The sequence below is a fragment of the Mytilus edulis genome, chromosome 14 (assembly GCF_963676685.1).
Source record: "Mytilus edulis chromosome 14, xbMytEdul2.2, whole genome shotgun sequence".
Taxonomy (NCBI): Eukaryota; Metazoa; Mollusca; class Bivalvia; order Mytilida; family Mytilidae; genus Mytilus; species Mytilus edulis.
Window position 1 is genome coordinate 40068540 of NC_092357.1, and position 72089 is coordinate 40140628.

General features: G+C 31.8%; 2 protein-coding genes across 2 annotated transcripts; both read right to left on the reverse strand.

Moving 5' to 3' along the window:
* Window positions 1-35604: 35604 nt before the first annotated feature.
* LOC139504194 (uncharacterized) lies at window positions 35605-35997 on the reverse strand. Its single transcript, XM_071294260.1, has one exon. The coding sequence runs from the start codon at window positions 35995-35997 to the stop codon at window positions 35605-35607; it is 393 nt and encodes a 130-aa protein (XP_071150361.1).
* Window positions 35998-62470: 26473 nt separating this feature from the next.
* LOC139504195 (uncharacterized) lies at window positions 62471-63310 on the reverse strand. The gene has a single exon (XM_071294261.1). It carries the CDS (start codon window positions 63308-63310, stop codon window positions 62471-62473), a length of 840 nt encoding a protein of 279 aa, XP_071150362.1.
* Window positions 63311-72089: the final 8779 nt, after the last annotated feature.

Sequence of the window (72089 nt, forward strand, 5' to 3'; positions counted from 1 at the left end):
TAAGACTTATAATTTGACCGAAATATCAAGATCAATAGCACATGAAAAAAATAGCTATACATGCATCAAAATATTGCACGATTAGTGGGTAAACTTTTGATCAATCCTTGTATATAAACTCAATTCACCTTTTAAAGATTAGATGTACTCAATCAAAAGGAGATACGTCCAGATTAAACAGGATAAACTTTAGATTGGTATGTTGTTTAATCAAACTGTAAATAAACGTTAGCATTTCAAATGATAGTTGCCTTTTGAACTGTGATTGTATTTATCAATTTCAAAATACGGCAAGATAAATTTACATTTTTTAGAAACACAGATTGCTGTTTTAACCAATGATATTTGGTGAAGATATTGATATATTATCATTATTTCACTTCAAATGCAGAAAGATGTCCTTTTAACCCGAAATAAACTGTAATGTTCTTAAATAGTTGAATTTATCACTCAGTCTGCTAACCTGTGATTCAGTAATAGTCGTTTGTTTATGTGTTACATATTTGTTTTTCGTTCATTTTTTTTTATATAAATAAGGCCGTTAGTTTTCTCGTTTGAATTGTTTTACATTGTCATATCGGGGCCTTTTATAGCTGACTATGCGGTATGGGCTTTGCTCATTGTTGAAGGCCGTACGATGACCTATAGTTGTTAATGTTTGTGTCATTTTGGTCTCTTATGGAAATTTGTCTCATATCCAATCATACCACATCTTTTTTTTTATATTTGCAGAACTAGATCAATGGTATTTCTGTTTAGCGTACCAAAATCTTTATTTTATTTATTAAAAGTTATTTTCTAAATGTTCATGCATAAAAAGAGGTATACTTATATATTATAATAATTTGATATTGTTATACCTCAGTATACAGTTTTTCATATAACTTTAGACGAATCAAACATTTTTACGGTAAATAAAACCTTCTAAATGACTGTTTATACAGAAACTGTGCTCATGTTTTTGAGCAGTCACATTCGAGGTTCCAGAATATTATGCATTCTTGGTAATATTTTCGAAAGCGTGCAGTGGAAATGGGATTGGTTTAAAACGTGATAGAAATTCAACTAATGACTTAACGTTATGTTTCTGTTGGTTTACCAATGTTTACACACAATGAGATTACCAATAGTCATCTAGATTCTAAAAAGGCGCATTGCATTGACTGTATTTTCATTTGTGATTTAACTCAGGAAATTCATGGTTCTTCAACGTTTTAAAAGTCCAAAATACTCTATCCAACAAGTGTCAATCAATAGATCCGATTGGAATTAAAACAAACAAGAAAATTATTGTGTGTTTTTTTTATTTAAATTATAGAGAAACCTGTAAACAATGTGTATGATTTTCATATTATACTTTGTAATAATGAATTAAGAAATAAATGATGCAAGCGATACTTTATTGTAGTTTTAACATGGGAAGGCTTTATATTCGTGATTATTTTTGCCCGAGCAATAGTGAGGGCTAAAATACTACGAATATAATGCCTATCCGTGTCAAAACTAATATAAAGTATAGTTTGCATCAATTCAATTATTTCGATTCTGATTAGGACAATAAAGGTAATTCGTATGTCCGATATGTAGAGAGTTTGTGTAGGGTATTCCACGAAACTCCCATTTTTGTCATATCAGAATGTAAAATAATAAATAAAATTTGAAACAAAATTAAACATCAATGGGTTATTTATCAAAAACTATACTTCGATTAATATTTATGGCAGCTTGAAACTAAACTCATCATAGATACCAGGATTAAAATTTTATATATACGCCAAACGCGCGTTTCGTCTACAAAACACTCATCAGTGACGATCGAATCAAAGCCAAATAAAGTTGAAGAGCATTGAGGACCAAAAATTCCTAAAAGTTTTTCAAAAAACAGCTAAGGGTAATCTTTTCCTGAGGTAGAAATGCCTTAGCATTTCAAAAATTCAAAGTTTTGTTAACAGTTAATTTATTATTATTAACATATCAATGATAACTCAAGTCAACACAGAAGTGCTGACTACTGGGCTGGTGATACCCTCGGAAATAAATCTCCACCAGCAGTGGCATCGACCAAGTGGTTGTAAATTAACTCTTCATAGATACCAGGATCAAAATTTTATATATAGGTCGGACGCGCGTTTCGTCTACAAACGACTCATCAGTGACGCTCGAATCAAAGCCAAAAAAAGTAAAAGGTTGAAGAGCATTGAGGACCAAAAATCCCTAAAAGTTTTTTTCCAAATACAGCTATAGTATGATAGTTATCTATTCAAGAGGTAGAAAAGCCTTAGTTTTTCAAAAATTCAAAGTTTTGTTAACAGTTGATTAATTATTATGAGCATATCAATGATAACTCAAGTCAACACAGAATTGCTGACAACTGGGCTGGTGATACCCTTGGAGAAATAATTCTCCACGAGCAGTGGCATCGACCCAGTGGTTGTAAACTAACTCATTATAAATACCAGGATTAAAACTTTATATATACGTCAGACGCGTTTTAATATGCCAATGTATTATTAACTATGTTTCCATATTACTTTAAATTATTTTATCATATTCCATCCAAAATAAGGGGCTGATTTTTGAAGTTTTATAAAACATGTAAAATCTAGGTGTTGCAATTCTTTTTTCCATGTCTATATATATAAATTTTGCTTGTGTTTGTTTTTTTGAAACAGGTTTATCAGCGTGTTTGATACTCTATCTCTCCTATTCACATATATTTTATACTAATTTAACAAAAAAATACAAAATATACGCTTAGAAATGACTCACGCATACTCATCATACCTTAATATTAATAACAAATACTTCTTGAAGAATGGTATATAACTGTGGTTTCTTTAAAAAAAAAATATTCAACCCTAAAGCGAGCTTGTTAAAAAATAACTGTTAGTTCGAAAGCATAAGTAAACTAGTTTTAAATACACTTTATATGAATAGTTTTGTGTTAATTACAAATCGATGGAACTTTTGTGACTAATTGTCGTATTAACCTTTTAAATTTTGTATCTTTGGTTTAAACTGAACTCGGCAAACAAGCATTCCAAGTCAGAATAAAACATCATTAATTGCATGATGCACATCGCTATACATTCTATGGCGTTCACAGTATGCAGTGAACTGTCATTGTTATATCAGAAAGAGCTGAAATCAGAAAGTTGAAATGTTTTTGAAAATACTGTAATATTGATGGTGCTTTTAAAATGTTTTTTTTTTTTATTCCAAAATTCATTAAGGTTAGTTGTTCGAAAGGATAGTTATTGTCCTTATGTTTACAAATTATACAAGGGAAACCCCAAAATAGTGGTCCTTACCATCGAAATAATTAGAGATGCGAATTGAAGTTAGTTAGAGTTTGAGTTTGTTAAACAGCAACCGTCTAAATGAAAGTATCATGTGTTTTATAAATACACCTGTCCTAAGTCAGGAATCTGATGGACAGTATCTGTCGTTTGTTTATGTAATTTATACGTATTTCTCGTTTCTCGTTTTTCATATAGATTCGACCGTTGGTTTTCCCGTTTGAATAATTTTACACTAGTAATTTTGGGGCCCTTTATAGCTTGTTGTTCGGTGTGAGCCAAGGCTCCGTGTTGAAGGCCGTACATTGACGTACAAAGGTTTACTTTTATAAATTGTTATTTGGATGGAGAGTTGTCTCATTGGCACTCACACCACATCTTCCTATATCTATTACCTGAATTTCGCCGAACAGTGTTAACAATGACTTTATATTTTGTTTTCTTTCAACTAATCATTGTGCTTTTGCCTTGTGCATTTGATCTTTGTTTTCCCTGATTCAAGATGGAAAGATGATGTGACTGGCGACATTTTTTATCTTCTGTTGTCAATTTTTGACCAGCTCAGACTGGATGGATCATTATAGACCAATACCACAACAAAACTCAAAAGGGTTCCGCGTGTCTCGCCTATCTTTATCTTAAGTCGCAGGCTCAACATTTTTTTCCTCTCGAAACTATCGTTTGATTGTAAACAGCTTCTGTCCAAGATTGGCAAAATTTCAGGATTATTTATGAATTTTTTAAATGTTTTTGAAACTTTAACTGCTTACTGTAATGTTAACTGAAAGAAAAACTTGTATCGGAAATATACAGTAAAACAGGAAAAAAAAAATTTACAAAACAATTTCTGGATACTGTCTTATATATGATGGTACATAAGCTTTTATTCAATTTTGGTACAAATCCAGTTTAAGAAAGTCATTAAAAAAATGTAAAACTTTAACCACAGAGTGAATGTTATAGTAACAGACAGAAAAACAAAGTCCAGCTATAAGTAAAATACGGATAAACAGGATTTTTTTTACAAAATTTACTTCTGAATACTTTTTTATGAGCAGGGGCGTATTCAGCCGTTTTTAGAAGGGGACCTACCCCAGGACAAAAGGTCAGTTCTAATTAAATATCCCCAATCAAATGCAATGTTCGTCAATAAAAAAGGAAGTTTCAACCTCCGGATCCCCTCCCTCTGGATGCACCACAAACCAGAAATTTATCGTGTACAAATCTGACGTCAAATTATGTACTATAGAAGAATAAATAATATCAAATGACCTCCAAAAACCAATTACTGTTCCATCACATTACAATATTCCAAACTTAATTATTTTGCGATGTCAATGGAAAAAGTTCCCGCGCAAATGTCATGTGTTAAACAGGAAACACTAAAACAACGAATTGTGGGTGTTTGTTGTAATTCGAATTTCGATCAATTTACAAAGTTCAATCATTTATCTATATTTATATTGGTTTTGAATTTAGCTGTTACTTTATTTGTTTCTCGCAGACAACGCAAAATAAAATACATTAACTCGACACTGAATCTGAACACCCTTAAATCAAAATGGTATGTGCAAACGACCAAACAGATTTTCTAATATTGATAAAGGTTAAACACGTAGAATAAGCATTGCTCACACTAAGAAAAGATAACGCCCTATGTAAAGTGTAAACAAAATGAAATCATTGTTTATAAAATTTGCGTCTTGCTCAGTGTTCTGTGCACTATAACTTGTCTGTTGGTCATTTTCTTTTTAGACATGAAGATTATACAGACAAAAAATGAAGGATACTTAACAACAAAATTATTTTCATTTACCTGTGTAAAATATGACGCACTTTTTTTAAAGTTCATGTTTTCAAGAAATTGTCTAGCATTTCACAGCGGTATATATACATTTTTTTTGTATAATACTTTTACTTTAACATATGTTTAATTATTCATCCCTTATTAAGTCTTTCCACTTTTCTGTGGAAAGACTTATTGTATTTGTTCTGATTATTATTATTATTATTATTATTATTATTATTATTATTTTTTTTTTTCCGCCAACTTTTGTTCTTGCGATAAATGTTTGTTTCGCAATATGTCGCTTAGATATTTCTCATATTGTATCGTATAGTTTATGCGCTTTTAAATTTCACCCTGCTAAGACGAACAATTTTCTCTGTAAGAGTTATCTCCCTATTCACTGTTTATCATGTGTGTGCAACCAACCAATCAATCAATCAATGCATGTTTCCGTTTCATGTGTTAAATACGGGATCCAAGATGTTTTTTTTTTCGCTTGTTTAAATTGAGCCTATCCAACGTGTTTAACCAGCCAACGTGTTTAACCAATATGTTTAACCAAGGTGTTTAACCAATATGTTTAACCAACGTGTTTAACCAACATGTTTAACCAACGTGTTTAACCAACCAACCAATCAATCAATCAATCAATACATGTTGCCGTTTCATGTGTTAAATACGGGATCCAATTTTGAGCCTATCCAATGTGTTTAACCAACGTGTTTAACCAACGTGTTTAACCAACTAACCAACCAATCAATCAATCAATGCATGTTTCCGTTTCATGTGTTAAATACGGGATCCGAGATGGGTTTTTTTCGTTTGTTAAAATTAAGCCTATCAAACGTGTTTAACCAGCCAACGTGTTTAAACTACGTGTTTAACCGACATGTTTAACCAACGTGTTTAACCAACCAACCAACCAACCAACCAACCAACCAATAAATAAATCAATGCATGTTTCCGTTTCATGTGTTAAATACGGGATCCAAGATGGTTTTTTTTCGCTTGTTTAAATTGAGCCTATCAAACGTGTTTAACCAGCCAACGTGTTTAACCAACGTGTTAAACCAACATGTTTAACCAACGTGTTTAACCAACCAACCAATCAATCACTTAATGTATGTTTCCGTGTCATGCGTTTAATACGGGATGCAAGGTCTCTTGAGGCCTTTTTACCCTTGTTCTAAGTGACCCTATCAAACGTGTTTAATCAACCAACCAACAAACCAACCAACCAACCAATCAATCAACCAACTAATCAATCAATCAATATGTATGACTGTTTATTTATGACAGTTTATTGAAGGAACAAACTCTCAATTATTCAAGAAAACTTTTATTTTATTATTGTTCTTACGTCGCTTCTGAAAAAAAATCCACATATTCTCTGAAACTACAAGTCCAATCGACCTGAAAATTTGCAGTCAGCAGGGCATACATGTACTGAAGGTTCATAAAAAAACTTTTTGCAGATATCTCTCAAGACTTTTCCTAGAAAAAAGAAATGGCAATGCAGTAAAAATCGCTTGCTAGGTCCGTCAATCTCAGTAAAAACCTACAATAAAATGTCCGCTCCGAGATTGAAATACTAATCTGTGTTACAAACAGGTGCTGAAAAATGGACATTATCAAAAAATAATCATTAAATGTGTTTTAAAGTTACACCGGATCGATTAAATCCAAAACATGCACTGCTGCTGAACTGTGATCAAAATGTCAATTTCCTACAATGACAAAAGAAATTACATTGTGTACATTCCATCTCTATAGATGTTGTCTGTTCAAAGTCCCGACCTAAAAAGAAATAAAAAGACTAAGTTTTTCTTAATATAAACCCGCGTCACGTGATGTCTCCTCAATCTTGCGCGCGCGCTGTATCTAAAATAAAAGAAAAACTTTCCAAACTAAACATGAAACTTCTCCGGTAACATAATAATATAGACCCCATACCAAAGCAAACAAACAAACAAATAAACAAATACCCCCCCCCCCCCCCTTTTTTCCAAATCAATCAATAAAAAAAATCAATTATCCATTCATCATAGGGGAAAGACTGCCTAACAATTGTTTTTGAAACAATTGCTTTATATTTTTTATTAACTTTGTATTAAAATCATCGATCAGTGTATGGTCATTTGTGTTACTACGTTTTTTAATCGAGCTAAGCCATTTCAATTAATATTTTATAGTGTGTCCTTCTATGATGTAATGTTACACTATTGTTTAAGATAAGGGAAAAGGTTTGGTATCATTAACACGTTTAATCCTGCTGCAATTGTTTGTACCGGGCCTAAGTCAGGAATCTGATGTTCAGTAGTTGTTGTTTGTTGATGTGGTTTATAAATGTTTCTCGTTTCTCATTTTTTATACAGATAAGACCATTGTTTTTCCCGTTTGAATGGTTTTGCGCATGCATTATTTTTAGGCCCTTTATAGCTTGCTGATCGATGTGAGCCAAGGCTCCATGCTGAAGACCGTACCTTGTTCCGTAATGGTTTACTTTCACAAAGTGTGACTTGGATGGAGTGTTGTCTGAAAGACACTTATACCACATCTTTCTATATCTATTAACCCCGCCGCATTTTTTGCGTCTGTCCAAAGTCAGGAGCTCTAGTCTTTGCTAGTTTTATACTTTTTTTTAGTTTTAGTTAATTTTCATGTTTTGGAGTTAAGTATGACGTCCATTTTTCTTGAACTAGTGCACTTCTTTATTTAAAGGCCAGTTCAGGCCCATTTCTGGATATGGATTTTTCTTGGTTTTGAATTAAAAAAAACAAAGGATACGGGGTATTCATCCATGACACAAAATCAGTTCATGCACAACAAAAAACATACAATAAACAAATAAACATTGTTGTTTTTCATCTCAAAGTCACAGTGAAACCTCCACACGGAGCAAATAAACTATCACCTCATTGCAAGTTTTGGGACGACCTCTATCACCGGCTTAAGCGGATTTTTTTACAAAAATAATTTGAACAGACTCTGTAAGATGTAGCTCCACCCAGTTGGGTCGGTCAAAAAAACACATTCTGGAAAGCAGTACATATTTAAAACAAAATAGTTCCTAGTTGAAGTTTATTTATTTACTGTTTACAAAGTTTTGAATATTTTGAAATACTAAGGCTTTTCTACCTCAGGCATAGATTACCTAGGCTGTATTTGGCAAAACCTTCAGGACAGTGGTCCTCAATGTTCTTCAACTTCGTACTTTATTTGGCCTTTTGAACTTTTTTGGATTCGAGCGCCACTGATGAGTCTTTTGTAGACGAAACGCGCGTCTGGCGTATATACTAAATTTAGTCCTGATATCTATGATGAGTTTATTAACTTGCGTTGAAACTTGACTCAGATATAACAGGAATAACAGTTTAAACATATATTTCAGATAAACTTCAATCTCAGTAAAGGAAGAGTATCTTAGATACTAAAGAATTCAATGAGAATTACAAATATCAATGCATATGTCATTTATGCATAATGTTTGTGTATGCCTCTTTTATGTTACGATCATATTGATTTTAAATCAACTTTGTATAATTTACGAACATCAATTACAATTTCAATGACATAAAGTTTGATCATTTATGTATACAAGCACCGGTCTTATGGACTTAATCAATATTTCGAATCTTAAAATATTTCCGTAACGATTAAATGAATTGTAGTGTTGTCAAGTGTATTTGATGCATGTGACTAACTATATCATTCGACTGACATTATTTGTTTTTAAGTTTTATCAGTTTAAGTAGGAAATTATATAGTTTTTCTCAATGTTGCTACTGTTATAAGAAGTAGTCACATTGAATGATTTTGAATCGTATATTTGGCGCTAGTAGAAGATACTAAAGTACATTGAGGGCTATGGTGAGGAGTTTATGTAGTGGTTCGGAAGATTTCAAATAAATGTGTACATTTTTATTGATTCATGTTAATATTTTGATTGTTTTATAGTGTATAGTGAGAATTGAGAGAATGAATTAAGAGAATTAAAGATATGTGTGATGCATTATGCGCGTACATTGGGTTATTATAATTCTAAAGATTGATTTATTGACAAATATGTAGAGCTTTCATTTGTTTAAATAACTCTTTTGGAGAATTTCTCACAAATTGTCAATTGACACAAATAAGTCTTTATATTCACTCTAAATAAAATTTTAAATGATTACATCAGAAAATTAAGAAATAATTGATGCAAGCTATACTTTATTGTAGTTTTAACATGGGTAGGCATTATAATTGTGATTATTTTTGCCCGAGCGATAGTGAGGGGATTGGGACTGGAACTTTACATCTTTTCAAGTTTTAAAATATCTCACTAGGTCGAGTAAAATATCAGGAAAATATGCTAAGATCATTACAGTTCCAATCACTTTTTAGTTTGTCATCTTTTTTAATTGGCGTTTCTGGCTGTGTTTTTATCAACCAACTTTATCTTTTGGCCTCCGAGAATTATTATCTAAAAGGCAGTGCTGTCAGTGTAACCTGAAGATGTATTCAGTTTCCTTTTAATGTTGATATCGATACAATCAAATATTCATCGTGTCAACCTTCGTCAATCAATATAGAATAAGCAGATCGGTATTATTGTTTGAAACAACCATCCACCAAAGACACTAAACGATATAGATGTAATTGACTGCTTTAACAAGGATAAAAATGCATACCGTTTCTGAATAAGCTATCTCGAATAAGCCCTGACAAAATGTTAAACAATTCTTATACTTTTACAAACAGCAACAATACATGCAGATTCTGTGGATTATGATGCCTACTTATATTTGCTGATAACACCAAGATCTTCAGAGTAATAAAATATTAAAATGACAGAGAAATTCTACAAGATGACCTACACAAGATATAAGCATCGAGTGACAAATGGCTACTCAAATTTCACACTAAAAATGTAAATACATGAAAAAAATGTAAGAAGTCAAACAGCACTGAACACTCAAAAATGATTAGCCTACTAAATCATCAAATAGCAAAGGTTAAAGAGGAAAGAGATATGGGAGTCCTTATCGACTCAGAACTCACTTTTGAAAATCACATAAGGGAAAGGTGAATAGGGTCAGGTCTATATTTGCAGTTCTAAGAAAGAACTTGGGTACTGAGACATTCATACCATTGTATATAAAACCATGGTCAGAACTCATTTACTATGCTAGTTCAGTTTGGTCTCCATTCAAAGAAAAATATATTGATAAAATAGAAGGAGTCCAGAAAAGGATAACAAAACATCTACCTGGTCTCAAAGACATGAGCTATCGAGTGAGAATTAACAAACTATGCTTACCTTCACTATCATGTATAGGAGAATACGAGGGGCCATGATTGAATCCTTCAAAACTATCTATGGCAACTATAACAAGGAAGTATAGGATCATTTTTTTAAATGGCAGATGATTCTCAACATAGAACCAGTAGGACAAACAGCAACAACCTCGTTCATCAAAGATTCCATTTCTTATATAGTACTTAAACACTCATTCTCTGTTTGAATTGCTAAAACATGGTCCAGGAACAAACTACCAGATAAAACAACAAAGACCCCATCAATTAATACCTTTACTCTCCGACTAGATAAATATTGGTCTGACGACTATAACGCATAAACATCCAGAAGTCATGGACAAAACAGTAATAGAAAACAATTAAATTACGAGTCTGGTGAAGAGGAACCTTAGGGATCCTGTACTGGAAATCAACTATAAGTGCCTATAAGTAAGTAATCATAAAATGGATTATCATGTAAGCTCGTCAAATAAATTGTTCCAGGGGTTGGAAACCCCCTTTTTCGATTCTTCGTCTTTTTTATTATGTGAATGGTTCGTGGGGTTGGAACACCCGAGGAACACCCCCTTTCAAAATGGCAGGATCTGCGCTTGATGAGTGGTAATGTAACATTGCCATTCTCAATTTAAGAGTGGAGATAACAAAAATATATTATGAATAAGGAACAAAATGTTCAGGAGATATTAAGAGAACACACATCAATCAATCTGTGTGTTTAAGACTGTTGTCTTTCTATTTTGATTTTTACAATAAATATCAGGATATGTCATACGGTATATTGGGATTATATTGGTGTCTGATTATTTCAGAATTATATTGATAGAGCCGAATGAAGAGTCCAAAAAAATTAAATCTGGATCTCTTCTGGAGATATTTAATGGAAGATCAATCAAGCAAAAACTCAATTTGCCGTCGAAATTTTACAGATTTTTGTCATCTTGGATGATATAAATAAACTTAACGATGATTTATTAGAAAAAAAGAGATACGTCCGTTCCAATTCGATAATGGTTGTTAAAGTCTGCTCTAAACGTGAGATTAATTCTTTATGCTTTTCTCTAACACAGTTTTGACAAACAAATCAGACTTAAACCCACACCATTTAATTTTTAATAATATTAGTTTATACTGTACAAGAATTCGTCAATGTTTGTCTCGACTATGATCGGAAAGGACATCTTCTTTATCAAATTATTTTTAAATTAACCAAATTTGATTATTTTTGTATAAAGCAAATATATCGGAAAGTTCTCAAAGTCATTTTTCTCTAGTGGTCCTTGAAAAAATCTTCCTATGCTCACTGCTATTTCTATAGCTAAATTTGAATGGGGAAGATCTTTGGACCACCACTTTTCAAAAACGTTCATTGTATATGGTCAGACTGTGGTTTTTTTTTTTCCTTTTTAGCTCACCTGGCCCAAAGGGCCAAGTGAGCTTTTCTCATTACTTTGCGTCCGGCGTCCGTCGTCGTCGTTAGCTTTTATAAAAATCTTCTGCTCTGAAACTACTGGGCCAAATTAAACGAAACTTGACCACAATCATCATTGGGGTATCTAGTTTAAAAAAAATGTGTTGCGTTACCCGGCCACACAAACCAAGATGGACGCCATGGCTAAAAATAGAACATAGGGGTAAAATGTATATTTTGGCTTATAACTCTGAAAACAAAGCATTTAGAGCAAATCTGACATGGAGTAAAAATGTTTATCAGGTAAAGATCTATCTGCCTTGAAATTTTCAGACGAATCGAACATCTGGTTGTTGGGTTGCTGCTCCTGAATTGGCAATTTTAAGGAAATTATACCGTTTTTTGGCTATTATCTTGAATTTTATTATAGACAGAGATGAATTGTAAACAGCAATAATGTTCAACAAAGTCAGATCTACAAATAAGTCAACATTATCAAAATTGTCATTTGACCCCTATTGCCCTTTATTGTTAATTTTTAACCATTTTCAAATATTTTAGTATTCTTTTAAAAAAATCTTCTCCTCTGAAACTACTTGGCTAAATTTAACCAAACCTTGCCACAATCATCATTAGGGTATCTAGTTTAAAAAGTGTGTGGCATTACCCGGCCAACCAACCAAGATGGACGCCATGGCTAAAAATAGAACATAGGGGTAAAATGTATATTTTGGCTTATAACTCTAAAACCAAAGCATTTAGAGCAAATCTGAAATGGTAAAATTGTTTATAAGGTCAAGATATATCTGGCCTGAAAATTTCAGACAAATCAGACAACCCGTTGTTGGTTTGCTGCCACCAAATTAGTAATTTTAAGGAAAGTTTTGAAGTTTTTTGTTATTATCTTGAATAATATTATAGATAGAGACAAACTGTTACAGCAATAATGTTCAGCAAAATAAGATCTACAAATAAGTCAAAGATGACCAAAATTGTCAGTTGACCCCTTAAGGAGTTATTGCCCTTTATAGTAAATTTTTAATCATTTTTCTAAAATGTTTGTATTCTTTTAAAAAAATCTTCTCCTCTGAAACTACTGGGCCAAATTTTACCAAACTTGGCAACAATCATCATTGGGTATGTAATTCAAAAACTGTGTCCAATGACCCAGCCTACCAACCAAGATGGCCACCATGGCTAAAAAAGGTACATTAGGGTGAAATGTAGATTTTGGCTTATATCTCTGAAACCAAAGCATTTAGAGCAAATCTAATAGGAATTAGATTGTTTATCAGATCGAGATTTATCTGCCCTGAAAATTTCAGACAAATCAGACAACCCCTTGTTGGGTTGCTGCCCCCAAATTAGTAATTTTAAATACAATTTTGCAGTGTTTGGTTATTATCTTGAATATAATAATATATAGAGACAAACTGTAAGCAGCAATAATGTTCAGCAAAATAAGATCTACAAACAAGTCAACATGACTAAAATTGTCAACTGATCCCTTACGGAGTTATTGCCCTTTAAAGTCAATTTTTAACAATTTTCATAATTTTTTGTAAATTTTTAGAAAATAATTTCCACTGTAATGACTGGGCCAAGTTCATTATAGATAGAGATAATTGTAACATCAAAATGTTCAGTAAAGTAAGATCTACAAACACATCACCATCGCCAAAACTCAATTTTGTCATGAATTTATCTGTGTCCATTGTTTAAGATGCACAAAGACCAAGGTGAGCGACACAGGCTCTTGAGAGCCTCTAGTTTAATAAATCCGTTGTGTAAGGATTGATACTTCAGTCTTAGAGAACACCATGTATTTCAGTGTTAGTTGTTATAAGCTTTGAACAAACTGCCATTAATTGCAATTATTATACCTCAGTATGTTTTTTCTATATAAAAAATAATGAAATAGTTGTGCTATTTCATTCCACAGAACCATTTGCCAGTCAATAGTTTCAAAGACTATTGCCCCGGTTAACAGTTTCATAATCATCTTTCCCGTACTTTTTCATGCTTATTTTTCATTGGACGTCATGATGTCCTTGACTACTCTGCTTGGTTACGTATGCTTTGCAACGTCTAACTCTAATATTCAGTGTAAACGGTGCAATCTGTTTGTGTCGATTGTAATTTCATTTCGAGAAGCAATTATAAAAGAGAAAGAAAATATTCATGGGAATTTTTTAAAGATCTAAAATATTGTACCTTATTCATAATGTGGGTTCGCTCTTCGTATATTAAAAGTGAATTTGCCTTTGGTGTACTTTAGCTAGAATTTATTATAAGCACGGAAAGTTTAACACAAGTATTTCTAGTCTTGATTAAAGGAGGACGCCTCCGGGTGAGGGAATTTCTCGCTACATTGAAGACCTGTTGGTGACCTTCTGCTGTTGTTTTTTTATTTGGTCGGGTTGTTGTCTCTGTGACACATTCCCCATTTCCATTTTCAATTTTATTGATTAAAATTAATGAAATATAAATCAATACAAAACGAATTGTAAAAAAGGGATCAACATGTGCATGTAAAGTTATGTGTCATTTTTCTGTTCTTTCAGATGACATATATAGACTTTTAGAAAATTAATTATTTTGTATATAAAAACATTTAATGGCTGTGTTGTTCAGTATAATAAAACACCTAATGACTGGTTGTGCGGGTAATAGCAAGTTTGTTGTCCCGTCGCATACTAACTATTGCTCTCGACTTTGCCTCGAGCAATAGTTGGTATCTCAGGGACAACAAACTTGCTATTACCCTCACACCCAGTCAATAGGTGTATAATACCGTCATTTCGGTGCTTTGTGTCTATTGTGCTGATATAATTTTTGCGTTCGTGTCGTGCCATACCGGTCTTTTGATTGAATCTAGTTGCAACTAATTTTTGCAGTTTGTTCTTATATTGTACTGTTATCCCACTGTACCCCGCTTACGGGAGGGTTGAGCGCTCACATGTATGTTTAACCCTGCAATATTCTGTATGTGCCTGTCCCAAGTCGGAAGTCTGTGATTTAGTGGTTGTCGCTTGTTAATGTCTCGACTAATGATTGCCTTTGTGTAAATTGTTTTGTTATGTATACTTAAGCTGTTAGGTATTTCGTTTGGATTGTTTCACACTTGTCGGGCCTTTTATAGACGTTTTTACGGTAAGGGGTTTTATCATTACTAAAAGACTTATGGTTGCAGATGATTGGTTACATACACTTCATATTTGAACTCCGGTGGATAGTTGCCTTATTAGAAATCATATCCTCTTTGTTTTGATATTTTATAAATGACTTTTAACTCGCGTTTTCCTAAACAGAAAATTGAGAATTGAGAAAGGGAATGTGTCAAAAAGACAACAACCTAACAAGAGAGTAAAAAAACAACCGAAGGACACATATGGCTCTTCAACACAGCAAGATATTCCGAATCCGGAGGTGGACTTTAGCCGGCTATTGAAAAAATGTGTACTTGTTAACATAGAAGAATAACAACGGACAGAGGCTCCTGACTTGGGACAGGCGCAAAATGCAGGGTGGGTGGGGGTATTAAACATGTTTTGTGAGCTCTCAACCCTTCCCTATACCTCTAGCTCATGTAGCGAATAAAAAACACACAGCAATACGCACCATAAAACTCGGTTTAAAAGAAATTAAACTAAGCAAAATGAAAATAATACATAATTTGACAGAAGACTAGTAGCATTTACTGTCATGCCAGCTCCATACCTTATAATGTCCTACTAAGGCTGTCATAACTTTTTGGAAATTTTGGACCCTCAATGCTCTTCAACTTTGAACTTGTTTGGCTTTATAAATATTTTGATATGAGCGTCACTGATGAGTCTTATGTAGACGAAACGCGCGTCTGGCGTACTAAGTTATAATCCTGGTACCTTTGATAACTATTTACACCACTGGGTCGATGCCACTGCTGGTGGACGTTTCGTCCCCGAGGGTATCACCAGCCCAGTAGTCAACATTTCGGTGTTGACATGAATATCAATAATGTGGTCATTTTTACAAATTTCCTGTTTACAAAAATTTGAATTTTTCGAAAAACTAAGGATTATCTTATCCCAGGCATGGATTACCTTAGCCGTATTTGGCACAACGTTTTGGAAATTTTGGATCCTCAATGCTCTTCAACTTTGAACTTGTTTGGCTTTATAAATATTTTGATATGAGCGTCACTGATGAGTCTTATGTAGACGAAACGCGCGTCTGGCGTACTAAATTATAATCCTGGTACCTTAGATAACTATTTACACCACTGGGTCGATGCCACTGCTGGTGGATGTTTCGTCCACGAGGGTATCACCAGCCCAGTAGTCAACATTTCGGTGTTGACATGAATATCAATAATGTGGTCAATTGTACAAATTTCGTGTTTACAAAGTTTTGAATTTTTCGAAAAACTAAGGATTTTCTTATCCCAGGCAGGATTACCTTAGCCGTATTTGGCACAACTTTTTGGAAATTTTGGACCCTCAATGCTCTTCAACTTTGAACTTTTTTGGCTTTATAAATATTTTGATATGAGCGTCACTGATGAGTCTTATGTAGACGAAACGCGCGTCTGGCGTACTAAATTATAATTATGGTACCTTTGATAACTATTATAACACAGCTCACATTCTCATAATTCTGCATTCATAAATTTATTAATGTCAAAAAGCTTAGAGCTTTGACTTTTAAAATAGCTTTAACCAAACATCACGTACCAAATTTGGAAACGTATGTGCTCCGGGTATTGATCCGATTTTTTTTTTTAAGCTTCAGGCTTTACCACGCTGACAAATCTATTATATTTATAAATAGATGGAATAATATTCTACACTAGACTACCGCTGTCATAAATCGATTAAGCGAAAATAGATTTGGGTCAGAAACCAAAACCGAGGAAAATACATCAACTAAAACAACGGAATAACAGCAACACTGAACTGCAACAAAAAACAAGCGTAAACGTACAAAGAAATTGAATATTCTGCACTTGGTAGAGGAAATTTTAATTACAAAATGGTGGGTTGGGCCTTGTTTTATGGATAGCCAAACCTCTTGCTCTTATGGCAATGTTAAAAATACCGCTAAAATGACAACATCATGTAAAAGGAATTCAGTACAAAAAAACGAAAGAAGACTCAGGACAGAGAAATACATAAATAAATAATACAATAGCAGATAACAACAAGTAAACCCCATAATATCAACGTACACCTCTCGTGGATTAGCGACAGCACACCAGGACACCATGATAGAATTATTAACTGCATGTCACGCGCATGAAGACTAGTGGTCATCGTCGAGGAAATTAAAAATTCAAATCATTGTGAAATAATGGAGGTTGATGAGATTTATTGGTTTTGATAATTATAATATTTTCACTATTATATGCAGTTATATTGATGACCTACACTTAGATTTAAGAATGTAAAATAGAAACTTGTGAATTGATTTGAGCTTGATGGAAGCAATGATTGTGAAATTTAACTCACCTGTCTTAATGACTATAAATAATACTAGTATACAATTATGCTATATTTCATTGGTAGTAAGGAATAAACTTAAGCTGCAATCATTTCAATCGCCTGAAAGCAGTTCTCTGTGTTTTGGTGTTTATTTAACCTCCGTTAAAATTTGATTCAGATATAAAATGTATAAGGGATATTTTTTCTAGTTAAAACATGTATTTGAGATAAACTTTAATCTCAGTACAGGTGTAAGGAGTATCTTAAATCCTGAGACATTCAATGGGAACAACAAATAACAATGCATATGTTTATAATTCATAGTGTTTGTTTTTACCTCTTTAATGTTACTATGATATTGATTTTACATCAAATTTTTATAAGTTAAGACCATCAATAACAATTCCAATGACATGAAGTTTTACAGTTATGAATACAAACATCGGTCTTGTGGACTAGATCTTAAAATATTTGCGTAACGATGCAATGATGTTTCTCATTATAGTGTTGTCAAGCGTATTTGGTGCATGTGGCTAGCTATACCTATGACTGGTCAAATAGCCCATGCACCATCCATTTTTCCTATCTCTACATAAACTCGGGCAACTCATTGTAACCTGCAGATGTATTCAGTGTCCTTTCAATGTTCATATTGATACCATCAACTATTAATCATGTCAAGTTCAAAGACAACCTTCGTCAATCAATACAGAATAAGCAGATGTGTTATAATTGTTTGAAGCAACCATTCATCAGAAATCATCAGACACTAAACGATGTATTTGTAATTAGCTGCTTTAACAATGATCAAAATGTAAAACGTTTCTGTAAGCTATCACGAATAAGCCCCGACAAAATGAAAAAACAATTCATATACTATTCAAAAAGTATAAACATCAACAATACATGCAGATTCTGTGGATTGTGATTCCTGCCTATATTTGCTGATAACACCAATATCTTCAGAGTAATAAAATATCAGAATGACAAAGACATTCTACAAGATGACCTACGCAAGATAGAAGCATCGAGTGACAAACGGCTACTCAAATTTCACTCTAAAAATGTAAATGCATGACAATATATAAAAAAATCAAACAGCATTGGACATCCAAAAATTATTAGCCTCCTAAATCATCAAATAGCAAAGGTTAAAGAGAAATAGATACAGGAGACGATCATTATCGACTCAAAACTCACTCTTGAAAATCACATAAGGGAAAAGTGAATAGGGTCAATTCCATATTTGCAATTCTCAGAAAGAATTTGGGTACTGAGACATTTATACCACTGTATATATATACAATCATGGTCAGAACTCATTAAGACTATGCTAGTTCAGTTTGGTCTCCATACAAGAAAAATATATAAATAAAATAGAAGGAGTCCAGAGAAGGGTAACATAATAGCTACCTGGTCGCAAAGACATGACCTATCCAGTGAGACTTAACAAACTATCATAGATAGGAGAATATCAATGGCTACTATAACAAGGAATCGTTTTTTAAAATGCCAGATGATTCTCATCTTCTCTTCTAGAACCAGTAGCAGGACACACAGCAACAAATAAACTCATCAAAGATACCAGGACTAAATTTAGTATATACGACAGACGCGCGTTTCGTCTACAAAAGACTCATCAGTGACGCTCGAATCCAAAAAAGTTAAAAAAAAAAAAGCCAAATAAAGTACGACGTTGAAGAGCATTGAGGATCAAAATTCCTAAAGGATTTGTCAAATGCAGCTACGTTAATCTATGCCTGAGGTAGAAAAGCCTCAGTATTTAAAAAAAATCAAAAAATTGCTGACTACTGGGCTTGTGATACCCTCGGTGAAATAAATCTCCACCAGCAGTGGCATCGACCCAGTGGTTGTAAATTAACTCATCATAGATACAAGGACTAAATTTAGTATATACGCCAGACGCGCGTTTTGTCTACAAAAGACTCATCAGTGACGCTCGAATCCAAAAAAGTTAAAAAGGCCAAATAAAGTACGACGTTGAAGAGCATTGGGGACCAAAATTCCTAAAAGTTTTGCCAAATACAGCTTAGGTAATATATGCCTGAGTTAGACAAGCCTTAGTATTTCAAAAAATTCAAAAAATTGTAAACAGTAAATTTATAAATATAACCATATCAATGACAATTCATGTCAGCACAAAGTCATTCTTCAAATATTACTTTTCTAATACTAGTATCCGTAAACACTCATTCTCTGTTTGAATTGCTAAATCCTGTAACAAACTACCAGATAAAATAACAAAGACCCCATCTATAAATGCCTTTAAAATCCGACTAGGTAAATATTGGCCTTACGACTATAGAGCAGAAATATCCAGAGGTCATGAAAAAAATAATAATAGAAAAATTTGAATTTCGAGTCTGGTGATTCCAAGGAACCTTTAAAGGGATCATGTACTGGAAATCAACTATAAGTAACTGTAAGTAAGTAATCATCATGCATGCAACCTCGTCAAATAAATAACGTTCGAAAGATTACTGGCGACAGTTTATGGCAAGCCGTTGTGGAATTTATTCCCTATCTATTAATATTAATAAATCATTTATTAATATTAAATATTATTTTTTATTATTAATAAATCTAATTTTTAATATTTATAAATTGTCATTTTTTAATATTAAAAAATAGGTTTCATTTTTTAATATTAAAAAATAATTTTTCTAATATTTATTATTAATTAACTACACTGTTATTGGACTTAATATGATCATTGATGAAACCTGCCTATGCAATATAATGTGTAAACTCGGCCAATATAGAATAACTCGGCCAATATAGATTGTTTTCTGTATTAGCCGAGTTATTCTATATTGGCCGAGTTGACACAAGTGCAGGATTTCGGAACGTCTCTAGATTTTACATCGAAAATCACGATAAACACAAACTGAAAGTAAACAGTTGTTTTGAAGACGCAGTTGTCATTTAGTTATCTTAAACATGCTGAAAATGTCAGTATGGCATACATTTCAGGCGAAAGACGATCACCTTCATTTAAAAGGTATTTTGAAAGCAGACGATAGAACTATTTCAGGTTTGGGGAACGAGTAGATTATCACAAAGTTCATTTCTTGACGACCTCATATATCCAGTATGGCGGATCTTTTGTTACAGTTCTTGTCCATTCGTTTTTGATGCGTTTTATTATTTGATTTTGCCATGTGATTATGGACTTTCCGAATTGATTTTCCTCTAAGTTCAGTATTTTTGTGATTTTAGTTTTTGTTATCGCTACTCATAATTTCACGATTGTACACATCGATTTTAAATTAGTTTCTGCATAACACATGCAATGGCAGTACCTTTCCAATTACTATTTATGTGTTGCGTCTAAGTTTAAGTTGTAACACTTTATAGTGAATGAAAAGGGTAGAAAAATTCATCAGATGAGAAAATGCTGGAGACACCTAGAAACAGCACCAGGTCATTATGTATTGCATCTAATAAAAAGAAACAGTCTGCGATTTTGATAGTTCCACTTCAAGGTTAAAACATTTATCTCTTTTGAAATGAAATTAAGAAAATATTGTTACACTGTAGTTAATTAATAAAGATATTATTACGTGTATTTCTGTATTGGCCTTGTTATTGGTCGGAGGCCAGCTGTATTGGCCCTCGACTTCGCCTCAGGCCAATACAGAAATATTTACGTAATAATATCATAATATTCGATTTATCAATATTAAAAAAGTAATATTTAATATTAAAAAATAGATCCTATTTATTAATATTAAAAAATCATTTTTTAATATTAATAAATCATTTTTTAATATTAATAAATCATTTTTTAATATTAATAAATCATTTTTTAATATTAATAAATCATTTTTTAATATTAAAAAATCATTTTCTAATATAAATAAAAGGTCTTATTTTTTAATATTAAAAAATGAATATTTAATATTAAATATTCAGGTTGATTTTTTTAATATTGAAAAATCATTTTCTAATAATAACAAATACACCACCTATATATAAGAGTTGTTTGTGCGCTTTTATATACGATGATCATACGTTACTGCAAGCATGTAGCTGAATCAGATCAGTGGAAAATATGAATTATTTTTTTCCGTGATTTTTTTTCCTGTGACTTTTTTTCTTACATTCAGGTAGCAATACACAGTTAGAAGTTTAGTTTTGCATTATGGCCCCTGTGAATTTGTTAAATTTGAAAGCTTTTGTACAATAAAATTGATTTTTAGATAATTGAAGAATAATATAGCCTTCTTAGTGGGTTTATATGAACATTTAGATTGATTTTAACATGTTTTATAGGCCATTTATATGATTGACAGTCTGTATTTTCCTATCCGTACCATTCATAGGTCCATAAATTATTGTAGTGTTTATCAACAAAGATTTTGCGCTCGATCTCTTCAATTCAATTTTATGGAAAAACGAGCAGAAATGCATATGATTTTTTTTGGACCACTTGATAGATATAAACCTATGGATTCAGGAAAGGTATCACTGTAATTCATTGAAATTTTCCTTTAGACCAAATTTTGGAGACTTTTTTGTGACATGTTCACCCCCCTTTTTTGCTATATTTTGTATCTAAGAAATGCAGATTGTTGCCGTGGTTACACCCAAAGGGATTATATTTCACCCTTATGACCATTAGAAATCAAATCTATGGAAGATTCTCTGCATAACACACATATAAAGCCTTCTTTGTTAGACAGGAGGGGAAAGAGGGTGTTTAAAAATTATGAGTGTCAATTTTAAGTTTTTTTCCTAACTGTGTATTGCTACCTCAATCAATTCATAGCTCTTCAAAAAAGTCAAAGACCACTAAGAAATAAAATGTCAGTAAAAATGGACACTAAACTCCAAAACATATAAATGAACTAAAAAAAAAGACTCAGTAACAAAACCCAGAGGCTCCTGATTAAAGACAGGCACAAACATGCCATGGGGTTAAACGTGTATTGTGAGATCTGAGATCAACCCTTCCCTTTACCTCTAGCCAATGCAGAATAAAAGAAATGTATGCAAAATATACAAGTTTTCTAAGTCTAGACCACACAAGCGGTGACCAAAGACATCGGTCATCGTTTATTGATGTAAAAAAGGGAGGATTAGAAACCATTTCATCCAAAATTTATCAGATGGTATAAAATAAGCCTGTTAATTTTTTTATAATACATTCTGCAAGGCCATACATTTCACGGCATGATGATACACAATTAAAAGCTTTTCTTTTCTTCTCGGTAGTAATCAATAGTTGGTCAGATTAAAATATTTTCGAGTGCACCTTGATATACAAGTTTGTATCGAAGTACGCGGTTGGTTAAAGTTGTTATTCTTTACCTGTAATTAGTATATAAAGTAGATATTTTATTAATTCGGACGCTTGATCGTATAAAGCCAAAGTCTGTATAAGACATAATCGACATTTGGTTTGAATAAAACCGCCGTTGTTTATCTTTATTATTAAGGGCTTACGGGTGTATTATACCCCGATGTCTGAACAAGACACTGCAACTTGGTTTGAATAAAACCGATATGCTTTATTTCTCAGGGTGATTCTTCGTTGCTTTATTTTGTCCTGTTTTAGTCTAATTCCACAGCGTGTTCTAGTAATAATTGAGTAAAGTAACTTTTATATTTCGGGGATTTGAATTTAATATTTAATGTGATTACGATAAAGTTAAATAGTTTAGGGTATTTACGGTAAAATTCCGTTTGTTTAGAAGCAAAAACTTAATATTCATTTTACATTTTTGATAAGAACTTTTACATTATTTTACACTGTAATATTTTATGTGACTTTAATACTTTGTATTGTTATTGCAATTATTTACATCTGTTGATATTTTGAGAGACCTTATTAAATTATATAAACTTACTTATCTCGATCTCTTCAGCCAAGGAGACTCAGGGCCCAGTGGTTCGAACCTTTATACGAGGTTAACAGACGGTTTTATACAATTTATAGTCGGAAATATAAAGCAGACTTGTGTTTCGGGAATTAAATAATTTCCGAGCCATAAGATCAATTACGCTTGATTCAATATAATTGTCCGATTACAGGTGTTTCAATTTGTAGTTAACTTATGGATATTGAGTTCAATGTCAATTATCAGAAGTAGAGTTTTGATTTGTCGGTGTACTTATAGGTAAAGGTGGGTTCGAAGAGTAGACACACGTATTCACGGTATTGTTTTTATATACAAGATAAAAAGGAACTCATCATTACAATGTAGAAATACCTCTAGCTTTAGAGGCTGAGTTAGCATTATAGCTGACTTTAACAAATAAACACACAGATAATAAAAGAAAGATATTTTATACATAGAAAAATACTAAGGTCAAACCGTCTCCTGTTACATTTTCACAAAAACAAGAATAAAGTAAACAAAAGGTGGTCATGGTAGTACAATGCACAGTGAAAAGAAGAAAGAAAATTGTTACAGGTCAGAATAATTATCTCCACTTTAATTTTCTGAATTTCAGACACTCAGTTTGGAAGCAGTGGTAACCATGGCAACCAATATTGACTCTGTAATAAATTTAAAAGATGGGATTGAAATGCCTCTGTTTGCTCTGGGAACAGCATTGACAAATGAGTGTTCACAAGCAGTTTCATATGCCATTGAACAGGGATACAGAATGATTGATACTGCTCAGAGATATGGGAAAAACATACAAAAGAAGATTTGTATTCCCCACTTGTTATGCCTTAGGAGCATTATGTTTTTTCGGTCTATGCATCTGTTTAATTTGTCTGTTCCTCTGTCTTTACAGCATCAGGTTAAAGTTTTTGGTCACAGTATTTTTTTATGAAGTCCAATCAACTTGAAACTTATGCCCAATTAGAGTTCTTAACTCAATTTCAAGGTCTAGTGAACATAGAAAGTTATAGTGCAAGTGGGATATCCATGTACTATGAACACATTCTTGTTTTTTAAAGTAAAAAATAAATCTTGAGATATACCCTGTGTTTGGCTTTTGATTCTTTTGATTCATATAAGCATGACATATTATACATGTTATAAGGGACAAAGCATTTTCTTAAGGAAATACGTTTTGTGATTAAACGGTTTTGCGTACCTTTACAAAACAATACCTAGAGACCATAACAAGTTTTGGTAGAATGAGCCAATTACTGCTTGAAAATATATACCTTGCAATGCATACACGTTGTCGTAAAATTATTCTGCTTAAGAATTATAAGGATAAAACACATTTTTCTAGAGGTTATTGATGTGTAAACCGGGGCTCTTACTCACAAACTTAACATAAAAAGTCCAGTTTGTGAGTTAAATGCCCCGGTTTACACATAAATACCCTCTAGAAAAATGTGTTTAATCCTATAATATACACAAGTATCTTGATATTTACAAAGAAACGTATTTGAATGAAATCAGGAAACATATTTCATGAATATTTTAGGTAGCACAATACGAAGAGTTTTTACTTCTAATCTCCAACCTTTAAAATGCTGTTTCTTTTTTATGACTGCATATAAATGAATAAAAGAGGTATATAAAGATAGATGAAAGATTAATACTTTAAATGAATGCAATATTTTTGTTATGTAATCATCATGTAATAAATTATTATACAATTAATGGCAAAATCTTGGTCAGTTCACTTGAATGAATTTAGCTCTGACTTCTCTATAACTACATAAGAAGTTTTAAAGTTATGTAATTAGTGTAAACATCCATACCACATAAAAGTAGCGATTGCTTAATTAGATGTAAAATTTGTTATATACATTTTATCCAAAATCTGAGACATGCTTTTGTTGATAACGGCTATAGGCATAATATATTATCAAATCATCATTTTCGGGTTATCCATACAGAACTAGTTATAATTGAGAGTGTGTAAAGTTGTATAGACACAGTTAAAATTAAAATTGATTACACAATTGTAGTATAATACTAACATTGCATTGATTTGAAAGAGTAATCTGTTAGCTATCCGTAAATACTACTTTTATAAATTTTTGAGCGTTATAAAGAAAGTTACAGCATTTTGAAACTGGGGAATTGGAGGTATAAAATCTTTGTATTGTGCTACGTAAATCATTATCATTTATGTACATGTTTTATATAGCATACTTAAGCACATTGCAACAAAACAAAATTGGGTTTATGAGTTGTTTAATTGATTTAAAGATGCAGTATAACATTTAAAGATAAATTTTTATGTCCGATTTGAACAGAGAATTAAGATAATGGTTTGGAACAACTTTTTGGAATTTTGGGTCCTCAATTATCCTGGTATCTATGATGAGTTTCCTTCATCTTAATACTTGTTACGCTTTCTAGATATCTTGATATTATCGTCACTAATGAGTCTTATGTAGACGAAACGCGCGTATTGCATCTTAAATTATAAAACTTGTAACTTTGATAACTATTCACACCACTGGGTCGATGACACAGCCGATGGACGTTTCGCCCCGAGGGTATATCCAGCCCAGTAGTCAGCACTTCGGTGTTGACATGAATATCAATTATATGGTAATTTTTTTTTAATTTACTGTTTGGAAAAGTATGAATTATTCGAAATACTAAGGATTTTATTATCCCTTGCAGAGATTACCTTTGTCGTATTTGGCACAACATTTTGTTAATTGTGGTCTTCAATGCTCTTCAACTTTGTACTTGTTTGGTTTTCAAAATATTTTGATTTGAGCGTCACTGATGAGTCTTATATATACGAAATGCGCGTCTGGCGTATTAAACTATAAGCCTGGTATCTTTGATAACTATATATACAAATGGATCCATGCCACTGCTGGTGGACGTTTCATCCCCGAGGGCATGATTAGCCCAGTAGTCATCGTTTAGGTGGTGACATGAATATCAATTACATGGTAATTTATATTAATTTTCTGTTTGCAAAAGTGTGAATTATTCGAAAAACTTAGGATTTTCATGTCCAAGGCATAGATAACCGTATTTGGAATAACTTTTTTGATTTTTGAGTCCTCGATGCTCTTCAACTTTGTACTTGTATGGCTTTCTACATATTTTTATCTGAGCGGGGATCGGTGTCTTCTTCCATTTTGAAGAAGCAGATGATTTTGGTCTCGATATTTGATAAAATGTGCTAATTTTGAGAGTTGTATGTAATTTATGTAAAAGACTTTTGCTATAAACATGATAAATATAAAACAAAATTGTGTGTTTTATCATAGTTACAGCTGTACTTTTTCAAAAACACCTTGTTTGAGTTTGATTAATTTTTTTCAAATTTGCTGAATAAGGGGAGATAACTCAGAAAAAGTAATTTTTATAATAGAAAGTGTTATGAATTTACCTATTTTATTATGTAGCAAGAATGAAGTTCGGTGACACCATTTTTTTCTTTTTCATATCTGAAAGCATGCTATAAGAGTAATCTTCTCTCATTTCATCTTAAAGTTCTGATAGTATGTTAACTTTTTATCACACAAAAATTGATTTTTCAGGCATAATTTAAACAAAAGCTGACAATTTTGAACAACCTGTAGCGTGAAAAAAGTCCAGTGACCCATACTTTTTAATATAATTTTGAAAAGAAACATCATCAGAACTTCATTTTGACAAGTTATTAAAAAATTCTATCAATATTGATTGAGACGCCCTAGCCACATTAATCAGTTAATGTGTAGAAGAAAGAAAAAATCGTCAATGTACTGCTGGGATTTTCAGAAGTACAACGGTCAAACTTCTGTGTTTGGAGACCATTGAAATGTTGATTTATAAGACTCATAATTTGACCGAAATATCAAGATCAATAGCACATGAAAAAAAATAGCTATACATGCATCAAAATATTGCACGATTAGTGGGTAAACTTTTGATCAATCCTTGTATATAAACTCAATTCACCTTTTAAAGATTAGATGTACTCAATCAAAAGGAGATACGTCCAGATTAAACAGGATAAACTTTAGATTGGTATGTTGTTTAATCAAACTGTAAATAAACGTTAGCATTTCAAATGATAGTTGCCTTTTGAACTGTGATTGTATTTATCAATTTCAAAATACGGCAAGATAAATTTACATTTTTTAGAAACACAGATTGCTGTTTTAACCAATGATATTTGGTGAAGATATTGATATATTATCATTATTTCACTTCAAATGCAGAAAGATGTCCTTTTAACCCGAAATAAACTGTAATGTTCTTAAATAGTTGAATTTATCACTGCTAACCTGTGATTCAGTAATAGTCGTTTGTTTATGTGTTACATATTTGTTTTTCGTTCATTTTTTTTTTATATAAATAAGGCCGTTAGTTTTCTCGTTTGAATTGTTTTACATTGTCATATCGGGGCCTTTTATAGCTGACTATGCGGTATGGGCTTTGCTCATTGTTGAAGGCCGTACGATGACCTATAGTTGTTAATGTTTGTGTCATTTTGGTCTCTTATGGAAATTTGTCTCATATCCAATCATACCACATCTTTTTTTTTATATTTGCAGAACTAAATCAATGGTATGTCTGTTTATCGTACCAAAATCTTTATTTTATTTATTAAAAGTTATTTTCTAAATGTTCATGCATAAAAAGAGGTATAATTATATATTATAATAATTTGATATTGTTATACCTCAGTACACAGTTTTTCATATAACTTTAGACGAATAAAACATTTTTACGGTAAATAAAACCTTCTAAATGACTGTTTATACAGAAACTGTGCTCATGTTTTTGAGCAGTCACATTCGAGGTTCCAGAATATTATGCATTCTTGGTAATATTTTCGAAAGCGTGCAGTGGAAATGGGATTGGTTTAAAACGTGATAGAAATTCAACTAATGACTTAACGTTATGTTTCTGTTGGTTTACCAATGTTTACACACAATGAGATTACCAATAGTCATCTAGATTCTAAAAAGGCGCATTGCATTGACTGTATTTTCATTTGTGATTTAACTCAGGAAATTCATGGTTCTTCAACGTTTTAAAAGTCCAAATTACTCTATCCAACAAGTGTCAATCAATAGATCCGATTGGAATTAAAACAAACAAGAAAATTATTGTGTGTTTTTTTTTAATTTAAATTATAGAGAAACCTGTAAACAATGTGTATGATTTTCATATTATACTTTGTAATAATGAATTAAGAAATAAATGATGCAAGCGATACTTTATTGTAGTTTTAACATGGGAAGGCTTTATATTCGTGATTATTTTTGCCCGAGCAATAGTGAGGGCTAAAATACTACGAATACAATGCCTATCCGTGTCAAAACTAATATAAAGTATAGTTTGCATCAATTCAATTATTTCGATTCTGATTAGGACAATAAAGGTAATTCGTATGTCCGATATGTAGAGAGTTTGTGTAGGGTATTCCACGAAACTCCCATTTTTGTCAAATCAGAATGTAAAATAATAAATAAAATTTGAAACAAAATTAAACATCAATGGGTTATTTATCAAAAACTATACTTCGATTAATATTTATGGCAGCTTGAAACTAAACTCATCATAGATACCAGGATTAAAATTTTATATATACGCCAGACGCGCGTTTCGTCTACAAAACACTCATCAGTGACGATCGAATCAAAGCCAAATAAAGTTGAAGAGCATTGAGGACCAAAAATTCCTAAAAGTTTTTCAAAAAACAGCTAAGGGTAATCTTTTCGTGAGGTAGAAATGCCTTAGCATTTCAAAAATTCAAAGTTTTGTTAACAGTTAATTTATTATTATGAACATATCAATGATAACTCAAGTCAACACAGAAGTGCTGACTACTGGGCTGGTGATACCCTCGAAAATAAATCTCCACCAGCAGTGGCATCGACCAAGTGGTTGTAAATTAACTCTTCATAGATACCAGGATCAAAATTTTATATATAGGTCGGACGCGCGTTTCGTCTACAAACGACTCATCAGTGACGCTCGAATCAAAGCCAAAAAAAGTAAAAGGTTGAAGAGCAAATACAGCTATAGTATGATAGTTATCTATTCAAGAGGTAGAAAAGCCTTAGTTTTTCAAAAATTCAAAGTTTTGTTAACAAGTCAACACAGAATTGCTGACAACTGGGCTGGTGATACCCTTGGAGAAATAATTCTCCACGAGCAGTGGCATCGACCCAGTGGTTGTAAACTAACTCAGGATTAAAATATAATATATACGTCAGACGCGAGTTACTTCTACAAAAGACTCATCAGTGACGCTCGAATCAAAGCCAAATAAAGTACGAAGTTGAAGAGCAGTTAGGACCACAAATTCCTAATTTTTTTTTCCAAATACTGCTAAGGTATTGTAAAGTTCGACTACTGTAAAAGTTGTAAAACGCATTTTTTGCACCGAAAACACTTAATTTTCTTTTTTTTGATACATTTTTTGTTTGTTTTAATATGCCAATGTATCATTAACTATGTTTCCATATTACTTTAAATTATTTTATCATATTCCATCCAAAATAAGGGGCTGATTTTTCAAGTTTTAGAAAACATGTAAAATCAAGGTGTTGCAATTCTTTTTTCCATGTCTATATATATAAATTTTGCTTGTGTTTGTTTTTTTGAAACAGGTTTATCAGCGTGTTTGATACTCTATCTCTCTTATTCACATATATTTTATACTAATTTAACAAAAAAATACAAAATATACGCTTATAAATGACTCACGCATACGCATCATACCTTAAAATTAATAACAAATACTTCTTGAAGAATGGTATAAAACTGTGGTTTCTTTAAAAAAAAATATATTCAACCCTAAAGCGAGCTAGTTAAATAATAACTGTTAGTTCGAAAGCATAAGTAAACTAGTTTTAAATACACTTTATATGAATAGTTTTGTGTTAATTACAAATCGATGGAACTTTTGTGACTAATTGTCGTATTAACCTTTTAAATTTTGTATCTTTGGTTTAAACTGAACTCGGCAAACAAGCATTCCAAGTCAGAATAAAACATCATTAATTGCATGAGGCACATCGCTATACATTCTATGGCGTTCACAGTATGCAGTGAACTGTCCTTGTTATATCAGAAAGAGCTGAAATCAGAAAGTTGAAATGTTTTTGAAAATACTGTAATATTGATGATGCTTTTAAAATGTTTTTTTTTATTCCAAAATTCATTAAGGGTAGTTGTTCGAAAGGATAGTTATTGTCCTTATGTTTACAAATTATACAAGGGAAAACCCAAAATAGTGGTCCTTACCATCGAAATAGTTAGAGATGCGAATTGAAGTTAGTTAGAGTTTGAGTTTGTTAAACAGCAACCGTCTAAATGAAAGTATCATGTGTTTTATAAATACACCTGTCCTAAGTCAGGAATCTGATGGACAGTATCTGTCGTTTGTTTATGTAATTTATACGTATTTCTCGTTTCTCGTTTTTCATATAGATTCGACCGTTGGTTTTCCCGTTTGAATGATTTTACACTAGTAATTTTGGGGCCCTTTATAGCTTGTTGTTCGGTGTGAGCCAAGGCTCCGTGTTGAAGTCCGTACAAAGGTTTACTTTTATAAATTGTTATTTGGATGGAGAGTTGTCTCATTGGCACTCACACCACATCTTCCTATATCTATTACCTGAATTTCGCCGAACAGTGTTAACAATGACTTTATATTTTGTTTTCTTTCAACTAATCATTGTGCTTTTGCCTTGTGCATTTGATCTTTGTTTTCCCTGATTCCAGATGGAAAGATGATGTGACTGGCGACATTTTTTATCTTCTGTTGTCAATTTTTGACCAGCTCAGACTGGATGGATCATTATAGACCAATACCACAACAAAACTCAAAAGGGTTCCGCGTGTCTCGCCTATCGTTATCGTAAGTCGCAGGCTCAACATTTTTTTCCTCTCGAAACTATCGTTTGATTGTAAACAGCTTCTGTCCAAGATTGGTAAAATTTCTGGATTATTTATGAATTTAATAAATGTTTTAGAAACTTTAACTGCTTACTGTAATGTTAACTGAAATAAAAACTTATATCGGAAATATACAGTAAAACAGGGAAAAAAAATTTACAAACAAATTTCTGGATACTGTCTTATGATGGTACATAAGCTTTTTTTCAATTTTGGTAAAAATCCAGTTTAAGAAAGTCATTAAAAAAATTTAAAACTTTAACCACAGAGTGAATGTTATAGTAACAGACAGAAAAACAAAGTCCAGCTATAAGTAAAATACGGATAAACAGGATTTTTTTTACAAAATTTACTTCTGAATACTTTTTCATGAGCAGGGGCGTATTCAGCCGTTTTTAGAAGGGGACCTACCCCAGGACAAAAGGTCAGTTCTAATTAAATATCCCCAATCAAATGCAATGATCGTCAATAAAAAAAGGAAGTTTCAACCTCCGGATCTCCTCCCTCTGGATGCACCACAAACCAGAAATTTTTCGTGTACAAATCTGACGTCAAATTATGTACTATAGAAGAATAAATAATATCAAATGACCTCCAAAAACCAATTACTGTTCCATCACATTACAATATTCCAAACTTAATTATTTTGCGATGTCAATGGAAAAAGTTCCCGCGCAAATGTCATGTGTTAAACAGGAAACACTAAAACAACGAATTGTGGGTGTTTGTTGTAATTCGAATTTCGATCAATTTACAAAGTTCAATCATATATCTATATTTATATTGGTTTTGAATTTAGCTGTTACTTTATTTGTTTCTCTCAGACAACGCAAAATAAAATACATTAACTCGACACTGAATCTGAACACCCTAAAATCAAAATGGTATGTGCAAACGACCAAACAGATTTTCTAATATTGATAAAGGTTAAACACGTAGAATAAGCATTGCTCACACTGAGAAAAGATAACGCCCTATGTAAAGTGTAAACAAAATGAAATCATTGTTTATAAAATTTGCTTGCATAATAACCTTGAAGTTGCAACTAACAACGGTTACGTGTATCCTGTCAAGCCCTGAAAAAAAATACTTTCTTCTTGACTACTTTTGCGCGCCACGGACTTATAATAAATTGTTATTGTGTATGTTAATTACTTGTATGAAGCCATCATACAAGTTTGTACTTGTACAATTATAATTGTACAAGTAATTACTAGTACAATTTTTGCTGCTAATAAGATAATAACTTGTATATATCATTATTCTACCTTGGCCGATTTGATGTTCAACGAAGCTTGGAACGATTCAAATTCATTTTTTTACAATTGTTAGAAAAACATATTTCACATGTTAATATTTTTTGTTTAAAACCGATTACTCAAGTAATCTTGATGTCTTATGATTATTGTTGATATTTCAGTTCTTTATTCATCGAATTCGTTCACCATTATTTGGTTTTAACAGGTAATATTCATTTCATTGTGCTGTATATTTCTCCGCAAGATGTGACGCCTTTTTAAAAGGGAAATTTTCAAAATACATAAATCAAATAAATAGCAAAAACACAATTAACAACAATTGAAAATTGATTCTTTTTCTAGATTGCAGTATTAAGTCAATTATAGTGTGTACGTACTGACTTGACTTATCAAAGTATAAGGATTGGGCCCGAAATTGAGAAAAAGCTCGCCAGAATCTCGGATTTCCCCGTTTCTAAGCCTCATCATTATATCTTTATTTCAAGTCAGTACACTATTATTGTCTATATAATCATTCCATTTGCCGTTCTTTATGCGTGGTTTGAATAAGAATGTTGATGAGGTGCTGTGATATTGGCGTATAACCTACAATGTTACTTCTAGTTTTTCAAGGACGATACCAATAACATATGAATTCAAAGTATATATCTATTTTGGTGTTCATCCAACGCAATCATAGGATTGAGCGTAGTTTTCAATTTAGACTTGTTTATATTATAGATGTTTGAATATTGATTTAATGACCATTGATTTCTGCATATTATGGAACATACATAAATATACCACATAAAATAAAAATTAATAAGCTGTGCGTTTTAACCTCTCGCCTTACATCTTACTTTGAACAGTAAGTTATTTATTTATGTAATGAGTAAAAGCTTTTGCGATTTAAGGAGGCTTGCGGGTATGAATTAATATTTTTTTATATGGGAGTTCGCTATATCTTTCTTTAAATGAACTTCACTTAATAGAAAAATTAAATAAAAATATGGGGTCACTGTTCATTTAAGCTCAAAATCTAACATCGAAAAAGGCAAACATGTTTGTAAAGGTACTGTTTTTCTGTTGAACTAATAGGAAAAATAGAGGCAATATCGAAATGAAAAAAGAACTCAATTATAGAAACCGCTTAGATTTTACAATAGTTTAGTTTAAGTACAGCTCATTTGAAAAAAAAAAAATAAAAATATAGGTCACCGACAGGGATGGAGTAATTGAAAATATAATGGTAATTAAGTGTAATGCATTACAATTTTTAATGTAATTGAATGTAATGCGTAATTGAGCATTTTTTTAATTACATGTGATGGTAATTTAATTAATTACATCGTAAAAAGCATGTAATGCTCAATTACTTTTGAATTACATTTCAATTATGTGTACTTTTATGGTGATAAAAATAAGGATTTGTATTTAATAATATAAATTGTAAAATTATATTTATTTTTCAAATATTGATATCACATACTGTTTTAATATATAAAGTCTGTAATTTATTCTGAATTTTTCATTATTTATTTAACCTAAAGAAATTTTTTGAATAGTCTTATAATTTAAAAAAATTTGTGGATCATAAATAAGTGTTGTTCAGTTTTTAAGAAAGATCTTTTAACTAAATAGATTGATAAGTAATTAATCACCTTGTTAAACAAAAACAAAAAAATGTGTCACTGTGAAAAACCTTTCTTAGACAGTTCATTTAGAAATCACTGCACACAATCATTTGTCAAATAAAAGGATTATAGATATAAAAATTAATAGCTGTAAAAATAAACAGCAATTAATCAGATTAAAATGTCCAGGGGCAATGCCACTATTACATGTATTTTATCTAATTAGCAAAATATTCCTAATATTTAGACATTATATACATTGTCTGTACTAAATATTATTTTCAATATTGTGACAAGCACACTTTTTAATATTTTTAAAGTGAAAAAATTAATTTGTAATTTATTTATAATTTCTTTATTTAATTATGTTTAATATAAATGAGTTCATTTCCGGGATGTCAAAATACCCCTTCATGTATTGGCAAGTTAATATCAATATGATATGATCTTCTGATCATGGAACTTCCAGGTTCTGATCAAACAATATCTGCCACATTAGCTCCTGTCGAAAGACTATTTAGAATTGCTGTCAACGTGTTTCGACCAGAGATATTCAGACTAAATGACAAAACATTAAAATAACTAATGATTATCAAATGCAACGCTTAAACTATGCTTACATGAATATTATATACATGCATTATATATACATGTATAGTATTGTTAAAAAATATCATGATGAAATGTAATGTGTAATTTAATTAATTACTTTTAGTAAAGTAATTGTATTTTAATTAATTACATTTCAAAAACTGTGTAATGTGTAATAAGTGTAATTGTTCATTTTTGCAATGTAATGTGTAATTTAATTTTAAAATTACATTCAAATGTAATTGACCCCAAGTCTGGTCACCGATGAGTTTGAAAAAAAAATCAACTGTAATGCCAAAAATGGCATTTTTGCACTAAAGGGAGATAATTTTAAGATTTTGCAATGATATATACATTTAAAAGTCATCTGGGCCAAAATGAATGGATTTTTTTGATTGATTTTTGTACCATATGATAAAGTTACAACTAATAAAGTAAAAAATAAAATTCGTAATGAAAAACAATTTTGTTTTAAATATTTTGTACCCTCGAGCCTCCTTAAACACCTGTTTGAATTTGTCTAATAATACGTAAGGATATAGAAGTATGAAACAGGTATATAACTACTAAAGAATGATTAATAAACATGAAGAGAGAGATTTTGAATATGCATCGAACAGACAGGAATTCAAAATAAATAAAGTAAAATCACAAAAAAATACCTTTACGGAAATTTCAAAAACCGAGAGTTCCATATCAAATGGCAAAATCAAAAGCTTAAATTAAACACATCAAACGAATGGATGACAACTGTCAAAGATATCTCGTCAACATACTATTTCAATGAATACACAGGCTTCGATCATCTTCGGTACACTTGCAAATCTCTCAATTGTCCCGTGTCAAAATAAAACCTTTTTTTCAAAAAACATCATTGTGTCTGCTATCAACAGCAATGGAAAAAAAACATACAAAAAAATTGACACAAATAACAAAACAATTACAATATATGTTTAAGAAAATTTGAATCCATTAATATGTAAGCTAAAGATCAACAAAAGATTCAAATACTTTGTCACTCGCAGAAACACCGATTTACTATAAATTTCGATTGCCGAAGGCTCTGTTTTAAAAGAAATAAAACGTTTTCCTTTTGTTTTTTTCCAGTTGTTCCTTTTGTTGTTGTTTTTCCAGTTGTTCCTGTTGTTGTTGTTTTTCCAGTTGTAGTTGTTGGACTTGTTCTTTTAAGTCTGTAATTTCCTTATTTGTTCTTTTTTCATCTGATATTTTTTTGAAGTATGCATGACCATAATACCCGTCTATATTGTCTTTCACCTCAAACACCTTCTCTGCATCTTTTTGTCTTTCGCTCCTTGCCTGAAGATTTTCAACAGCAACGACTCGCTCTTTACATTTCGTGTAAAGTTGTTTTACATCTTCTGCAGATTTCTTTGTGATAAACTCTTGAATGTTTTGTATTTCTTTGCGGATAATTTCATGTTTTCTCACCATAACAAGCATGGTAAAATCAAGAAAATGGTCATCACCAAAAAACGATTGTAAATCTTTTAAAGCCTTACGTGCTGCGGCTGTGTCTCTGTTTGTGCAATAACAATGATGATTGCATGAGGACCAGGAAAAAGAAAATCAAAAAAGTTTCCAAGCACGGACGCCATATTTGTTCCATCTGAACTAATGATTCCTGGTGTATCAACAATTTTTATTTTTCTTCTTCCAACAATGCGTTCACTAATTTCACATTCATTGTGACAGATTTTGACGAGGCAGATTCATCAAAACATTCGTCTCCCAGTAATGTGTTCCCAAATGAGCTTTTAGCAGCACCAGTACAGCCAATTAATACAATTCGTGTTCTAAAAATAAATCCAAAAATATTCTACATTATTTAACATTTATTCGTCTCAATAATTTTTTTCGAGTAGTATAAAATGCATGATTGAATTCAAATTACCGAAAGAAAACGTATATCCATTTTCAAACAGCGAAATATTAAACTCAAACGAAAATGCTTTATTTGAATATATTGTTTATAATTGTTTTGTCGTAAAACTAATCGTTTTATGAATACTTTTATACAGTTTTATTTACAAGCACATAAAGTAAAATAATAGTTTATAATAAATGCAAATTTTAAAGCATATTGATTTATTCGGATGTCGCTAAAGAGTCTTGTGTTTGAAAGACGGGTATGTCGTTTAATAAATAAGCCTAACTAAAGGCAACACTAGTTTTCCGCTGTTCGAAATTCATAAATCGATTGAGAAAAAAACAAATCCGGGTTACGAACTAGAACTCACGGAAACACATCAAATATAACAAGAAAACAACAACACAACAGAAACACATCACTAAAAAATGCAACACACACAGAAACAAACTATACTAATATAACAATGGCGATTTTCCTGAATTGGTATAGAAATAATGGTTGGTTGAACCTGGTTTTGTGGCTAGCCAAACCTCTAGCTTTTATGGCAGAGTTAAATATAACATTTAAAATGACAATATTACATGAAAGGACTACAATACAAATAAATAGGAGAACATACAAGACAGAGAAACAACACATTATAGCTATCAAAGGTACCAGGCTAATATTTTTCAATCAATTTACCTGTTTATTGATATAAGTCTTGGGAGAAATTTAACAACACAAATAGTGTTAAGAATAAAGTTTTCTGTTAAACACTATATATGATATCGGTCAGAAATACTGTACTGTAAAACTGATCATTAACGTACCTGGGGTAATTTATAACAACAGATGTTTCGAAAACAAATTGCGTTCTATTTTGATGAAATTGTTAACTTATGCTCTAATTACTTACTCTTTATTTCTTATGTTTTTGGACTCTCTTCATGTGTTATACACTGCATCCATTATTATTTTTGTCATGAATTCTATCATCACTATCAAGTCAACTCAATATATGATATATAATCAGTTAATATAGCTTAGTCGATTAATATTCTCTTTCGCATTTTTTTCTCCAAATTATGTATAACTTATTTCATTTTTTAAAAGATAATTTTGTTTACAATCTCTTACGAGAGGTCTGAATCATGTATCATCGGTATGCCGTTTTCCTAACTAAACTCGTTGTACATTTACTGGTTTGAAAAATAATAAATGTTGTACTGATAGAAACAGACAAACCTTGTACATGCCCTAAAGAACAGACTAAAGATACATTGAGATATTGATATTAAAACTTTAATATGCATTCGTTGTCTCATTAAGTGAATTGATAGGCAAGAACAAAGGGAAGTAATGGCAACATCACATCTGCGGTATGTACATACATATTTTAAATGCCACTGTCTATATTCTGCCTTTATTATAGGTTTTTTCTTTCTTTTTAAATGTGCACAATGAAACAATAAACCCTGAAAATTTCATAAACCCGTTTACGGAGGTTTTTATGATGAAACAACATTGACCATTATTGCATTAAGCTTTTCATAAAGAACACCGGATTAAAATTTAAACTTCATATAATAATAAGTACAAATTAATAAAAATAATACAATTGTTCTGGCAAAACTAGTGTATACAAACAATTAACAACAAAACAAAAACACAGTATACGAAAATTTATCCAATAGACACAAAAACATAAGTGATAAATTAACAATATTACAATATAATATTCATGATACAATAGAACCTCTGTCCTCAGTTCCTATGACCTTTTGAAAAAGAAGCCAGCAATTTAAAATGTATAAAGGATGTAGGGTTCAATCTATAAAATAATTTTAGATCATCGGGAAAATAAATAAAATTGGTATCATCTAATTGTAAATCGTTATATAAGGGTTTGGATGGGGTTAAATGATTAAAGAATAATGCCCTTAAAAAATGAAGATTAGAGAATAACGGGCAAAAAAATGAAGATTAGAGAAAAAAGGGGGTTATTTTTTTTGAAGATTAGAGAAAAAAGGGGTTAATTTTTTGAAGATTAGATAAAAAAAGGGTGAAAATTAAATGTTTACAGCATAACAGATCCCCCCATCCAGACCCTCTTATATACATTTTGTCTGATATTTTCGTTTACCTTGCAAATTATATAGAATAAAAACGAAATTCATCTTCGATGGCTTTGCAGGTTTTACACAGTCTTTGATTTCGTGGAATTTTAATGTAACGAACATTTTCTATTTCAAGACCATGGTCAATTATACGAAATATTCCTGATAAAAAAATCATTAAATAATAAGTAAACATTTGCTACAAGTGAAGGTTTTCAGTTTTATACAAAAGATGTTTGCTTCTTTCGTAATCTTTATTCTATTTTATTTTTTTATAAATCTTTATAATTGTCATTTAATTCATTTTTAATTTCTAATTTAAAAAAGCTTATATTTGTGGGTTGTTTTAATTGACCGCTTTGTCTTGGAGGCTTTTGTCTGGTAAGACATTTTAGAATATGTTTACCAAGTATATTATCCTTGTGAAACATAATCATAATTATGTAATGAAATAATAATAATAATAATAATAATAATAATAATAATAATAATAATAATAATAATAATAATAATAATAATAATAATAATAATAATAATAATAATAATAATAATAATAATAATAATAATAATAATAATAATAATAATAATAATAATAATAATAATAATAATAATAATAATAATAATAATAATAATTATAATGATATTATGTATCTTAACTTTTCAATTGATTGATAGTCTGTAAAGAGAGAAAAGAATAAGATTTAACGATCTTTTGTGTACATAAATGAAAACAACCGCCAATACAAGTGCCAAAATTCAAGAAAAGTATTTTGCTAATCATTTCAGAACTAATATGCTGTCTATTGAGATGATGAAAGAATAGATGACTTGGAAACTACAGCATGGGTATCGACCAAGTGATAGTAAATGTTTTTAACAATTATAATAATTTGTGACAATTAAAAGAAAGTTAAACATGAATAACTTTTTATTTAAACAAAAAATTGAAATGTCAATTGAATATATAATAATCATGTTAAGAGTATAATAATGAAGTTCCGAATACTGATGTCTTTAGTTCTATATGAGAATAGTTTAAAATGTATGCTTATTTATATCTTTCATTCCTGAATAAAGCAATGCAATATATTGGCAATCATAGATTTGTTTTAATTTCTACATCAGCAGTGAAAGCAGGACTGCAGTGTTCGTGCTAATTGGATATCCTGGAAGTGGGAAAAGTGAAACTGGCAATACACTTGTTGGAAAACCGATTTTTGGAAACGACCAGTTGATCCATTATATTTCTGGTGTCTTTCCTATAACTGAAATAGACACACCAGGATTTGAAAACGTGTCCGCTTTGGGAAACATTTACAATTCTTTGAGTAGTTATGAAAAGAGAAAGGTCGTATTTGGACTAACAATTCAAATTGGTAGATTTGAGCCTGGATTCACTGAAATGCTTAAAAGTATATTTCAAGAAAAGGAAATTGTAGAACACCTTAAGAGTAAAACAATTTTAATTTTTACTCATGTTGACGAACTAAGAAATGAAGAAGAAATGCATAAATATAAATTTATAGAAAGGCAGAAGACATCATTTTGTTAATTGCATCCTTGGATTTAGACTGTTGCGTTATTCACAATGAACAGAGACAAACAACTTCAGCAAGCAAAGCAACTAGTTCAGAAAATGAAACGTACATTACAAAAGCCCATTCAAGATGGAAATTGGTGCTTTTTAGATGAATACATCCCCGTCGCAAAATTGAATTGCCCCACATGTTTGATAAACGATGAAAGCTACCAGGATGAGGAATTTGTCAAAACACTGCATCAGAAGTTCACAATGACTTATTGCGAAGCTGTTGGTCTTGTACACAACTTGCAATCAACAAGAAAAGGAAAAGACAAGATCTAACATGACAACCGGTGACGTTGATAGACTACAAGATATAATAACTAAAAATAATCCTTCTTGTAATATATTGTAATCACATGAATAATATATATATATATGATATACAGTGTCTTGTAATTGATAAATCAAGGTCAGATTTATTTTAGTTAAGCTAATAGTGTTATATCAAACCTTGGGTACCATAAATAGGACTTTTTCGTACTCGCAATTTTGCCCTATTATAAAATATGCTTTTGAAATATGATTGTTTAAAGAACTCCTATAAATATGTTCCATCGAAATGCTGCTACACGTAGAATGTATATAGTCAACATCAAATTAGTCCTGTTATTTCTAAGTAACGATAAGTGTAATTCCGACTTTCGGAGAAGCGAAAAATATTTTTTTTAATTTCAATGATTAATAACAAAGAAAAAAAAATTAGCAAAAAACAAAGAAGAATGAATATTGATTTGATTAAATCAGCCGTTAACAACCGATTCCACCGAAGCAAATAAACTCATTATAGATATCAGGACAAAATTATGTATATACGCCAAACGCGCGTTTCGTCTACATAAGACTCATCAGTGACGCTCGAATCCAAAAAAAGTTTAAAAATGACATACCATAATACAACAACAAATGAATGACAAACCATAATACAACAACAAATGAATGACATACCATAATACAACCGACAACTAATAATGCACTGCTTTTCTATGTACAAGCCGAAAATTCAATCTGTTTATGTGCACAAACACAAACTCTACCCGTTTGTCTATCTATAGACAAGTGTGCGTTATAGTAAAATCAATCTTAAAAACCCAAGAAGTTTAACTACCAACTGGCCGTCGACTGCATTGCAAAGAAGATGCACGCAAAATAGCAGTATAATTGGACAAGTGTTGAAACGAACAGTGTGGACGATGTAAGGATTTGGACACGGTAAATGCATTAAATTATATTTTTTTAAACATTGGGTAGGGGTATTTTCACATAAAAAGGGAGAGGGGTCAGGTCGTTGAGAGTTTGTTTTTACACATAAAAATGGCGGAGGATCATTTCGACACGTTAAACGCCCATTTTTTTCATTTTAGACATTTCTGCAACTGAGTTAAAAGGGTGGATGTTATTTAATTTAGAAAAAATATGCATTTATACGGAAGCCGCGATAAGCGCCATTAAAAAAAATAATTTATGTCGTTATTTCGACATAACATGTCGTTTTTATTTGACCGTGTTCACCGCACAGGCTCATTAAACAAAAAACCGCGACCTATAATTGCCAAATTTTCCGAGTATAAACAAAGAGAGAAAGTGAGGTTTATGGCTCCAAATTTAAAGGGTACACATTTCTATATAAATGTACAATACCCACCGGAAATTATTGCTGAAAGGAAAAAACTGTATCCTATTTTCAAGAAAAATAAAGAGGAGGGACACACTGTTAGAATGGTTTATAATAAACTCTATATAAACAATGTTTTGTACAAACCAAAAGGGATTGTTGAATCATAGGATTCAAAGGAGGTTAGGCATAAGCTTAATATTGTCTCATGGAATGTAAATAGATCATTAAAAAATAAGCTTGAAAATGCAGATTTTGTTCAAAATTTTGTAAAGAATGATATTGTTTTCTTATCTGAATGTTGGATTGATGAAAATACTGATATAAATGATGAAATTTTTGGTAATAAATTTTTAATCAATTGTTATCCAAGAAAAAAAGGTAAAGGTGGTGGAATGGTCCTCTTGTACAACAAATCATTGCAAAAGCATATAGAAATATTGAAAGTTTCTCATGATACTGTTATATGGGTAAAGGTGGACAAAACTTTATTTTTTGATAAAAGCAATGATGTTTATATATGTTTTGTATATGTACCCCATGAAAATAACATTTTTTATGACAAATATGATGTTGATATTTATGACTGTCTTACTGAAGACATCGCAAGTTACAGCAGTTTAGGCCCTGTTGCTGCTATTGGTGATTGGAACAGTCGAATAGGTATTAAACCAGATTTTATACAAAACGATGAACTTAACATCACGGTTAAAAATACCATTGATAATTTTATCAGCTATGATAGTGATGACGAAGAACAGGTTCGATTTTCTGAGGATAAAACAGTAAACAATTTCGGAAGGAAACTATTACGTCTTTGCCAATCTACTGGACTCCGGGTATGTAATGGTCGATCAATTAGTGACAAAATAGGAAAATTAACGTTTTATAACCATTTGGGATCTAGTGTTATTGATTATGCATTGATACATAAAAACTATTTATATCTTGTAAATGAATTTGCTGTTATGGACTTTAATATGTGGTCTGATCATGCACCGGTTCGTTTAACGCTTGAAATAGCCGATACTGGTATACAAACATTTAATTCAAGTGATGATAATATTTTTCACAGCACATACAGATGGGATCCGGACAAAATTACGGAAATGAAAACTAGTTTGATTAGTCATATGGACACAATGAGCAGTAACGTTGAGCAAATGGTGTGTACAGAACAAAGTATTGAGAATACTGTTATAAAACTTACTGAAACATTGAATACTGTCTTCAAACCATTTTGTGAAAAACGTTATTGTATTAAAAGGAATGCTACGAACATTAAAAGCAATAAAAACTCACTGCCAAATAAACCATGGTTCGACGATAGATGCAAAGAACTGTATTATATATATCATTGTAATATTAGGCGTTTCAATAGGAGCAGAAATAATTTGAATCGCCAAATTCTGATCGAGTCAAAAAAGAACTACAAATCGTATGAAAATCGCGTTAAACGAAACTACTTGAGATATGAAGGAAACCAAATTGACTATTGGCGAAAACATAATCCGAAACAGTTTTTTGATGTATTCAAAAAAGGAAAGAAGAACACTAATTGTAATTTAAAGTCGTCAGATTTTTATAATCATTTCAAAAACCTAACTGCTGAAACCAGTTCTAATATAACCGATGATGTTGAAGCTGATAACCAAGAATGTGTGTATAACGAACTTGATGCGTCTATTACTCAAGAAGAAGTATGTAAAATTTTGTTGAAGTTAAAATGTAACAAATCGCCAGGTGCTGACAATTTGTTAAATGAGTATTTTATACATTTTAAAGACATTCTCGTACCTTTAATTGTGCAATTGTTTAATGTAATTTTTGAAACTGGATATATGCCGAAACAGTGGTGTAAAGGAATACTTATTCCTGTGCATAAAAAAAATAATGTAAATGTTACTGATAATTATAGAGGTATAACACTAAGCAGTTGTTTCTGCAAACTTTTTACTACTATTATTAATGAAAGGCTTACATTGTGGGCTAACGAAAATGACATTTTAACTGATGCTCAGTTTGGGTTTCGACCCGGTCATGGCACAACTGATGCTATTTTTGCCTTACAATCAATTATTACTAAATATTTGGGATTGAAGAAAAAACTTTATTGTTGTTTTATAGACTATAAAAGTGCTTTTGACAACTTGAATAGAAATTTTTTATATTATAAGCTTGCAAAATGTGGTATAAGTGGTAAACTTTTTTCAATTATTAAATCTTTATATGATAATTCTATGAGCTGTGTAAAATTTAAAGGTGAATTTTCTGACATATTTTCTGTAGAAAAAGGAGTATTGCAAGGGGAACCATTATCACCTATACTATTTTCAATGTTTTTAAATGATTTTGAAAATGAGTTTATTAATAGCTTATGTCTACCAGTAGACATAAAAGAACTTTCATTGTTTTTATTGATGTATGCAGATGACACTGTTATATTTTCCGAAACTATTGATGGGTTGCAAAATATGTTGAATTCACTACATAATTATTGTAAAAAGTGGAAACTTATTGTAAACACAAGCAAAACTAAGGTGGTTGTTTTCAGAAACGGTGGTAAACTACGAAGCGATGAAAAATGGTTTTATAATGGCGAAATTATTGAAGTTGCTGATCATTATTTGTATCTGGGTGTTATGTTATATTACAATGCAAAGTTTAATCAAACTCAGTTAAATATTGCTGCCAAAGGCAGAAAATGTTTATCAATGTTGTATGGTAAAATAAAACATATGTGTTTAAATGTACAAACAAAATTGTATTTATTTGATGTCTATGTATCACCTGTTTTATTATATGGAAGTGAAATATGGGGTTTTCATAATGCATCTGATATAGAAAAACTTCATATAGAATTTTGTAAAAATATTTTGACTGTTAAAAAATCCACTGCTACCGCAATGGTTTATTCTGAGTTGGGAAGATTTCCTTTATTGATATCTCGGAAAGTAAAAATATTAAAATATTGGATTCGTCTATTACGGACGAGAAATTGTATTCTTAATGCTATATATAATGATATGTATGATGAGTGTGAATCAGGAAATAAGTCATCATGGGTTAATAATGTTAAATGTATGTTACTTAGCCTAGGTTTTGGACATGTGTGGTATGCACAGAATGTTGTATGCGAAGAAGCATTGATTATTTTATTCAAACAAAGGCTTATTGACCATTTTCTTCAAGAAAGAAATATGTTTTTCGATTCATCATCAAAATGTACTATCTATAAACACCTTGTGGATAATGTTCAATTGCAGTTTTATTTGACAAAAAATTTAAGTCCACAATGTATTAGATTTTTAACTAAGTATAGACTGAGTTCTCAAAAATTGAATATTGAATATGGTAGATTCATTAAAAAAGCAAAAAATGAAAGATTATGTATCTTATGTAACCAGGGTGACATCGAGGATGAGTTTCATTTTATTTTAAAATGTCCAAAATATGAAAATATTAGAAAAATGTATATAAAAAGGTATTATTATACAAATGCATCTGTTTTTAAATTAGTTCAATTATTGTCAACAAAGAATGTTTCGGAATTATCTAATTTAGGAAAATATCTGAAATACGCCACAGATATAAAATTTTCATGACAACCTTCTGAATGATTTATACTATGTAGTCTTGCCTCCTATTGTATTTAAAATGTTCTGTTATGATATACATGTACATATTTATGATATACCTATAAGCTGTATTGCTTTTGGTTTGAAATAAACTATTAAACGTTATTATGACATCGCTATGTCGTAATTTCGACATAACATGTTGTTATAACGACATCGCTATGTCGTAATTTCGACATGACATGTCGTAATAACGACATCATTATGTCGTTATAACGACATCATTATGTCGTTATAACGACATAGCTATGTCGTAATAACGACATCTCTATATATATAAAAGAATATGTATTATGATTGCCAAGAGACTATATGACACAGAAATTAATAACTATTGGTCATCATAATGCCCCCAATAATTCGAAAAGCCCCCGCATAGTCAGCTATAAAAGAGGGACGAAAGATACCAATGGGAGAGTCCCCGAAATGCTGTGTGGCAGACAGTGTTATTAATTAATTATTAGCTCCATTGGTAAAACTCCAAATTTCATATTTAATGTATTTCATTGTTAAATAATTTACATGAAGCTTAATAAGTATATATTTGTTAATTGCGTAGCTTTTGCTATTTGAATTCATTGGTTAAAGATATTTATTTATATTGTAAACTTTAATATTTGCATCGTCACAAAATCTTTGGTTACATTCTTTGGTTACCTTCCGTGAGAAACTTATATATTTTATAGATCCCAATTCAGTTTAAAAGGTTACCGACTTTGGAAGTGTTGTATAGCCATTTACGATTGATATAGACTTATATTTGTTGGAAGAATATCATGTAAAATTATATCAGGACTCACATTCAGTCCTACCAATCTTTCCACCTCTCTAAATAAGCGCAAATTGCATGGCTTCTTGTAATTAGGGTAAATTGAAGGATTGATTGCTCTATTTCTACTTTCAAACGTTGGGCACGATGTTCCTACAACACGACGTTACACTTAAAATGCGGCGTCGAAGAGGGTTGTTGACTTCGATTAATTTTTGCAAGTTTTATTCGTTTTTTTTATATGTTTGTTGATTCTGGTTCTGTTCGTTTTGTGATGTCATTTTATCATAAATTACCTCAAATTGTGGAAATTGATTTATTAATGTTTACCTTTAAGTTATTTCAACTAAAAATGCATTACTGTTGCAAGTAATGTAGGAAGGCAAGATGGGACGGAAGTACATGTATACAGTTTTCCATAATTTTTTTTTTTTTTTTTTTAGATTTACAAAACTTTTATCATAGGATGTTTAACTTTTATGGTGCACATCATCTATCATTGTAAAATTTCTATACCTTAATTCAACCCCAATACAAATGTATCTGACACTCTGCAAGTAAATCGAACATTTTACCCTTGGTTAAATTTGAATAGAATTGTATTTTCCCTGGCACATATTAGTTGTCGAAATACACCCCTTCAAGTACTTGAACCGTGGCTTGATAATTATTACCCAAGTCATCTATAGTGTTTAACTTCTGATATACATTTTAAAATATAGTAATCTACTCCTAGATCGTCCGCGAAAACGGCTAATATAATCCCGGATTTTTATTAATTCGATGAAACGGCTTTCGTCGCTGTTTGGGATTCGTCTTTCAATTACCTTCATTTCATGCACAAGCTTCACTAGAACAGGAATTACTTTCATCACGACAGTTATAACATGAATAGCAGGACAAATCGCTAAGTAAAACATTCCGTGAACTGGTATTAAGTCTTTTAATATTGGTGATTGCACCTTACTGAAGTGACGACTTTAAATGATCTATTTCGGAGTACTTCCGCAACATAAATTTTAATTCGCATTTTAAGACCCAAATATGTAGTTAATAAGAAAAGAACCTTGGCATTTTTTACTCTTCGTATATCTAACTTTTGTTTTGATCAATTATAAAACATACTCGTTAACTGCTTTGAAAAATGAAATATCAACTTGGACAAAATGACTACCGTTTGAAAAACGACTGTGTAGAGAAGATTTTATTGAATCAGCAATATTTGAACTCACGAACAATGAGGCAAATATTTGTACTTTTGTTAGATATTATTATTGTCTTATTCTTTTTATTCATTTTTTGCTATATCTAACAGGCGCGTAGCTCCCTATACGCTAACACGCAGTTGCGTGCACATCGATTCGGCAAGCAAAAAAAAAAATGCCAAAATAAAAATTTAAATTAATTATGGTTAAAGGAAACACATACGTTGTCACTTTTTTAATTGATGAACTGTCATTAAATAACGGCATTTCAAAATAAACGTTTTATTGGAGATCATGTAAAAATCGGACAGTAACTTGTGTCTTTTACCAGATTTGAATTTATTATACTCAGTCTAAGACGTGTAGTTTCGGAGCACATTTTACAGAGTACGGCTTATCTGTTTGCGATTCGATGTACCAATCGACCATTAGATTTATCGAAACCCTTTGATATTATTGAAAATATGCCGAGGCGATGTATTCGACAGACTTCCAGAGTCAATCACCCTGAAAACACGCCAAAACAGCATTGGAAAGTCTCATTATATTTTGCGTTCACACACGTAGACCATATGATAATGGAATTGGAGAGGAGAGGGTGTCTGGTATTATCAGAAAATAGCTTCTTTGTGTCGTATCTGCTTCCTCGTGTTGTAGGAAATATAACCAACGAATAATTCTCAACATTGTCTGAGACATACAAAATGACCTAGCTGGCATGTATTTCGCGGACAATTTCAATCTGGAGGTCGCTCGATTGAGAACACGTACGCTGGTTTATAACATCTCGCGAGTGCTACCATGTAGATCTATCAGTGTATTAAGTCTGTTGAAAACAAAGTTACGATCAACAATGAACAACGACAGGTTATCATCGCTAGCATTACTGCATATTGATCGGGATTTCAGTGTGAATGTTGACAAAGTAATAGAGAACTTCGTTTCTGCTTAGACCCGAAGAGCCGATTTTGGTCAATGTTAAGTAAATTATGTAATTCAAAAATTTGTTGTTTATGTATTAAATTAACCATGATTTACTCTATTCAGAAGATTCAAGTATTAATAGTTTTACGTTCATAAATTGTTTATAAGTCCTATCTACATGTAGCTCCTCTCTAAACCGTCCTATGACCGAAAACCGAAAAAACATTTTTCTGCATTAAAGGGTCCCAAATTGTATGTCCTATCTACATGTAGCTCCTCTCTAAACCGTCCTATGACCGAAAACCGAAAAAACATTTTTCTGCATTAAAGGGTCCCAAATTTTATGTCCTATCTACATGTAGCTCCTCTCTAAACCGTCCTATGACCGAAAACCGAAAAAACATTTTTCTGCATTAAAGGGTCCCAAATTTTTTGTCCTATCTACATGTAGCTCCTCTCTAAACCGTCCTATGACCGAAAACCGACAAAACATTTTTCTGCATTAAAGGGTCCCAAATTTTATGTCCTATCTATATGTAGCTCCTCTCTAAACCGTCCTATGACCGAAAACCGAAAAAACATTTTTCTGCATTAAAGGGTCCCAAATTTTTTTCTTGGTAGTTGCTTGCACATCGTTTTCTTCTAGCTACGCCCCTGTCTAATTATAAAATTCACTTTCAGTCGTTGAGTTAACGAAAAACGTCGTTGCACATTTTTCTAATTCAAACTTTTAATATGCAGCAACCGAGTCAAATGAAATTTGGCAAAATAACGGCTTTAACGCCACAAAGAGCCAACACATGTCGCTGTTCCAGCCTAGAATCAAAGAGATCGGAGAATAAGAAATAGGATCACTATCACTACAAACTCCTCAGAGTCTGAATTGACCAGTTTTTGTGCTCGACCAGTAAAATCGAGCACACATTTTACTCGACTAGTCTCGACATTGTCTCGACTGTACTTAACTGTACTTAAGTGTACTCGACTAGGTCTCGACTTTACTTAATTAGTCTGATTCAGTACTTGATGATCTTTGTGTAGTCTGAAATGGTCTTGACCAAGGCTCGACCTGTCTCGACTTGTCTTGACTAGTCTCGACCTGTCTCGACTAGTCTCGACTCAGTCTAAACCAGTCTCGACCTGTCTCGACTAGTCTTGACCTTCAAATTTAGTTTTGACTGGTGTCAATCAGCCCATCTAACTAAATTAAATATTGATCTTACAAAATTCAAGCTTATTAGGTAGCTTTAGGTATTAGGTATTACAATATGTAAAAAGAAAAATTATTATATAAAAATTCAGATAGGCATCTTTAATTTTTTTAATAACTTTTTCAAATCAACTTGGATTTTCATCAAACTATGCAGCTATCTTACATATATATCAAGCTTACTGAATCCCATTTCATTTAGTTTTTTGTTGTATTGCTGTAAAATTTAAGAATTAAAGTAATCTTGGTATAAAAAGCTAGGATTTGCAATTTGGACAAAATAGAGATAGTACATTTTAATTTTTTTAATAACTTTTTCAAATCAACTTGTATTTGCATCAAACTATGCAGCTATCTTACATATAAACCAAGCTTACTGAATCCCATTTCATTTAGTTTTTTGTTGTATTGCTGTAAAATTTAAGAATTAAAGTAATCTTGGTAAAAAAAAGCTAAGATTTGCAATTTGGACAAAATAGAGATAGTACACTTTAATTTTTTTAATAACTTTTTCAAATCAACTTGGATTTGCATCAAACTATGCAGCTATCTTACATATATGTCAAGCTTACTGAATCCCATTTCATTTAGTTTTTTGTTGTATTGCTGTAAAATTCAAGAATTAAAGTAATCTTGGTAAAAAAAAGCTAGGATTTGCAATTCGGACAAAATAGAGATAGTATACTTTAATTTTTTTTATAACTTTTTCAAATCAACTTGGATTTTCATCAAACTATGCAGCTATCTTATATATATAATAAGCTTACTGAATCCCAGGTTATTTTGTTTTTGTTGTATTGCTGTCAAATTTAAGAATTAAATTAATCTAGGTCAAAAAAGCTAGAATTTGCAGTTCGAACAAAATACACTTTAAGTTTTTTAATAACTTTTTCAAATCAACTTGGATTTTATCAAAACTATATAGCTACCTTGGTGATCTTACTAAATCCCAGGTTGTTATGAAGTTTTAAAATATTTTTTTGTCAAATTTAATGACATGGCAGTATACATGATTTAATTACATTAGTACACGTGAGTTTTACAGGTAAAAAGACAGCCCTACTTTTCTTAAACTCGTGTATTACTTATCTAGTGAATTAAAAGCCCTGCGATTTAGATTTAACAGGATGTTGCAACTTTGAATAAATGTTATTTAGAATTTAAAACTCTCTGGTAGATGTGATCTTTTTAATAAGTTTGCCCCAAGCAGAAGGTATTGCTTTATAAATCACCACAAATCAGAAGAACTATTTTAATAATTTCTAATGTTTCATTCCTTTTTGATATATTTATATAGTGTATATCAAAAGGAATAAAACATTAAAGGAATTATATAACTATTTTATACCGGTATATACTTTTCCCCAAATTATGAGAAAAGATATATTTCTAATATCGTAGCTTTTTGACCTAGGTTAATTAAATTTTTTAATTTGACAGAAATACACCAAACAAAATAACAACCTATGATTCAGTAAGATCAATATATTGTTAAGATATTTGTAGAGTTTGATGAAAATCTAAGTTGATTTGAAAAAGTTATGAAAAAAATTAAAGTGTACCATCTCTATTTTGTCAAAACTGCAAATCCTAGCATTTTTTACCTAGATTAAATTAATTCTTAAATTTGACAGCAATACAAAAAACTTTATAACAACCTGGGATTCAGTAAGATGAATACATCACCAAGGTAGCTATATAGTTTCAATAAAATCCAAGTTGAATTTAAAAACAATGAAAAAGTTATAAAAAAAATTAAAGTGTACTATCTCTATTTTGTTCGAACTGCAAATTCTAGCTTTTTTGACCTAGATTAATTTAATTCTTGAATTTGACAGCAATACAACACAAGAGTGCACACGCTGAAATGTCTCGCCTTCTATACTAATCATTGATATTATGTTGATAGTCCTAAGTATAAAGCTTAGTTTTATTACAACTGTCTCATAAACTTAACATTAACCAAGATAACTAAACAAAGACCAATGAACCTTGAAAATGAGGTCAAGGTCAGATGAACCATGCCAGACAGACATGTACAGCTAACAATGCTTCTATACAACATATATAGTTGACCCATTACTTATAGTTTCAGAAAAATAGACCAAAACACAAAAACATAACACTGTGCAATGAACCGTGAAAATGAGGTCACCGTCAAATAAAACCTGCGCGACTGACATAAAGATCATAAAATATTTTCATACACCAAATATAGTTGACCTATGGCATACAGTATTAGATAAAAAGACCAAAACTCAAAAACTTAACTTTGACCACTGAACCATGAAAATGAGGTCATGGTCACATGACATCTGCCCGCTAGACATGTACACCTTATCATCATTCCATACAACAAATATAGTAGACCTATTGCATATAGTATAAGAAAAACAGACCAAAACACAAAAATTTAACTATAACCACTGAACCATGAAAATGAGGTCAAGGTCAGATGACACCTGACGGTTAGACATGCACACCTTACAGTCCTTCCATACACCGAATATACTAGCCCTATTGCTTATAGTATCTGAGATATGGACTTGACCACCACAACTTAACCTTGATCACCGATCCATGAAATGAGGTCGAGGTCAAGTGAAAACTGTCTGACAAACATGAGGACCTTGCAAAGTACGCACATACCAAATATAGTTATCCTATTACTTATAATAAGAGAGAATTCAACATTACAAAAAATTTGAACTTTTTTTTCAAGTGGTCACTGAACCATGAAAATGAGGTCAAGGACATTGGACATGTGACTGACGGAAACTTCGTAACATGAAGCATCTATATACAAAGTATGAAGCATCCAGGTCTTCCACCTTCTGAAATATAAAGCTTTTAAGAAGTGAGCTAACACCGCCGCCGCCGCCGTAGCCGCCGCCGGATTACTATCCCTATGTCGAGCTTTCTGCAACAAAAGTTGCAGGCTCGACAAAAAAACAAAATGACCTGGGATTTAGTAAGCTTAGTATACATTTAAGATAGCTGCATAGTTTGATGAAAATCCAAGTTGATTTGGAAAAGTTATTAAAAAGAATAAAGTGTACTATCTCTATTTTGTCCTAGCTTTTTTTACCAAGATTACTTTAATTCTTGAATTTTACAGCAATACAACAAAAAACTAAATGAAATGGGATTCAATAAGCTTGACATATATCTAAGATAGCTGCATAGTTTGATGAAAATCCAAGTTGATTTGAAAAAGTTATTAAAAAAATTAAAGATGCCTATCTGAATTTTAATATAATAATTTTTCTTTTTACATATTGTAAAATTAAATTCTTTTATTTCACAGCAATAAATCAAACTACCTGATAAGCTTGAATTTTGTAAGATCAATATTTAGTTTAGTTAGATGGGCTGATTTACACCAGTCAAAACTAAATTTGAAGGTCAAGACTAGTCGAGACAGGTCGAGACTGGTTGAGACTGAGTCGAGACAGGTCGAGACTAGTCAAGACAGGTCGAGACAGGTCGAGCCTTGGTCAAGACCATTTCAGACTACACAAAGATCATCAAGTACTGAATCAGACTAATTAAGTAAAGTCGAGACCTAGTCGAGTGCACTTAAGTACAGTTAAGTACAGTCGAGACAATGTCGAGACTAGTCGAGTAAAATGTGTGCTCGATTTTACTGGTCGAGCACAAAAACTGGTCAATTCAGACTCTGAGGAGTTTGTAGTGTATACATAAGAGTTAAAACAGTTTTTCACAAATGTAACGTTGGACATCCGTTTTTTTTTTCCACATAGCTTTGTTATTTTAATCCTCAAATATACTAGATATTACTTAGTATATGATCAAGAGCTGTAAAAACATAATTTAAAACATATATTGAATTTGTTTTAATATTGGTTCGTGTTTTCTAACATTTTTATTTTGTTTTGAGGATGAAATTTCGAAGATTCTGTTTTAAATCCCAGAGGTTGTAGGAACATTGTGCCCAACGTTTGAAAGTAGAATACTTCATTTCACCCGTATTACAAGAAGGCATGAAGTTTGCGCTTATTTAAAGGGAGATGGAAAGCTTGGTTTGCCTTGGTAGGACTGAATGCCAGTCCGCATATTATTCGTATTTTTACTTATTATAGAGTGTATATCGACCTTGTCTGGCTATACAACACTTTCACGGCCGGGGTCATTTCAACTTCAAAAAGGATCTATAAAATATATAAGTTTCTAACGGAAGGTGACCAAAGAAGGTAGCCAAAGATTTTGTGACGATGCAAATATTAAAGTTTACAATATAAATAAATATCTTTAACCAATGAATTCAAATAGCAAAAATTGATTAATAACACTGTCTGCCACACAGCATTTCGGGGACTCTCCGTCTGGTATCTTTCGTCCCTTTTTTAAAACTGACTATGCGGGGGCTTTTCTAGTTACTAGGGGCATTATGATGACCTATAGTTGTTAATTTCTATATCATTTAGTCTCTTGGCAATCATAATACATATTCTTTAATATATATATATATATATTATTGACACCTTGTGTTTGTGGCATAGCATCTTGGCCACAAGTTAATTCGGTTTTCTGTTTAGTATTAAATTTATATTAAGATCCATTTTGTTACATAAAAGAGGGACGAAAAATACCAAAGGGACAGTCAAACTCATAAATCTAAAACAAACTGACAACGCCATGGCTAAAAATGAAAAATACAAACAGAAAAACAATAGTACACATGACACAACATAGAAAACTAAAGAATAAACAACACGAACCCCACCAAAAACTAGGGGTGATCTCAGGTGCTCCGGAAGGGTAAGCAGATCCTCCTCCATATGTGGCACCCGTCGTGTTGCTTATGTGATTACAAATCCGGTAAATAGTCTAATTCGGTAGGTCACATTCATGAAAGGTAAGGGGATTGTAGTTACGACGTAAGGAACCTATCCGATATCATTTGTGAAACGGTTAATCCATAACGGTCAACCAACTCGTGATGGCGTCCGTAAAATTTACGAAGGGATGATTTCAACTTCACCATTTGGAACTCTTGGTTTAATAGCTTCCTTGTGAGCAGTAATCCTCTATCAAGAAAATCATGATAGGAAATGCAAGCACGGGAATATCGTATCAATTGGGAGATATATACCCCGTATGCAGGTGCTGCTGGAATGTTGCTTCTTAGTAAGGGAAAGTTCACAATTGGAAAGCTGAAATCATCTCTTTTGTCGTACAGTTTTGTTTTCAACCGACCCTCATTGTCAATTTCTAGATGTAAGTCAAGATATGAAGCCGACTTAACTGTATCTGTAGTATCCTTTATCTCCAATTCGATGGGATAGATGCGTTCCACATAGTCACCAAATTTTGAAATGTTTAGTGAAAGAACGTCATCTATATAGCGGAAAGTAGAGTTAAAGGATATTGCTAACTTCTTATCTTTCTTCCTAAGAAGTTCCTGCATGAAGAAACAAGTCGGCAAGTAGAGGGGCACAGTTTGTTCCCATTGGGATGCCGACAGTCTGTTGAAAAACACGTCATCCAAACGTAACAAATATGTTGTCAATCAAGAAATCAAGCATCTTGATAATATCGGTTTCAGGGAATTTTTTGTTTGAACCAGAGTGATTCTTTACAAAGTACGATTTATCCCTCCCGAAGACAAGATACTTGTATCTACGTTGGCCATTCTTTTTTATGAAGCAAAGTAATACCAACTCTTTCAATTTGTCTTTTAGTTTGGAATGTGGAATACTTGTGTAAAGAGTAGAAAAGTCAAATGTTTTAATACTGTTACAAGATGAAAGAGAGTTAGATTGTATGTACTCTAAAAGATCTTTGGAATTTTTAAGTATCCACATCTGATTCACGCCACCTCTAGAATAGGCAGTTTCACAATAACTTTGAAGCCCGTCTTTGATTGCTGATAAAATAGATGTTAATAATTTAGAAAGAGGTTTCGTGGAGCACTTGGAAGACCCATCAATATACCGTTGTTTGTAAGGACACTTATGTAGTTTAGGTATCCAATACAGTGATGGAAGATCCAGTTCTTCATCTTTGGTTGAAATACCAAAGGAACAAAGAACAGACCTATGATTATCCAGGATTTCCTCTTTGGTAAGTGTCGTGAGGGTATATGTTGAGTTTCCAAGTGAATTGTCTATACCTAATTCGTTTATCAAGCAATTAATGTAATGACTTTTACAAACAAAAACGATGTTATTTGTTACATCTTGTGATCAACTTTATTTGGCAATCGCCAATGGCAGTCAGCAGGGTTTAAGAACATCAGTTGTTCGACCTGTTAGTCAAAAGCGTTTTGTTTAAATATACTTTTTCACTTTTTTGGTCTTTTGGAAAATGTTGTTTGTGCTGTTTTTAGACCCTTCTACAAGGAAATTTGTTTTACATGCACACGTATAAAAATTGCGGTTTTTATCCAACGCAATCATAGGTTTGAACGTAATTTAGACTTGTTTATATATATATATATATAACTCGTCTAAACATCAACCCAACAATGTTACAGATAGTTTATTCTCATAAAACCATGCAAGTACAAAGGTTACAGAGAAGTTAAAAAAATAGTATACATAAAAATAAAAAATGCATTAAAAATGCATAAAATTCAAAATTTCGTTATTTTTGGTTCTTCCCTCGCCGGGATTCGAACCCATGCTACTGTGATATCGTGACACCAAATCGCCTGCACTGCAGCCGTCCCGCTAGACCACACGACCACCTGGGCTCTACTAAAATAGAGCTTTCGCTGGCCGTATGTTACCTTTCCTCGTCAGTTTTAATCTAGCGGCGTACTACAGTACATGCTATATAAGGCATGAAGATGTTATTGTTACAGATCAGCTAAATTATCTATAGTAAAGGATCCTACAAATTAATGTAAGATACAGTCACAGAAATTAATTATATTCATAAGTACGTCTGAGTAAGTGACAACTCTACAACAGATGTATCCATCGGATCGCCATCAATGATGGTGATACATGGCTGTGTACATAATGTATATACAACTCGTCTAAACATCAACCCAACAATGTTAGATCTGTAAATTTGCTTTCGCAAATTTTTGGTTCTTCCCTCACCGGGATTCGAACCCATGCTACTGTGATATCGTGACACCAAATCGCCTGCACTGCAGCCGTCCCGCTAGACCACACGACCACCTGGGCTCTACTAAAATAGAGCTTGCGCTGGCCGTATGTTACCTTTCCTCGTCAGTTTTAATCTAGCGGCGTACTACAGTACATGATATATAAGGCATGAAGATGTTATTGTTACAGATCAGCTAAATTATCTATAGTAAAGGATCCTACAAATTAATGTAAGATACAGTCACAGAAAATAATTATATTCATAAGTACGTCTGAGTCAGTGACAACTCTACAACAGATGTATCCATCGGATCGCCATCAATGATGGTGATACATGGCTGTGTACATAATGTATATACAACTCGTCTAAACATCAACCCAACAATGTTAGATCTGTAAATTTGCTTTCGCAAATTTTTGGTTCTTCACTCGCCGGGATTCGAACCCATGCTACTGTGATATCGTGACACCAAATCGCCTGCACTGCAGCCGTCCCGCTAGACCACACGACCACCTGGACTCTACAAAAATAGAGCTTTCGCTGGCCGTGTGTTACCTTTCCTCGTCAGTTTTAATCTAGCGGCGTACTACAGTACATGATATATAAGACATGAAGATGTTATCTTCATGCCTTATATATTATCTTCATGCCTTATATATCATGTACTTTTTTTATTTTTTATTGATCTTTTTGGTGTTCAAGCTACAGTGCATACATACATACATACATTTTTACAATATATAAGTGATTGACATATGGCATAGTCATACTATTGATATTTTACGAATAAGACATAGTAAAAACAAATACAAGTAAATGATGTGAATAATCGGTATATGATACAAGTAAAAGATACTTTGGAATACATTAAATATACATGATCATATCGAGAATAAAATTTAATTAATAACTTCCATAAATTCCCCCCATCTGTCGACAAATGACTCGTGCTTGTCTTTAGAAAGATATAAATATTCTAATATCTCCAGACGTCTTTTCAAAAATTTGAGAAAAGATTGCACAGATATAAACAATCTGTCTAATTGTGTGTACTTTACATAATGAATGTAATATTTTGCCTGTAAAATACAATAGTTTAACACTAAGTTATCAGAATTCAATATACCAAAAATGACACTGTCTTTATTTAAAAAAATTTTTACTCCAAAAACTAAATGCCACCAATTAGAAAATTCTCTCCAAAATCGTTTTATTTCTATACATTCAAAAAATTTATGCTCTATAGTTTCTATTTCTTTACAACTGGCACACTCATTAGTTAAAGAAAGTTTATATTTTTCAAGGAGATAATTATGTGAGACTATTCTGTGTAACACTTTATATTGAAAAGCTTGTAGTTTGCTTTCAATAGTACATTTAAAAGCTAGTGAATAAATATTGTTCCACTTTTCGTCACTAATTTCTATATTAAAACTTTCTTCCCACCTTTGTTGTGAAATAGGAGAAACACTTACCCGATCGATAAAAAGTGAATATACATCTTTAGTATATAATTTGCTAATAGGCATTTTTTTATTCTCATGCTCAAAAACGAATCCAAAAGAGTTGCTCTTAGGTGACATGTGTTGTTGTAATAACAAATCTTTCCAGTCACGTGGTATAGCAAGTTTAATAGAAAGAATGTCTACAAAAGTAACATTCAAATTATATTTTTTGTTAATAGCGTCATGAGACAAAAATTCGCCTTTATCATCTACAATATCATTAATGAACCTTATGCCTTTCGTGTACCAAGATCTGTAAAAAATACTCGTTCTGTTAACCTTGATAAACGGATTGAACCAAATAAATTCTTTTCTAACATGAAATGCATTTAACGGGATGAAAATACCCTTGAAACGTTTCCAAGCAGATAGCACTTCTATATAAAAAAGAGGTGCTTTTAAATTTAAAAACTCAAATTCACATCTGCTCATAAATAAGTCCTCTAAATCAAAAAGGGAGAAGAATGCTTTGGAAACATGTTTCCATTTAGAGTCATTTTCTGACAAAAATCGTTTTACCCACATGATACGAAAGGATAACAGCTGTACTTCAAAATTTGGTGCTTTCAGTCCCCCCTCGCTAGGAGACTTTTGAATAACTTCCGATTTAACTTTTGGAGTACTATCATTCCATAAAAAGTTATTAATGTCCCTTTGTATTTTAATTACATAAGATCTTGGTACATGTGTAGATGAAATGACATAAATAAGCTTCGATATTGCAAGTGATTTAAGAATTACGATTTTACCGATCAAGGAAAGGTTTCTGATCCTCCACATTTTAATAATTGATTCCATTTTTTCTATGCATGTATCTAAGTTAGAACAAACCATTTCATCAAAAGCGTTAAATTTTAAACCTAAGGTTTTAAAACCATCTGTCCATTTAATAGGAAGGGAACCTTCTTTGTTAAATTTATTTCTTCCAATCCATGTTGCTTCGGTTTTCGAAAAATTGACTTTTAACCCTGAACACTTCTCAAAATCATTAAAGGAATCTAATAAAATTTGCGCAGAAAATACATCTTTCAAAAAACAAGTGGTATCATCAGCCAACTGTGAAATTTTTATTTCAGTATCCCCAATTTTTATACCTGATATATGGTTGTTCTTACGAATATTTATTGCCAGCAGTTCAACGGCCAAAATAAATAAAAAAGGAGACAAAGGACACCCTTGTCGAACACCTCTCTCAATTTTGAACGGACTAGAACTGAATCCATTATTAACGACAAGACTAGATATATTTGAGTATAAAGTTAAGACCCATTTCCGGAACTTGCTACCAAAATTAAAACAAGCCAATGCTTTTTGAATAAATTTCCATTCTAGCGTATCAAACGCCTTTTCGAAATCGACTAGTAATATAAGCCCTGGATAATTTTTTAAAGTAGTAAACAATATAATATCAGCAATTAGTCGTAGATTTTCACCAATATATCTACCAGCCACATATCCTGTCTGATCCGGATCTATAAGTTTCGGAAGAAATAATTTCATTCTTTCCGCAATAACTTTGGCTAATAATTTGTAATCAAAATTTAAGAGAGAAAGAGGTCGCCAGTTCGACAAGAGTGTTCTATCTTTATCTTTCTTTGGAATAAGAGTCAAAATACCCCGTCTTTGGTCTATTGAGAGGGTTCCGGTCTCGAAGGAATATTCATAGCTTTCCAAAACATATTTTTTTACATCAATCCAGAAAAATTTGTAAAACTCAGCGGTAAGCCCATCTGTACCAGGGCTTTTATTATTTTTAAATGTTTTTAAAACTTTAACGCACTCAGATTCTGAAATATTTGCATCGCATATATCCTTTTCCAGATCTGTTAGCTTAGGAATAAAATTTAAATCAAAAAAGTTAGAATCACCTGAATATTTATCAGGGTCTTCTTTTGATGAGTACAGATTTTCGTAGAAATTTCTCTCTTCGTTTAGAATTTTTTCTTGTGACAATATTTCAATGTCGTTTACAACTAATTTGTTAATACATTTATTTTTATAATTACGTTTTTCTAATGATAAGAAATATTTTGAATTTCTTTCATTGCCTTCGCAGTGCTCGGCATGTGATCGTATAATAGCCCCTCTTGTTTGATTATTTACTATTTGCTCTAAATCTTCTTTAACAATATCTAATTCAATTAAAAGTGTATTTATATCTTTATCTAAATATGTACGAGAGAGATTTTTCTGAATTTCGTCTTGTCGTTTTTTTAAACTGGACTCTCTTTCCCGCAATTTCATGTTTTTATATTTGGAATATTTGACGGTTGCGCCCCTTATTTCACTTTTAATGGTATCCCATTTTAAATTTTTATTTTCTAAATTTTGATATTTATCATCACATTCTGATAAAGTATTTTTGACTATATCCACATAATCTTTGTCTGTCAATAAACCCGAGTTGAATTTCCAGAAACCGGGACCTCTCTCACTAAAGTTTTCGCCTGACAGTGTCAACTTGATAAGACTATGATCAGATTTTATAGACGGAACAATGGATGTTTTTGTAACACTGCTTGACAAAAAATTCGATATCAACCAAAAATCTAAACGACATTGTATAAGCGGGGTTCTTTGACGCCAAGTATATAATCTAGAGTCAACATTTTTTGTCCTCCAAATATCACATAAGTCAAACTCTTCTATAAAATCTTCTAATTTACTCGTATATTTGACAGGTGTGTTATATTTTGAACCACCCATTTTGTCTAAAGATGGATTTAGTATCGTATTAAAATCTCCACCCAAAACGAGATTTTGTTCTAACTTTTCATTTAATAAAATTTTTAATTTTTCAATATATTCAATTTGGTCATTTTCAAAGTTTTTGGTCGGTGCATAATAATTCACAAAAACAAAATCTGTGTTATCAATTTCAACAGTTAGAATGAGATACCTTCCGTTTTCATCTGCAATTTTTTCCTTTAATATATAATCTGTTGAGCTGTTAAACAAAATAGCAACACCTTTAGAGTTCGTTTCCCCGTGCGAAAAATAAATATCTCCACTCCATTCCCTTTTCCATATAGTTTCATACGATTCAGTACTGTGTGTTTCTTGCAAGAAAATGATGTCGCTTTGAAATTTTTTTAACCAAAGAAACATGGATTTGCGTTTAAAATCGTTTCCAAAGCCATTTACATTAAGAGAAGTTAAATTGATACAATAATTAGCCATTATCTAGTTTTGGCTTTACAGTCTTATTAATTTCATATGTGATACACTTAACGTAGTTGAACATTATATAACTAAGTAGAAACAAAATACAGAAAAACATATCAAATATACAATACAATACAAAAAGAGAGAGAATTCTCTCTGTTCGGTCTGCCTGACCTAAACCATATAATTAATGTTAATGTTTGTTATATTCATTGTTCATTCTCAATAAAACGCATGTAACTTTCATTCATTAATAAAAACAATACACTATAGGTTTACCAGTTACGGTTTAAAGTACATGTAACTTTCATTCATACATAACAACATTACAATTTACAACCTTTACTATAAATGACCCAATTACAGATTGAAATACACGTGCACAGGTACACAGACATTCTTGTTGATAATTTTGTTTACCTTTTCTTGCCGACGTACGAATATGGGACACAGTTATATAATGGCAAATATGTATTTTGATAGAACTGTGGATTGCATTGCATATCACTGGATTCATGTTTTTGCATATATATATATCGGATAGTTTTTTAAGATTTGCATTGGGTGCAAAACGTATAAAAAATGTTTAATATATACATTTTTGTTCGCCAACATTGCTGGGGATCGAAAGGATATTCGCACTTTACAAAAAAGGAAATGAGAATTCATTTTATAGAATACCAGTGTATTGGATTATTCTAACGTGTGTATGTGCAATTTATGTAAATATAGTGTCAACAACAACAAAAAAGTGGGATTTTTTTCTCCCGGGATTATAGTAATACACAGGGAAGACGATTACTTTCATGATGTCTGCGTGCCGGTACCGTGAGTAAATTTTGTTATATAAAATTACAATATACGCTACATGTATTTTATTGACTTATTTTAATTCATGGTGAAATTATTTCGGATAAAGTTGTATGTAAATTTAAAATTCATAAAAAGTAGTTTTATCTACAGATTACCTATTAAGGTAATTCATTTGAAATTTGCTTCTTTATAACTCACTGGAATAATGAATACTCTTTTTGAAAATAAAATAGAGAATTGAAACTCTTAAGATACTTTGAAAATAGTAAACATATAGGATTTGAAAAGAGAATACATGAAACTAAATATATAATATCTAACAAATTATAAACCTGAAAGAAGAAGAAAAAATGACATTCAGCATACTTTACTGCATGTTTATTGTCTATCAAGATGAGTTCAAACAACAGTAAATTAGTTTAAAGTTTTTATTGTTTACATTTTGCGGAGAGCCGATTTTACTCCCTCCAAGATAATATTGTTTTTTCTTGAACCTATCTTTGCTGTACCAGATGGAGGTGTACGTGAGGAAATGATAGTTATGTTGTGTGCATCTATTTCTTTTAAATAGTCAAGTATCCTTGATCCAATTCCGTAGTCTCTGTCGTCATCGTACCCGTCGTGTGTATGTCCGTCTTTGTCTGTAAACCGATATACCAATGTGTTGTATGTACATGCAGATACTGGGCCCTGCATTATTTGTCGGGCAGCTTCACGAACTTCTGCGTATGTTGTGGTGACAGCAGCTGTGACACAATAAGTATGACCATTGTCACTAACTTCATTAGAACTAGTTTGTTCAAATGTACCAAATTTAGACTTGTTACTGGCATCAAAAATAGCTAAAGCTTTTGGTGTTGACACTTTTTCCACATATTTAGATCCACTTTTGATGAAGAATAAACTGTTTCCTTTAATTTTAGTGCCTACATCTACTTCTTTGTACTCCTTTTGTTTTTGTACTAGTCTTTTTCTGTTTTCACGCATATCGTCTGGAAACTGTGGAGTTATGTATATGCCATTTAGTAACTCTTTGTTTTGTTTGCCTATTGTTCGTGCAGTGTTTATGACATGCTCCCGGTCATTGTAGTCATGGAATTTAACAACTATAGGACGGGTGCTGTTTTTATTTGTCTGGGTCCCTATTCTGTGGGCTCGGTCAATTTTAATATTTTCAGTTATTTTCAAAACATTTTTGAAAATCAATTTTAATTCCGCTATTACGTTTTCGTCATTTCGTTCATGAACCCCTATTACTATAGCATTTTCCCTCATGCTGCGTTCAACCAGGTTTGCTATTTGACTTTGTTGACAATCGAGTCTAGTTTCTAAATGTACCACGTATGACTTCATTAGATTTAATTCCGTTGTCAGTTTTGTATTTTGATTTCTGACTTCGGCTATCATAGTTGTTTGGTCTTCAGTTTCTGTTGCCACAGCTTGAAGTCTGTATCATGTACTGTAGTACTCCGCTAGATCAAAACTATATATAGCGATGTCGTTATTACGACATAGCGACATAACGATGTCGAAATTATGACATAGCGATGTCGTAATAACGACATGTTATGTCGAAATGACGACATGCTATGTCGTAATTACGACATAATTTTTTTTTGAATGGCCCTTATCGGCTTCCGTACATTTACAATACAATACAGGATCTTTAAGGCATAAAACACTACTGCATTGCCCAATTGTTTCCTATTTTAACGTATGCACCTTCAAGAATTAATGGCTACTTTGTCTTTAGTTCAAACAAAGTGACTGTGGCAGTTATTTCATGTTAAAACTATACCTTTTCCTGACTTTTGCTGAAATATTCAACTGTGATGATACATTTATTTGCATATTAGAGCGTACTGGTTCCTGGACGGTTGATATTACAAAAATAGGTAGTTCTGATCTGAAGAACAGTGTACATGTGCTCTCCTTTTAAGATTGTTTATATTTCTTTATTATTCAAAAAGAAAGTACAACAAGACTAAGTGTTTTACAGTGATCCCAAGTCCCTAAGCCTTCATTCGATACCAAAAACTACCAAAATATTTCACACATTGCCGAAGATACAGCTATGCATAAAATCTATTTTGTATGTTCTTCCGACCGGGCCTAAATTATCGGTTATATACAGTAAGGCCTAACTATCCTATTTTCTATCCCCTCTTCGTACTTTCACTTGGGTTTCTCGGGATGTACGTCGACTGAATATGTACGAAAGTGTAGAACACACGGATCGATATCGGTCTCCAAATTTGGATATTTTCTCAAAAATTTGTGTTTGCTGTGGAAAAAAAACCGACTTTTTCAAAGACGCAATACAAAACGCTATATTTATACGTAATATCACAAATATGTCCGACATTGTATGGTTTCAGAGGAATTGCGTCTCAATAAAATCGGTCTCGTCCTTTAGTAGTATAAAAATGAGTAAAAAATAGGTAGTGAAATAGTAATTTGTATGTGTGAACACAGCCATTTAAGAAATAAGGTTCATGGGATCCTTAAATGATCGATACGTTGACACAAGTCGTATCTAATTGTTCGGGCTCGTCATACAAACTTAGCATAACACTTTGTATATACTATTGCGCTTTTTAATAGATTTGTTTTAAAAGTACAGCCAAGCTGCCAAACCAAAAATATTTTATATGAAAAAATTTAGGAAAATACAGGCACAATCATAGCGAACGAGTTAAACATTATGAGAAAAAAACAATAGTAACAATGACCATTGCCCTTTCCTCGACCTTGATATCTTTATCTTAATATAGCTTAATACAAAAAAATATGATAAAAAAGAAGATTTTTCATTTCTTATGATTATGGAACGCCGTAGCTGCCTTATGTGTACTTGTTTTTAGATATGCTTATACTTTTCAATATATGCACATAGTTTTTCTATATATGCACATACTTTTTCTCTATATGCACATAGTTTACTTTATATGCACATAGTTTACTTTATATGCACATAGTTTACTTTATATGCACATAGTTTTTCTATATATGCACATAGTTTTTCTATATATGCACATAGTTTTACTATATATGCACATACTTTTTCTCTATACGCACATACTTGTTCTCTATATGCACATAGTTTACTTTATATGCACATAGTTTTTCTCTATATGCACATCTGTTACTTATTCGTTTTTAATGCGCGGAGTATACGGTTGCACTTTGAATTAAATCGTTTTTCAATTGTGTTCATGTCTCTGGTGGTAACAATGTGTTCTTACAGATGAAATGACCCTATAAGCGCGATTGCAACCGTTCCAGTGCTCGGTTAATACCCTGTTACTTATTCACTTATAATACGTTTGTTGTACGTTGCACCTTTAATTAAAAAAGGATTTTCAATTGTGTCCGTGTCTTTGATGGTAACAATGTGTTTTAAAAAATGAAATTACCCCATTAGCGCGCATGTACCCGTTCCAGCGCTCGGTTAATACCCTGTTACCTATTCACTTATAATACGTTTGTTGTACGTAGAACCTTTTAGAAAAGGATTTTCAATTAAGTTCATATCTCTGGTGGTAATAATGTTTTCTAAGAGATGAAATGACCCTATTAGCGCGCATGCACCAGTTCCAGCGCTCTGTTAATACCATGTTACCTATTCACTTTTAATACGTTTGTTGTACGTTGCACCTTTTAGAAAAGGATTTTCAATTTTGTCCATGTCTCTTGTGGTAACAATGTCTTCTTAGAGATGAAATTACCCTATTAGCACGCAAGTACCCGTTCCAGCGCTCGGTAAATAACCTGTTACCTGTTATATAAAATTAAAGTATTTACATGTTTCTGCTTTTGCACATATTTTCCTTGGAGAACCCTGACAAATATGGTTGAAAATCAAATATGATGAATAAAAGATAAAAATTTGCTCTTCTTAATGAACATTTATCATTGTCATAGAAAATTGTAGATTAAAGCAATGTCCCTATTTTTTGGTGGCAGCTTTGTGACAAGTACGTACAGCTTTCTCTTAAATGTTAAATTTACTATTCTAATAAATTCAAACTCTGAATGTTTACACTGCCATTACACATGGAATATTTAAATAAAATCATTCAAAACGTACAAACAAAAATAAGTCTGAACATACTACACTACACATAAAAAGTATTACAAACGTATTATAAGCGAATAAGTAACGAATAGGTAACAGGGTATTAACCGAGCGCTGGAACGGGTACATACGCAGTAATAGGGTTATTTCATCTCTAAGAACACATTGTTACCACCTGAGACATGGACATAATTGAAAATCCTTTTCTAAAAGGTGCAATGTACAACAAACGTATTATAAGTGAATAGGTAACAAATAGGTAACATGGTATTAACCGAGCGCTGGAACGGGTACATACGCGCTAATAGGGTCATTCAATCTCTAAGATCACATTGTTACCACCAGAGACATGAACACAATTGAAAATCCTTTTCTAAAAGGTGCAACGTACAACAAACGTATTATAAGTGAATAGGTAACGAATAGGTAACGAATAGATAACAGGGTGTCAACCGAGCGCTGGAACGGGTACATGCGCGCTAATAGGGTCATTTCATCTCTAAGAACACATTGTTACACCAAGAGACATGGGCACAATTGAATTTTTTTTATACGACCGCAAAATTTGAAAAAAATTTCGTCGTATATTGCTATCACGTTGGCGTCGTCGTCGTCGTCCGAATACTTTTAGTTTTCGCACTCTAACTTTAGTAAAAGTGAATAGAAATCAATGAAATTTTAACACAAGGTTTATGACCACAAAAGGAAGGTTGGGATTGATTTTGGGAGTTTTGGTCCCAACATTTTAGGAATTAGGGGCCAAAAAGGGCCCAAATAAGCATTTTCTTGGTTTTCGCACTATAACTTTAGTTTAAGTGAATAGAAATCTATGAAATTTTGACACAAGGTTTATGACCACAAAAGGAAGGTTGGGATTGATTTTGGGAGTTTTTGTTCCAACAGTTTAGGAATTAAGGGCCAAAAAAGGGCCCAAATAAGCATTATTCTTGGTTTTCGCACAATAACTTTAGTATAAGTAAATAGAAATTGATGAAATTTTAACACAAGGTTTATGACCACAAAAGGAAGGTTGGGATTGATTTTTGGAGTTGAGGTCACAACAGTTTATGAATTAGGGGCCAAAAAGGGGCCCAAATAAGCATTATTTTTGGTTTTTGCACCATAACTTTAGTATAAGTAAATAGAAATCTTTGAAATTTAAACACAAGGTTTATGACCATAAAAGGAAGGTTGGGTTTGATTTTGGGAGTTTTGGTCCTAACAGTTTAGGAATAAGGGGCCCAAAGGGTCCAAAATTGAACTTTGTGTGATTTCATCAAAAATTGAATAATTGGGGTTCTTTGATATGCCGAATCTAACTATGTATGTAGATTCTTAATTTTTGGTCCCGTTTTCAAATTGGTCTACATTAAGGTCCATAGGGTCCAAAATTAAACTTAGTTTGATTTTAACAAAAATTGAATCCTTGGGGTTCTTTGATATGCTGAATTTAAAAATGTACTTAGATTTTTAATTATTGGCCTAGTTTTCAAGTTGGTCCAAATGGGGGTCCAAAATTAAACTTTGTTTGATTTCATCAAAAATTGAATAAATGGGTTCTTTGATATGCCAAATCTAACTGTGTATGTAGATTCTTAATTTTTGGTCCAGTTTTCAAATTGGTCTACATTAAGGTCCAAAGGGTCCAAAATTAAACTAAGTTTGATTTTAACAAAAATTAAATTCTTGGGCTTATTTGATATGCTTTATCTAAATATGTACTTTGATTTTTGATTATGGGCCCAGTTTTCAAGTTGGTCCAAATCAGGATTCCATATCAAGTATTGTGCAATAGCAAGAAATTTTCAATTGCACAGTATTGCACAATAGAAAGAAATATCTAATTGCACAATATTGTGCAATAGCAATTAATTTTCAATTGGAGTTATCTTTCTTTGTATAGAATAGTAGTTGATAATATATATGGGAAATTTGCCAGACATGACTATGATGTCATTTTCTATTTTTATTTGCCAATAACTTTATGTAAATAACTTCATTGGAAATTTGCCAATATAAAATGTTGCTGATGAAGCTTTTTTTCCTTATCTTATCTAAAATGTTTTTAGATAATGTATGTTGGACATTTGCCAGACATGACTATGATGTCATTTTCTATTTTTATTTGCCAATAACTTTATGTAAATAACTTCATTGGAAATTTGCCAATATAAAATGTTGCTGATGAAGTTTTTTTTTATTGTTTTATACAATAAACAATGTATATTCACTTTTACTACCAACCAATCTTTACCATTCAGTGATAACAAGCACTTTATTTTACATTTTAATATTTTATGATGTATTTAAAAGAGTAGTTATTGTTGCAAACTCCATTAGAAATTTGAATTGATATCAGTTTTGGAAAAAGGGAAACGGGGATGTGAAAAAAAGGGGGGGTTAAATTTTTCTCAGTTCAGATTTCATAAATAAAAAGAAAATTTCTTCAAACATTTTTTTGAGAGGATTAATATTCAACAGCATAGTGAATTGCTCAAAGGCAAAAAAAAACTTTTTAAGTTCATTAGACCACATTCATTCTGTGTCAGAAACCTATGCTGTGTCAACTATTTAATTTTAGATTTAAAAAGTTTGAAGAAATCTTTAATTGATTTGTAAAATCTTGACATTTGTTTTGTGTAAAAAAAAACCATGTAATGTCAAAATTTTTATCACAATCCAAATTCAGAGCTGTATCACGCTTGAATGTTTTGTCCATACTTGCCCCAACTGTTCGGGGTTCGACCTCTGCGGTCGTATAAAGCTGCGCCCTGCGGAGCACCTGGTTTTAAAAGGTGCAACGTACAACAAACGTATTATAAGTGAATAAGTAACAGGGTATTAACCGAGCACTGGAACGGTTGCAATCGCGCTTATAGGGTCATTTCATCTGTAAGAACACATTGTTACCACCAGAGACATGAACACAATTGAAAAACGATTTAATTCAAAGTGCAACCGTATACTCCGCGCATTAAAAACGAATAAGTAACAGATGTGCATATAGAGAAAAACTATGTGCATATAAAGTAAACTATGTGCATATAGAGAACAAGTATGTGCGTATAGAGAAAAAGTATGTGCATATATAGTAAAACTATGTGCATATATAGAAAAACTATGTGCATATATAGAAAAACTATGTGCATATAAAGTAAACTATGTGCATATAAAGTAAACTATGTGCATATAGAGAAAAAGTATGTGCATATATAGAAAAACTATGTGCATATATTGAAAAGTATAAGCGTATCTAAAAACAAGTACACATAAGGCAGCTACGGCGTTCCATATATGATCGTTAATTATTCATTTTTATATGGCGACGTTCCCATGTCACCATCTTTTGGTGTTTATATATCTCAACTTGTACGATTCGCTCGTATATGTAACAACGCATTATATTTTAACGAGAGAAATTTGTGTATTACTGAAAAATTATAACACCAGGGTTTTCGATATCAAAAACTAGTCAAAATATTTACTAAATATCATCGGTACAAGGACATCATTCGTAAATATAACCCAACATGCAGACATCTTATACGTTCAGGTATTTCACATTCAATATTTATTGGTAATATTTTCTACAAAGCAAAAAAATGTCGGTATTCACCTCAAAAGCTAACAAAACCTTAAAACAGACTTGTTAAGAAGGAATATAGTTACGATACTGTTGTCAGGTCATTAAAGATTGCATAGAGTGGCATTACTATTGATTCACTTATAGGGTCTTTACATCGGAATTAAACACATTTATTTTAAAACCAATTGTTGGCATGACACATGTTCTGTTTTTCTCATATAATGATGGTATAATAATAAACCCCTAACGGGAGGGATTGTGCCTGATATTCATATGATGAAGACATAATCTTTCAATCAGTTTAATTGAGATCTGGAGCTGGTATTTCAATAACTGCTAGTAGTCTGTTGTAATTTATGTACTAATGCCATTTTGTTTATTTTCTTTTGTTACCTCTTCTGACATCGGACTCGGACTTCAATTTAACGGAGTTTTACTGTGCGTATTGTATTGTCGCGCGTTTGTTTTTTATACATTGGCTAGAGGTACTATGAGGTGGGTTGAGATCTCAAAAAAACATGTTTAACCCCGCCTCATGTTTGGGCCTGTCTCAAGTCAGGAGCCTCTAGCCTTTGCTAGTCTTGTATGATTTTTAATGTTAGTTTCTCTTGTATAATTCTGAGTTTAGTATGACGTCCATTATCACTGAACTAGTATACATATTTGTTTAGGGGCAAACTGAAGGACGCCTTCGGGTGCTGGAGTTTCTCGCTGCCCTGAAGACCCATTGGTGGCCTTCGACTGTTGTCTGCTCTATGGTCGGGTTGTTGTCTCTTTGACACGTTCCCCATTTCCATTCTCAATTTAATCAAAGAGAGAGGTGTGGGATTCTAACTGGACATTAAAACTCGTGAATGACACCGCCATAGCTAAAAATAAACCGGTCAACCGACAAACAGCAGCAAACAGAATACAATTTAGAATGGTCCATTAGAAAAATCACCGTCCAAAAAAGGCACATTGTCTGGATTGTCGTAAATGCAAGGACGAACGAACAAACGGACGCAAAGACCAGAAAACATAATGCCCCTCTTCTATCGTAGGTGGGGCGTAATTCAACTGGAGAGTGATGTTTAAATTTTAATTGATCCTTTAACTAACCTAAGAAATAAGACGGGTCTGTACTGAGTTTGATCATTCACTGTGGTTTTTAGAACAGTAAAGGAACACATTGGTTGTTAAAAGGGAGCGTTTATAATGTTCATATGAAGGTCTACAATATGTTGGTAAACTGTATTGCAGAAATGTACATAAATACATGTACTGTCAAGGAGAAAAATTAAAGCTTTTATAATATTATTACACTTCCAGTTAGTAGAGTTTTATTATCACCAGACACAAGTTGGTTCCTTTTTCCTTTTTCCTTTTTCGATATTCAAATTTTGAAAAATATTACAAGTCCAAACTAAAAAAAAAAATTTTTCCTTAGAATTATTTTCCTCAAAATTTTGTTTTCCTCAAAATTCTTTTTTCCTCAAATTTTTTTTCCTCAAAATTTTTTTTCCTCAAATTCTTTTTTCCTCAAAAAGTTTTTCAATTTTTTTTTTCATTTCCTTATTCGGTTTCTTTTTTCTTATTCGGTTTTCATTTCCTTATACAGTTTCTATTTCCTTATTCGATTTCCATTTCCTTATTCGATTTTCATTTCCTTATTCGGTTTCTTTTTCCTTTTTCAATGTTTATTTCCTTTTTCAGTTTCTATTTCCTTATTCGGTTTCTATTTCCTTATTGGATTTTCGTTTCCTTATTCGATTTCCATTTCCTTATTCGATTTCCATTTCCTAATTCGGTTTCTTTTTCCTTTTTCAATCTTCATTTCCTTTTTCGGTTTCGATTTCCTTATTCGGTTTCTATTTCCTTATTCAGTTTCCATTTCCTTATTGGATTTTCATTTCCTTATTGGATTTTCATTTCCTTATTCGGTTTCTTTTTTCTTATTCGGTTTCTATTTCCTTATTCAGTTTCCATTTCCTTATTGGATTTTCATTTCCTCATTGGATTTTCATTTCCTTATTCGGTTTCCATTTCCTTTTTCGATATTCAAATTTTGAAAAATATTACAAGTCCAAACTGAATTTTTTTTTCCTTCAAAATTTTTTTCCTCAAATTTTTTTTTCCTCAAAATTTTTTTTTCCTCAAATTTTTTTTTCCTCAAAATTTTTTTTTCCTCAAATTTTTTTTTCCTCAAAAAGTTTTTCAAATTTTTTTTTTCGTTTCCTTATTCGGTTTCTCTTTCCTTGTTCGATTTTCATTTCCTTATTCGGTGTCTATTTCCTTATTCGATTTCCATTTCCTTATTCGATTTTCATTTCCTTATTCGGTTTCTTTTTCCTTTTTCAATGTTCATTTCCTTTTTCGGTTTCTATTTCCTTATTCAGTTTCTATTTCCT

Excerpts from the sequence above, each read along its gene's own strand:
- LOC139504194 (XM_071294260.1), bottom strand. The coding sequence starts at position 35,997 with ATGCTTGTTATGGTGAGAAAACATGAAATTATCCGCAAAGAAATACAA.
- LOC139504195 (XM_071294261.1), bottom strand. The coding sequence starts at position 63,310 with ATGAGGGAAAATGCTATAGTAATAGGGGTTCATGAACGAAATGACGAA.